This window comes from Athalia rosae, chromosome 3, assembly GCF_917208135.1.
Source record: "Athalia rosae chromosome 3, iyAthRosa1.1, whole genome shotgun sequence".
In the NCBI taxonomy this organism is placed as follows: Eukaryota; Metazoa; Arthropoda; class Insecta; order Hymenoptera; family Athaliidae; genus Athalia; species Athalia rosae.
The window spans coordinates 8124526-8196614 of record NC_064028.1 but is presented as its reverse complement, the minus strand read 5'-3'; the positions used below and the strand labels follow the sequence as shown (position 1 = coordinate 8196614).

The 72089-nt window shown below is 41.8% G+C and overlaps 4 protein-coding genes and 1 non-coding gene across 5 annotated transcripts; 4 read left to right on the top strand and 1 right to left on the bottom strand.

The window, feature by feature from the left end:
- Positions 1–44008: 44008 nt before the first annotated feature.
- On the bottom strand, positions 44009–44081 carry Trnar-ucg. The gene has a single exon. It is a non-coding gene; the product is annotated as a tRNA-Arg (tRNA).
- Positions 44082–44463: 382 nt separating this feature from the next.
- On the top strand, positions 44464–51652 carry LOC105689943. The gene is made up of 21 exons (XM_048651851.1): positions 44464–44893; positions 45125–45265; positions 45536–45689; positions 46344–46529; positions 46616–46806; positions 46879–47056; positions 47158–47250; positions 47435–47538; positions 47615–47880; positions 47958–48182; positions 48347–48449; positions 48898–49194; positions 49279–49425; positions 49518–49665; positions 49734–49919; positions 49986–50176; positions 50244–50421; positions 50492–50584; positions 50659–50762; positions 50843–51111; positions 51194–51652. Exons 1-21 carry the CDS (start codon positions 44699–44701, stop codon positions 51429–51431), a joined length of 3687 nt encoding a protein of 1228 aa, XP_048507808.1. The 5' UTR covers positions 44464–44698; the 3' UTR covers positions 51432–51652.
- Positions 51653–51795: 143 nt separating this feature from the next.
- LOC105689981 (pyrethroid hydrolase Ces2a-like) lies at positions 51796–54751 on the top strand. Its single transcript, XM_012407437.3, has 10 exons — positions 51796–52273; positions 52335–52463; positions 52536–52692; positions 52782–52967; positions 53047–53240; positions 53304–53481; positions 53575–53667; positions 53918–54024; positions 54126–54385; positions 54500–54751. Exons 1-10 carry the CDS (start codon positions 52082–52084, stop codon positions 54711–54713), a joined length of 1710 nt encoding a protein of 569 aa, XP_012262860.2. The 5' UTR covers positions 51796–52081; the 3' UTR covers positions 54714–54751.
- Positions 54752–54892: 141 nt separating this feature from the next.
- LOC105689980 (juvenile hormone esterase-like) lies at positions 54893–58049 on the top strand. Its single transcript, XM_012407436.3, has 10 exons — positions 54893–55818; positions 55893–56033; positions 56088–56232; positions 56291–56476; positions 56559–56749; positions 56847–57024; positions 57085–57174; positions 57229–57332; positions 57429–57697; positions 57758–58049. The coding sequence occupies exons 1-10, from the start codon at positions 55621–55623 to the stop codon at positions 58002–58004; spliced, it is 1749 nt and encodes a 582-aa protein (XP_012262859.2). The 5' UTR covers positions 54893–55620; the 3' UTR covers positions 58005–58049.
- Positions 58050–58293: 244 nt separating this feature from the next.
- LOC105689945 (transcription factor sox-3-like) lies at positions 58294–62554 on the top strand. Its single transcript, XM_012407340.3, has 2 exons — positions 58294–62147; positions 62224–62554. The coding sequence occupies exons 1-2, from the start codon at positions 61675–61677 to the stop codon at positions 62495–62497; spliced, it is 747 nt and encodes a 248-aa protein (XP_012262763.2). The 5' UTR covers positions 58294–61674; the 3' UTR covers positions 62498–62554.
- Positions 62555–72089: the final 9535 nt, after the last annotated feature.

The following is a 72089-nucleotide window of genomic DNA, read 5'->3' as shown; positions in this document are numbered from 1 at the left end:
ACGGTGCACCGTACGTTATACTTTGCCCACCTTGATCTAAGCGACTGCACCAGAAACCGATGAATGAAGGCAGAGGTGCCAACGCCGTCGCTCTATTAATCAAGGGGAATACGTGAGCGTCTCTTACATACCTACGTAGCTGAAGTGCCGACGTTGGTATATACATGTGTATATGAGTGTACGTATGCCGGTATACGTGTAACACCTCTACCTCTACCCGAGTAATAGGGGAACGTCCGCGTCGCGACGCTTTTGCGTTCCGCTCGTATCATAAGCATCGAGAAGAGGGGGAGGGGCTCGTATCCGATTAAAGTGTCTCGCTATTTCTGAATCTCGTCGGAGGTGGCGAACTTCGGAAGACACCGGCGTCCCGCCTCACCTCGACTCCGAAAAAGTTGAGTTCTATTCGCGAACGATTCGGACAATGTCCGACCATGGGATAGGCGGGCGATGCGTTCGACGGCGGGACAAGCGAACGTCACGTTGCTTCGCTAATTAACTTCACCATCGACGTCGGCGTCGCGTCGTCTGAACCACACCCCCTTGAATTTTTTTACCTTCTACTTACGCCAGTTTTTGTTTCACACTTCTATTGGACAGATTCTTCTTTTCTCGTTTTCGTTTTCATTATTATTGTTAAACAACGGGAGAACCTTCCACGAAGCTGTCAGAGCTTTGATCTTCTCTTTGTGATAGACAAAGTAGAAGTGTACAGGTGAGATAGTATTTTCCCTTTTCATCGAGTCGACCCGACACAGGTATCTTACGTACGTTTTCATTTTGAGTTTTTTCATCGAAAAATGATTTTCACTTTTTTTTTTTCTTCTTCTCACTCATATCGCATATTTTCGTTAGCATTCATAAAGTCGTCGTGCGAATGTCACGTTAAATTCTTTTTTTTTTGCAAATGGCTCTACAATATCCAAATGTGTAGTTTTTGATTCGGTGTACCCGATTCAACTGCGACAACAGGCTCTTGTTGACGGAGATAATTCCAAGAAAAACAGAAAGCTCGTCTCGGCTGTTTCGTCTGCTTTTTCATTTACTTCGTTTTCTGATTCTTGAAAAGAGACTTTCATCGTGCGGGAGTAGAGAAAAAAAAAAAAACAAAAAAAAACAAAACAAAAGAAAGGAAAAAAAAAACAAGTAAATGAAGAGAAGGAATGAAAATAAGAAGAAAAAAAGAAGGAAACTAGATCAGGTTGGATCTGCGCGGAATAAGACGAAGAATATAAGAAGAACAAGAGGACGGAGAAGGAGAAGGAGAAGGAGAGTAGCCTACCGAGAGCAGTGGAAAACTGTTAACTTTGTAACTTCTTCGTATCCTGAACTTGCACAAAAACAATGAGAATCGCTGAGGCGTGGAACTTACAAATTACAAGAACTCAACTTCCCTCCCGGTATTCGAGGCGGCTGTGGGGGGGTCCGTACAGGTAGCTATATTTCATACACGTAGTATACCGTTACCGTGTACGTGTACCGATCTGTACACAAGAAACGCGAGGTCGGGTCGCGAAGCTTACAGCGGAAGAGAAACAATCCAACGATGTAAACGCGAGCGTGAACGCCAGATAGGCGCAGACAATGGGACCCATCTGCACTCAAGAGGAATCGGTGTCTGCACTGCACTTCGTAGGATATCGCAACTTTTGAAATCGCGCAATAATGGTCGAGGAAGTCCGACCTGCGTGCGTACGTCATACGAATCTCGATGATTTCTTCGTACGACGCTTTTGAAAAAAAGTCGGCAATTATCGAATCCGCCGTCGCAAAGTAGACAATTTTTTTTTCGTGAAGGAAACGATTCTTGATCAGCCGTATTTCTTCACCCCCCGTAGTCGGACACGCGGTAGCTTCTTCACCGTGAAATGGCGCGATGATTAAAAACTTGATACGTGAACGTTCGCGTTATGTTAAACCACGGAGTCGAGAGAAAAGAAAAAAAAAAAGTAATCCGTATCATTATAATATAGAGCGAAGTTTGAGGAAATTGGGGGTCGGAATTCGACTCGGAAAAATGATAAGCACTGCATTATAAAATGCTTGGAATGCTCGAATATAATTAGCCGGAGAAAATGTCCCATAACCACCCGCTGTACACCCTACCCAACCAGCGATTTTTGAGCGGCAGTTATTTTTTTTAAATAAGTTTCTCAATCGATTGAAAGAATGAAAATTTTACCTCATCTCAAAAACGGGTCGGTGCATCCGATAGTAACGTGATGCGTGCGAGAAACAAAAATTATTCCGACAACGAGAGCGAATAACGTTTCTTTTGATCTGCGTCTATAAAAATTGTCTATAAAAGTTGACAGTTTGTAAAGGGCAGTGAGGCGTTGATAATTTTCACGATTATCATTTAAGCAGCGGCACCCTCGACATTGTTGTCAATTTACGGTTACGCGGCACAATAATACAGAGTCGGCACGGCTCTCAATAACCTTGAGGGGTCGGTAGCTACGCAGCCACCGTACGTACACGAGGTGATACGAGAGGTGGACGACGAAGGTATAGATCATACACAATGTACAGTAATACAAATCTACGGAGGGTATACCATAGAATCGAAGTGAGAAAGCTGTTTAGTTATTCCAAGTGCGAGCGAGAATAAGTAATTCCCAATTGAGCATTAAACTCAAGTTTATATAGCTTTCGAAAATTTAAGCGCGATTCCACTCGAGTCAATTTAAGCGAAGGCTTTACACGGAATTCACAATTCCGGTTCAAGCTTTGATTCACCTACCCCTTCCCCCCCCCCCCGCCGTTGCCGCAAAAAATGCCGAGAGAAAATAAAATGTACGCGATGGCAAAAATTTTTTTATCGTAAAAATGAGAATAGCCACAAAGAGACGTATAAGAGGCAGAGACGTTCCGACAAAAGCGTCTGACTGACTCGAAGCTTTCGAAATAACAAGAAGTTCGGATGTGATTAAAAGCTCAGGTATAATGTGGGGAAAACGTGGACGGTGTATAAATCTTAGGTAGGTAGAGACGTAGGGGCTCACAATCGGGTCTACCTTTACCCGCACGGGTGTTCCGTGAACCGGGTGACGTACGCAGAAAGCGTTGCTTGTTTGTAAGGTGGCACACGTGTCGGGGTTTGAAATGAACTAACGCAGGGGAGAGGGGAGGAGAAGTAGCGGAGTCTCGAGGGGATGGCGGAAGATTGTAATTAAGAGAAGCAACACGCAAATTTGCGATCCATCTACGCCTTCTCCTCGCCTTTTCGAGAACGGGGAATTAGAGAAGAAGACGAAGAGCGAACGAACTGCTGGCGCGCGGTACCGAGAAAACTTACGAGCTCCCAGAATGTAACTATTATCAGGATTCCCCGTAATTCGTTTATAACGTTATATCATTAATACCCAACGATTATTTCTTCGTATTATACGTCTCTGCGTTCGTTTCTCCGATTGTTACTCGTTTAATTTATTTATTTATTTTCTATTACGGCTTTCCACTCGCGTGCGGTTAAGCATCTGCATGGTACAGGTAATTACTGGGTGTACTCGCGTAAGAAAAGCTCTTTCTTGCACGTCTGACACGACGTTTCATGTTTTTTTTTTTTTTGGATTCATTTTTCATAGAGGTACGCAAAAATCGGTGCATCTCGATTCGAAATTTTGGGCGGATTTGGGTTGATGTGAAAAAATGGAACGTTACACGGTACGATACGGAAGTGGATGAAAAATGGAAAATAGTCGGGGATGGAAGCGGCTTCAAGGGGAGTCCTCCACTTCCACTTTGTCCGTTTATTTTACACCTCGGGAACGCCCTGTAGGTTTTGCGATTGTGTACGTATAGGTGTACCATACCCGTTTCGCATTTCCCGAGTTTCCGCGTATCTCAGATCAGCTGGTAAAACGATAATGTTGGTAATAACACCGCATCAGAGTGGCGTGATAGGCATTTGCATAGATAAGAGAAACGGCTGAATCCTCCCACCTTCTACGCCCACCGAAATAATGCTTACCGACGCAAAATCCACTCCGCGTTTCATAGATCGACGGTTGCTTAGTTTTTCTTCTATTTTTTTTTTTTTGACTTGAAAAAAATCTGATCAATCGAAAGACGAATACGCGATGCAACTGCGAGGATAAACTTCGTTTGGAGATGAGGTAAATTTTTTGGATAACGCGCCTCGTGATCTGATTATACTTTCAATTAACGAACGAAATAACTAATATGGAACTAGGGGGGGGCGGAAAAACAAAAAAGATTATTTATTATAAAATCGCGGCGGGTATATTACAGAAACTTTACATCCACGATGTCTTAAAGCTCGCAGTATTATTATACTTCGTTGCGATTATAACCACATAAATTTCAAAGGTAATTTGAATGTTTGTTCAGGCTTACGAATTTGCATTATGTAAATTAAATATATCTAGGTATACATGTATAAAACTCACGTTATACCCGACGATTAATTCAAGTCAAGTCTGAAATAAAAATTTCTGCGATACATATCCATGTGATACATACGATTCCGTGTACACGCGTATACGTATAACATGCGTTTCATTAGACTCGCGTGTATTTTACTTTTTTCGGTTACTTCGTTTCATTTTATTTCGGTAAATTAATTTCGTTTTCATATCGTATTCCGTTCTTTTCAATGTCAATTAAATTGAACACCGATTTCCACGGAGATATCTGTATCCGGACGATGTTATTTATTTATTTATATATTTTTTTCATTCTTCTCGTTTCATACGGTGAATCTTCCTGAAAGGTAAAAAGCTCGTTTGAAAACACTAAGCTAACCATAACGGTGGAGTTACTTTTATCTCCCGTTATTGTACCAACGTATGTACATACATATATATATACATCGCGTATAATCTGTATACGTATATACACGAAATGGACGATCCAGCCAAATCTAATTCACTCTCTGTACGTATAGTGCATAACGTGCCCATCCCAATACCCCGACGGTTTTAATGGACGCACGACAAACGAACCGTATGGTTCGCATCCAAATCCGATTATTTCTCTGATGCCGCTTTCATTTCGCTCGATTCGCCTTTTCGGTAAACAAAACTGATGAAAAAAACCAAAAAAAATATTACGGAAAAAAAAATAAAAGTCGACCCGCGGAGAGGGGGAGAAAAAAAAAAAAGAAGGAACGCCAATTTTTACCCGCCATTCCGCAACCACAAATCCCGTTTGAGAAATGCACAGATGAAAATTTTATTTTCTTACCAATATACATGTACCTACTTCGCCTTCGGTCGCGCCCCTCGTCTCTCTCTCTCTCTCTCTGGCACCGGTGTTCGTCGAGTTATGATAAAATATCGAAAAGCGATTTTTAACTCACACAAACGTCGAGTAATTGTGACGTAATTAGCGAATGGGAAATCAAGTCTCCTCAGCGAAATGACTTCCGAGTCAATTTCCTCCGAAGCTAACCCAGCCTTACTCGAACCAGCTCCAACGGTTCGCTCCAGTGCCCCTCTCAGCTGCTTCTGATTCTATATATTCCGAGTTACCAACCCATTCACATTTCCAAAATGACCCTTCCTACGTACAATCTACGAGGGTACGCAGGATTCGGGGAAGTTCAACGCGCCTCGATACCGCCGACGGTTTCGTTGCACGAGTTTGCACCGTTTGCACCCTTCCGACAAAATTATGTGGAACGCGTTCCATCGGTGGCGGAAAATTTACCGTAGGTGGTACGGAAGGGGGAAGAATTATTTCGTCAATAGGTGACAAATGCGGCCGATCGCTGGAGTTTTTAATTATTTCACATCTCGCGGACGGGAGTAAAGATTTCTTTTTTGTTTTCGTTGATTCGCACGGGAATGATTCAGAGTACGGATTAATACAGAACGTAATATATTCGATGTAGATTTAACAGCTAAAATCGTAATGTTATATAGTCAATAAATTGCATACATACAGGGAGAATAGGTTAGACAATAAATTTGAATTACTAATTCAGTCATTACATGGTGCTATAAATAATACCATCTGGCAACCTGCTGCAGGTATGTTTGTCGATTTCGCTATATTGGGAATGCATGCATCGTCCGTTGGCGTAGACTCTGTGTACGGGTGCTGTAGGTATATACTATATACATATATATATATATATGTATTATGTGTGTATGTTCATTTCCAACGGACTCTAAAGCATCGCCACCATTTTCTCTACATTTCTACGCATCTATATCCATCCGTTCCATCTCTTTCTATGTTTCATCGGTTATACGGGGTAGGATTCTATTTACTCGATATATATACACACGCGTACATATATATATATATATACACTACACAATCGAACGTACGAACAACAAACAAACAAACAAACACTATACACTCATTTTAACTCGGAGAATTGCACGGTAGCGGGCATATCGCACTCACTCTCTCTCTCTCTCTCTCTCTCTCTTTCTCTCTCTCTGTATGCGCGCATACGTAAAATTTATTTCAACCGATTACCTCCGAACATGCAGACGCGTACCGCGTACACAACCCATAGATGGCATATATAGGCGGATGTACTACATATACACGATATTAAATATTGTCTATATGTATAATATATCCAGAACTACGTTCGTAGTATATATATAAGACTATCCGCAGCCGCACCCCCCGTGTACCCGCCGATCCACATAGCGATGCTGCAAATGGCTAAAGTAAATTAGTACGCTGCCACGTACAGAATTCTAAGTTTTAAATACTACTCTCAGGTATATATATATATGTATGTACTGTGGCGGTTATATACGTGTGATAAAGTGAAAATGCTGAAACTGCAAGGATCGTTTTCGCCACAGTTTGTTATAAAGTCGGGTCTGCTTCGCATCACCGACAAGTGTCCCTTAGGAAATCGTTGTCGTTCGATGTAACTTCCGTTCCCGAAAAACAGCTTCAAGTTTTCATTTCTTCTTTTTTCTTTCGTCGGACTTTCGACCTTACACAACGACAACTGAACCGTTTACACAGCCAAAACGTCGCTGTGTAAAAATTTCAATGAACCATTCAAATTTCATTAAACACAATTAACAAGTAACATATTTTTTCGTACAATGAAAAAATGAAAAACAGATTGCATCGAAACTGAAAAAAAAAATTATAATTACCGCTGCGCCGCATTTTTGAAAAAACTTGATAAGATACATGGAAAGGATTTACACGATACAAGGTACGTACGTACAAATTGTAGGTAAAGCCTCCCTTGCTACCGTTCAGAAGCAGCGGCGGCAGCTCAACGATTATCTAAAATCGGATAATTAACTACTCGGAACATACGTGTACATACGTGTACGTGGTACATTATACATATATATATATTGTACGTAAACTGTACGTCTTAATCGTAGGCTTTCGAATGGCATAATTTATCAAAGTGAAATTTATTACACCGCAAATCTAAACCTATGTTTAACTAAATTGTTATAAGATTAGACACACAGTGGGTAAACCAGTTCAACGATTAATCAGCGGCTGCAGCGCGGTACAACCGTACCCACCAGATCCTAGAAAATAGAATATTCCGCCTATAGATCAAAGTTGATCAACGGTTAGGGAAAAATTTGTTCCTTTTTCGAGTCCTCGCCTCGCGCATCCGCGGCGAAGATTTATTCGAAAAATGTTGATAAAACATCCCCCCGTGATTACCGACGCACCGCATAAATTTAATACTGGTGTATAGTTCGGACGAAGAGCTGAAGGTATAAAACTTTATTCGATCGGCCATTAAAAGAACTCGCGTTATCCCGTGTAGAAGTGAAATAGAGTGAAATTAGTCGGGATCGCGGAGCAAGTATCGTCGAGAATTTCGTGAACCGTACAGAGCTCGAACCGAGGGCAATACTTGATCCATCCCCCCCTTTGGAAAGGCAACGCTCCTTCAGGACGCTTTTTACTACCGTACGCGACGATCGCCGCGGATCGGTTAAATTTACCGAACTTACCGACGAAATAATGAAAATATCAGAAACGATAACGATAAAAATGCAAATCTCCTGCCACCGAACGCGCGCACCTTTCAAATTCCGAGGTGAGGATGATTCGCGTGTAATAAATTCATCCCCGTAACTTTTATTCCCGGCGCGATGCAAATCCGGGGTAAAAAAAAAGAGAGAAGGAGGAAAAAAAAACTGTTAAATCAAATGCGTGAATTTTAAGGTCCGTTTTCCACGTTGTTACACGTATATAGTATACAGTATATATCGCACTGTACTCGTTTATATAGCTGTAAAGTGCAATTTAGTTCTGCAGTTAGAGGTTTGGAGAACGGAGTGTATCCTGGGTGGAAAAAGAGGGAGAGGGCGCGGAGGGGGGGGGGAGGGGGGGGGGGGAATAGCCGCTAGCAGCGAGTGACTGGAAGCCACTCCGGGATGCTTCCAGTTCTCCCTCTCCTCCTGCTCCTCCTCCTCCTGCCGCTCTTCCTCCGTCGAACAATCACCCACAAATCTTCCCTCCCGACGATTGCGGGAAACAATCGGCAACTGGGCCAATGGTTAAACCCTCCGTTCTAAACTCCTATGAATCTATACCGTATAGCAGCTCTATGCGGACTCGCTTCACCAGGGATACCACCGCCACCGCCAACACCAACCAGAACCCTACGCGTTCACGTGGCACACGTACACCGCACCATACGGCATGGTATATCCGTGGTATGAGTCGCCAGACCGTTCTCTGGCCACGAGGTTAATTAAATTTAGGAGGAATTCCGGCCAAATTCTCCGCTGCAGTATAGATTTTAGACCACCCTCAAAATATCTTACGTATATTGTTCGATCTCGAAACCTTCGAGGAGGGTGGAGAACAAAAAAATTATTCCATCTCCGAACGAAAACTTTCTCCGACGAATTTCGGGGGTAACATCGCGTCGCTTCTTTTTTTCCCCGCCCCCGTCGTCCATGGCCGTTCTCTTCGTCATTTTTCGATGATATTTTCGGGTGCACGACGTCCACCGGGTTCGCCACCAGATCCCGGCTCTAATGACGTACACGTCTAAGGGTCGGCATTTTAGCGTAGTCGTTCCTAAGAGGGTACACTCTAACAATTCTTGGTTGTGCGGAGGTTACTACCGGTCGAGGTATTCTCCGATGGTTGGGTTATACGGGAACGGGAACGGGGAACGGGAAAGGGGAACGGGAACGGGGATGGGATGTGATGTGATGGGGGACTGTGGTATCCCGCGGTACTGTGCACGAAACGTAGCGCAAAGGGAGCTCGGAATCCCCTATAAACTCCGGAATCCCGTTTAAAACATAAGAGTCCCCAGGGAGTGCCACGTCTCGGAGCTACTGCACCCCCAGCTACGTTATACTCTCGCGTCCTTATCCTTTGTCTCTGTTTACTCTTCTTTTTATCCTTCTCGCCCGAACCCCGTCGTCGGGCCGCGCGCCTCGCCTCGTGGCGATCTCGAAAAATTCTTGCTATATTATTTCGGAAGAAATTAAATAAGAATATCGCCGAATTGGATATCGCCGGTTTTTTTCTTGTTTTTTTTTTTTTTTTTCGTTTTTTTGTTTTTTTTTTTTTATCGGCGCCCGAACGGGGATAACGAGACGCGGGGGTTTTTTGCTCTATTAATTTTTCTACCTTCTAATGGCCCGTTATCCGTTTAGATACCGGCGACGTACTAAAACCCTTTTATACAATAAATATGAAAAAAATTATAACCTCGCCGCGATAAGTCTGGGTCGCTGATATTCCTTCAAGATTTGCATATTTATAAGGTTATATATATACGTATACTTCGTTATATACGTATAATAACTGAACAGTTTATACATTTCTCGTGACAGTTATAAACCCCTATCTCCGCGTTGATAAAATACTCAAAAATTGAAATCTCGTGAGGTATTTTATAACGTTATATATTTTAGAACGAAACAAAAATAATGAAAAAAAAAAAACCAAAAAAAAAGAAAGACACTGCACGGAATATAATACGAACGTTTAATTGTTATTTGAAAATTTTCCGAGACAGAGTAAGACGAATAATGAGAACTTGCATGGTTAAAACCATGGTATACGGGTATGTACGCGTAGTTATGTGTGCGCTGTACAAGGTGAGGGTATGTACTCTGAAGCATCAGACAGCATGGGCATTAAAAATCCGGTAGCTATTGTCTTAAGGGCCATTAGCAATGCTTTGTAATGGTAATGGAGCTTTGAAGTTTCTGTCTGGTTGGTTACCTTGCTACCCCCTTCCCGCCGCCCCTTATAACTTCAATTATGGTCGTTCCTCAGGGAATTGAAACATGCATCCCCTACTGTTATATATATATATATATATATATATATATACATATATATACTACAGGAGCTATCGTATACGTATATGTAATATACCGAATGCGCGGAATTCGCAAAGAAATTCAATCATCAATAACCATTAGACCTCCGACGAAGTCATGTTTATCAACTAGTTGGAGGGGTGAAAAAAAAAAATAGAATGAAAGAAAAAAAGCCTCCGAATATCAAAAGATCGTGACCGATCCTCTCCGTCGTCGGTTCGACAGGAGCGGAGAAAACAAAGTGTGGGAAAAACAAAAGGTTGCCGCAATTTATCAAAAATCCCGAATAAAATCTTTTATTTTCCGGTACACAAATATTAAACGTGGATTGTTCTTCATTCGAAATTGCGAGTTTTGCTCGGTTGTACGGCGAGGTTTTATTGTTCTTATTTTTATTTTTTTTTTTCTCCCAACTCCGGTCGGTATACGCCACCTGCGTTTTCCTTATCGCCTTCACCGGTATACGCGCGACTAAGGGTGTAACACGCTCGTCAGGGTGATGGATTACATCACGTGATCCCTTATTCCGCAACTTCCTCTTCTTTCTATTTCTTTCCTTCTATTTTTCCCTTACTTTTTTCCCCCCTTCTTTTTTTTTGTACTCTTACTTCCTCGCCGGTTAAACCTTGGTCACATTATAATACCTTTCTACACAATTCTTCACCGATAATTCTCAAATTTCTTTCGATATCCGATGAAAGAAAAAAAATTACCCCATCGACGCCTTACGCGCGATAAATTCATCGACCTGATCCCTCGTGGCAAAAAAAAACGAAAAATTTGATGAAAAAAATATCGACTATAATTAAAACGAATACGTAGATTCTACCGTTCGCCGGACCCGTGAAAACCTACCCTGAATTTTCACTATCTCTAATTGATCAACTCCCTGCACATTTGTGTGCTTTGTATGTACTCGCAACGTATACAGATACATATATACCTACAAACCATACGTATATATAAATTAATCTCTGTGGCCTAGTCATCGTTCATCAGGATTAGGGGCGTTGGCGGACGGATGTGACGTCAGCTTGCGGCGCCACGTTTTCCTGGCCCTTGCGGAGGACTCGCCTTGATAAATGGAAGAAAGCAATTAAATGCCCCCCCCCTCCCCCTCCCCCTCCCCCTCCCACCCTCCACGCCGCCCTCTGGCCACTCTTCACCTACTCCCTCAAACGATGTCCAGTTCTTTGGTGCACTACGAAAAATGCCCATTAATTGGCTTTGTATCGTCCGAGTCTCAATTGCCGTTAAGGGGGGGAGGGGGGTAGCGTCGCCCGTCTCTGAATCAAACTATAGTTACAGTTATGAACTCGGGTTACGTTAGGTCAGTTGAAGTGAAGTTAGGTACGAAAGCTATTTCCTATAACGATTATCATAAATCGTGTCGATTAATATCCGTAATTTGGAATTGGAAAAGTAACAATGTGTATTCTCTTTGTTTCAGTTATACGTGCGCTAATATTTTAATTCTCCGTTATTAATTTTCGGACTAGACTTAGATTGATATTTATTACGGATGGAAACGGGGGGGGGGGGATTAGATGTCGGATTTATCGAGGAAATGAAAACGAAAATGGGAAGAAAAAGAGCGGGGGCAAAAAAAAAACTAGAAAATGCTCCGTTTTAGTCACGGTGTTAATAATAATTGGAAAATTATATAATCACGCGCGTGCTGTTACTTATTGTAGCGCAGACGCGATAGGCGATGAGTATAAACATCATTCTTCATTATCGAAGATCCCGCCCTCACCCCCCGTTTCACTTTTTAATTTCCTGCCCTATCCCAACTTCCTCCTCATTCTGGCTACGAAACTATATATATATATATATACATATATATCCCCCCGAGAAAGCGGGAGCAGCAGCAGCAGCAGCTATAATACGGATAGGATTTAATATCACCTCATACTATATTATCATAGAACTCTCTCGATTATTCTATAGGTTATAAGATTTTATAAAAGCAATTCTTTCCACGGAATTACATCGCTTGATTACTTCCAGTTCGCGATCGCATGGTTTTCGTAAACTTGACGGCGTGGTTGATGAAAAAAAATTTAACCAAACGCGATATACTATTACCGTTAAATATAAGGTGTGCGATTCTCGACTGATCCCCGATGTATTTATTTTCAACGTTACTCCTTCGTCGATTTTTCTTTCATCTGAAGTTCGAGAAGATGTAGAGACGATGTTCGTGCAATTTCGTCGTGAATATGCCAAGTCTTTTGATTTTTTGTCCAAGGGCGATAGATAGGCTTCGTCGATGAAACGGGCTTTTCAACGTTTCGTTGAAAACCGAGTAGTTTGTAAAAATAGAAAAAAAAAAAAAAAAAAAACAAGAAGCTTCGACTTTACCGAGTCGAATACGTACGACCTTGACTCGTGCGTGGGTGACGACGCGCCGTTGAGAAACATCGAAGGAACTCGAAATTTTTATTTTTCTTCAACGCGCCATATTTATATATGCGCATTACACATCGATACGTGAAAAATATTCGATTCGAAGTGTGTTTGACAATGAATATTGGCAGTAGCGCGTACAGGGGAGTAAGGAGGGTGGTGGAAGTGGTGGAAACGTATAAAAGCACACACCATTTACCCTCACACCGTCGAAATTGTTGGGAAAATCTCTGAAGATACTTTCCCCCCGGTTCTCTCTACCTTCATCCTCTTCAGAATAGCTAGCTCTGTACTCGAGAGAAAATTCAAACACTTCTCTGATTCGAAACTGAATACCCCCCCAAGCTGAATTCCGTTGGAGATGAAGAGAAAAAAAAAAAAGAAAAAAACCCGATGAAAAAAATATATCCGAAGAATGCCTTTTTCGGTCGACTGTCGCTGTACGAGCTTTCAAAAAATGATCACCTGCATATTTTAATTACCTAAAAAATGATGTCGCAATTTATGATCGACCGACATATTTGTACATAAGTTTTTCTATTGTACATATATGTCTCTCTGAGTATCGCACGGATATATAAGGCTGTCAAGCGAGGAAAGGGAAGCACAATTAAGAATACTAATCCATTCTAAGGTGTGGTGGAAGATATCAAAGGAGATGAAAGGAGCGAGAGAAAAGGAAAAAGAGAGAGATAAAGGGAGAGTATCTGAAAGTTGGAGGGTGGATAGGGGTGGCGGCGGTGGTGTTGACGGTGGTGGTGCTGATGGTGAGCCGAGAAAGGGCAAAGAGAACTCCCGCAGCGAGGCTAATGAAATCAGAGGATGATTAAAAAGTTTGTGGGGATTCTCGTAAAAATAGGTAAGAATATTAACTTAGTTTGCATTGGGTGAGTGAAAGCGTACAGTAGGATGTGCTACGGGCGAGGGATATAAATATAACGGGGTGAGTCCGCCGCGGGAGAATATGAAAGAAATTCTTAGCGAGATACAGAGATAATTCCGATAGAAAGTTACGACGTGTTATATAAAATTTGTACAATGATATTTATTCTCCGATCACGACGGACGTTCGAAAGAAAAAAAAAACAATAATAATGGAACAACAGAGAAAAAAGAAGAATGAAGATGAAAGAAAAAATTACACATAAAAATTTCTCGAAAATGAAAGCGTTTCGAAAAAATGTCAACTGCGGATTGCTCGTAGTTTTTGTTTCCTTTTTTTTTCAATTTTATAGTTAGGATTGCTTTTTCTCTCATTTCTATCGATGTGTAGTTTATTTTTCGTAGACGATTCGTAAAGTTCGACACAATTACTAGAGCGAACTTCGTACGTCTATACGTTAACACTTCTTCGTCCATTTTACTCTTGAGCGAGAATTGAACGAAACCAAACCAACCCCTTCATACCAATAGGCGACAATTACGAGAGCACGTGACGCTCTGAAAACGAATTTCATCCCCTGAGCTATAAGAGGTTTATACCGTGCGGAGGAAAGTAACGGTTATGTGATAATGGGTGGCTGCGAATGAAGAATACCGAAAGAAATCTACCGCTGTACTTGATAGACAGGATAATCTTTTTTTCAGAATTTCAGCAATCGGACGATTACAAAATGTATCAACTTCACCACGTGCGGGGTAAAATCGTCCGATTTCACGAACCGCAAATTTTGGTATTTAATATTCGATCGTTGTTAAACTTCGGGAGACGGTCCCTAATGACCGTCGACTTTCACACCATAATTCAATTCTCCGAGAGATCGTTATTTCATTTTTCATCCTGTTGTTTTTCTAAAATTCTTACTTCACACCGTTACAAAACTAATGAATATGATAATGAAAATTCCCTTCGATTAAACGGGTGCGTCGTTGCTGAAAGTTCTCGATAGCGAAATAGCTGACAACGCAGCGGTATCGTTCGCGGTGGTTTCGGTTCGCGTGTAGCCCCCCCCCTCCCCTCCGTTTCCTTGCTTATATTTCTCCTCGCAAATCATTCCTAATGGTACGTCGCCCGAGTCCCGGTGTTCCGTCAAGCTGCCCGGCCTATTAATTGTCCCTACTCGCCTAATTACCGCAATATATATATTTTTCCGTCCCCTCCTCCTCCGCGGCGGAGGGTAGAAATCGATTCTCGATTCTTCATCTCGATTGTGGCGGGAATTTTCGATCCGAGGTAATCATCGTCTCCGTCCGCTCGTACGTCTCGCGTCGCGTGAATTTCATTCGTCGAGTAGTTTTCAAAAATCCTGCTTAGATTGCGTGGATCGCTTTGTGGCGGCGAAACAGATTCGCGCTGGGTAACGCATAGCTTAGCATTAGGGCGTAATGCTTTGATATGGTAATCCCGCACGCGTCGCTGCGCCGAGTCTGAAACCTGACTTGAACCTCGACTAAATGCATACCTATGCACCGCACCGCGTAATACCTGCACGCGGACGTGATGCACTCAAATTTTAGAGTTCTTTTCCCCCGTTGTATATATCGTCATTCCGAAGTCGATGAAAATCGATGAAATTCTTCCCGTCGATACGCCGCGGAGGAACGTATTTTCGGATCCGTCAAATCCGCGGCGGGCCGCTAGCTCTCGTCTACCTGTATTTTTAATATGAACGGCGATTCCATTGTCAAAGTGTTTCGAGTGTACGCGGAAGACGAGTAGGTTTTAATGAAACCCCGACTGCGCGCTACGTACTCACGGTTATATTCGAAAACCCTCTGACGCGTGGGACTGTATATAACTTGGAAATACTAGCGGCGAACAGATATGCGCCAATAGGATTTATACAGTACCCCATAGTGGTGGAGGAAAATGACGTAAATACATTTGCAGAGAGTCTCTAACGGTTACACAGTATGCAGAAATAGAAGGCGATCCCGCAGTCTCCGCGAACAGACGCTGCGAAGGGGGAGAGGGAGAAAGAGAGGGAGAAAGTGAAAGAGAGAAAGAGAGAGAGAGAGGAAAGAGGAGAGAGAGGGAGATGGAGTAACCGGATGGCTTGGAAATTGAAACACGGTTTAAACACAGCCAGCTCTAGACGTTTGATCATACGTTCTACCTACATGTCTACGAGCGAACATCCCTATCCCTATAATATTCTCTTTCTCTCGTACGCCGCTCACCCTCCACCTCCCTCTCTCTCTCTCTCTCTCCCTCTTCTTTCGTACTATACTGACAAAAGCCACATACAAAATCGCTTTAACTGTGTCTCTCGTCCATGGAGCAAATTATACATCAATATTCATGGGAATGGCGGCGAACACCGTCAGCTCCGTAGGGTTAAAATTTCAACTATCACCCCGTTATGTTTTTTGTTTGAATAGGAGAGAAAAAAAAAAAACGAAAACTCAAAATCAAAATTAGCCAACCGAAAGTTAATGAAGAACTTTAACCCGCACACCCGCTTCAAAAATCTTACAAAATTCCCTGTGCTGGTAGGAAATTGGACGATTTCAATTTTTTTTCAATACCGAAAAACGTTTCGATATTTTTCATCTTGACTATCGATACATTTGTACGACTACGGAAAATACGTAGGACGAGGGAGATGAGATGAGAATCATTTTTCCGTTCCACCGAAAATGATCGAATGATCTGAGATAGGATAATTTGAATAATGTATCGCTTTGTATCGGACATATTTTCATATACACGGACGTCGATATTGCTGAAACAAACAAGGTAGCGGTGTAACGCCACGTTCAATCCTTCTCCACGCAAACCCTCCATTAACTTTGACAAGGTTAATTAACGTACAATCAACGGGGGACCACAATCGTGTTATACCGCACCTAAAACACAACCCTGCAATGCGCAATCGCGACTCGCAATCAACGGCGACAAATTACCCCATAAAAATTCCTCGTGATCGCAAGTTAGACGTACCACCTCACACCCGCACATACGACATCGAAACAATAACAAGAAAAAAAACAAAACTTCAACCAAGATGGACACCCCGAAGATTGAATTATAAGAAAAAAAAAGAAACAACAACGTTTGTACAACCGTGAAACACCGTTTCGATCCACACCGACTTCTCGATGAATATTTTCCGACGACGGTGTTAATTTTTGTTTTTCTTTTCGTCGAGCGTTTCGTTTATTACGTTTTTTTTTTTTCCGTAGCTATATACGTGCGAGTATAAAATGGGGTGCGTTTCTTTTGTACAGATATAATACCCGCGATGTATAATTCTTGTCAGAAAACGACTGCACGTAATGGTTATCCCGATTAAGCTCGCCCCGGTCTAGACGTCTGAACACGCATTTCCTCTCGTCCTCAGTTTCTATTTCATGCAAAACCAACACGATCATATACCACCGTTGCGTGACCACAGCGCGATCATTGTCAGGCAATGTGTAACATCGCGATTATCGTGTTATTAAGAGCACGTGTCGCGACCGGCGTTTGTAATACACCCAACACGAGACATTCGAGCCGCCATCGTTCGCGATTGGATTCAAGATTTTTCCACTTCAATATTTCGGTGACTTTTATTAAATTCCGATCGAACGAACGGAGAAACGATCGACTACCTGATGTTTTTTTTTTCTTCCGAAATTCGATTCCAAATTCCAAAATCCGATCGGGTTCGATTGAACCGTTGAACGAATCCCACGTGTGTGTGACCACGAGAGTCGCAAAGTGTCATTGAATGTAATGAAACAAAAAATAAAAAAAAAAAGAAGAAACAAACAAAAAAAAGGAATCACCATCCGATAAAGATGTACAGGTGGGTAGAGATCGCGTAGAGATCAGAGAGCGGATACAACAAAGCTCATCTATTAATAATAGGGAGCGTTGGCCACAGTTCAGTTTGCGGACGGAGAGAGAGAGAGAGAGAGAGAGAGAGAGAGAACTTTGGGCGTTGGTAGTCGGAGTGTGACGCGTGCATTAAGCTCGATAGTAATATCGTTACCTGAAACGCTATGCATCGTCGAAACGGTTGAAACGAAGGGATTAGCGAAACACCTCAACCCTACGCTACCCCTGCTCCGCGATGCCTCGGCTCTCCGCACACCCTCGCCATTACGTTTACGTATACGACGTATATACATACACTATGGATAGGAATCTATATGCATAGGACGTGTACGTACCTTTATATATGTATGTACATATCGGTGCGCGATATATCTACTTTACATAAGGGCAAAGTGCATACGACGGGAATTGAATTTTCTTACAACCCCGTATACGTGTGGCGCGTACATACGTGGACGATCTATCCATTCGAAAAATGATTAATCCGGTTGCTTTTTACGTGGGATCGATCGTTGCGTGAAATATCATTGGACTGAAGGTCAAGATCGCCGGTTCGCCGGGGAACCGATTGAACTACGATTTACACGTATTCGTTCGCAAACTGCATTATGCGATACGGTGCTTCGGCACGAAGCGAGTCGTATATAACGATATAAATTGGCAAAACCGCGGTGTGACTGATATGTCACGGTTTTTTCATAATATTCCTTAAACGAGGTCGGAAAGCGTAATCGAAAATCCTCTTCGAACGGCAAAAAAGAGAAAAAAAAACAAGAGGAGGCAGATAAACAAGAATCCGCAATATAACTGAAAAAATGAAATATCTCTCACCGGGTATAATAGTACGTCGCGTAGTTTAACCGACGTTATAAAAGCGCGACAGTAGAATAAAGTTCATTAGCAAAACCAATTTTGAGAGTCGAAAGGAGAGGGCGGCTAGCTACAGAAGATGAAGCCCAAGAGCAGTTTTCAGCACACGTTATATAGGGGTGGGAAAATAGGTGTCGCCTTTTGCGAGCCACGAGAAACTGGGTGGTAGCTGACTATGAGCAGGTCGAAAGCTCGCGATGAACATAAAACCCGTGAACGTGAACGTAAATGTGAACGTGAACGTGAATACCTCGAGAGAGAGAGAGAGGGAGAGAGAAATAGAGAGAGAGAGAGAGAGCGCGGAGTGCGGAGCGCGTAGCGCGCGTATACCGGGAAAATTGACAGTCGTTTTTGCAATTCGTTGAAAATCTCCATGTTATTAGCGACGGCTTAAACTTGCAAAATTGCAAAAGTTTTACGCGAAAATCGTTGACTTGTGCGAAGCTGCTGCTGCTACTGCCGCTGCTGCTGCTGCCGCTGCTGCTGCTACGACGGCGAGAGGATGGTACGCGGTAGAGAAGGTTGGAAAGGTGGGCCGTACGAATATCTCGAAACCCGACTACGAGCGCGACGTCCTCCTTTCCAAGGCGTCGACGACGGCTCTGACTTTTCTACCGAAACTCTTCCTCTCCTTTACTTTTTTCTTTTGTCTCTCTTTTTTTGCCCTTCCTTTTTTCTCTCTTGCCTCGACCCTGAGATCCGCCTCACTTTTCTTAAGCACCGAAGAGTTTAGCTTGAATAATGAACCGTGCTTACCAAAAACTTTATAGCACGTTGGGTGTCTGAAAACCTTTAAACCGCGCCGACTCAAAAAAACCTACCCAATTTTAAACTACCTTCAGCCCCTTTTTTCATTTTATCTACCCTGTTGAAAATTCTACGACACGAGTCTTTTGTTTTTTTAAGCCTGGATCGTTTTCATTTTCGATGTAGACATTGCAACTTCGGAAAAAATGAAAATAAAATTTGAAAAAAAAAAACGAGTTTCGGACTTCCGGCTGCAGGCGCTGGGTACATTAGCAGTTTCGCGAGTTGATTTGTACGCGATCTAGTTTTTCGTTTTCTCTAATTTCACGGCTACGAGAAACTTCTTCGATTCTGTTTTACCGATCGTTCGGTGTCTCTTCGATATATCTTTCATTTTTTCATAATTTTTCTCGATCGTTTTTTTCCGGTTTTTTCGTCAATGTTACGAGCAGACCGGAAGTTGGATCAGATATGGATAACATACTAGGTATATCTGTGTCGTCCATACGACCGCCGGGTCGAGCTTATTCGCATTAATCAAAACAAGAAAGCATTTGATCAATCGTTGTTAGTATTACGACATCGCGTTTTACGGGGGGGGGGGGGGTCTCCCTGTAATCTGGAAATGTATTTATCATAAATAACCACGGAAAACGTTTCTCCTACGAAGTCAAAGTATGTCAAACATACATGAACATCTGTTCGGAACAGTTGCTTCATTTGTTTCGCGACCGATTATACAATACGCGGATAAAGTTTATACTACCTACTTCGGTCCGCAACCGACAATACACGACACACGATAATTCTGTTTAAATTAAAAGTTCATCAGATTATATTTGCATAAAATGAATCGACGAATCCCCCCGTAACTATATCGTCTGTCAGTCACGTGCGTCAGCTGATTGCGGTGCGACGTAAAAAAAATGAAAGAGATGAAAAAAAAAATTTGCAAAAACTATGCAATCGATAACAGCCGCGTGTAGCCGAATAAACAGGGAATAAAAGTCAATTGAATATCGAAATAGAAAAGATTCTTCAATAAAACATCAGCGAAACATTGCAGGGCGTTTACGTTCTACGGTTGGTTCTGGTATTACGTTGAATCTAGATCCTGACATTTATGGGGTAGTTTTATGAGATTGCATGTGGTGCCGGTGCACAGGCGCGTCGTATTTGCGGACAGCTTGCCGCGAATCTAGTTGGTTCCAGAGAAGCCATACCATATAAATGTATACATATATATACGCATCTACCGATACGGCGCAACGTTGCTTTTCACCTTCTTTCCTTATACACACGTGTCCCACCGTGTATCCGTGTGCGTGCTCGTGTACGACGGTTATATACGCTCCACCTTCTAGCTCTTCGTTTCGCGGGACTCTACGCGGGAGCTCTATTTACCTCTCACAAAGCTTGGATTAAAGTAAATCCTTGGCTAAATCCTCAACTTTGATCTAATGGCCAAGACTTTAGTGTGACGCTGATTAGGGGCAACCGGCTCCCTTCTAAACGACGCGGTACCCTACGACCCGTAGTTATATACACCTACTAGTTACCTACCTACCTATCCACTCGGTGTAAAACTTTCGCCAAAATTATTCGCAGGTCACCGCGCGCGAACCTTTACCCATACGACGTCTGACTCTTAACCTGCATCTACGTTAAACGACGAGCGCTATCCAAAAAAAAAAAAAAAAAAAATTAAATAAATCAAAATGGCTGTGAAACGTCAGCTTATGGTGTCCGTTCGAGTTTTTTTCGAAAATGTGAAAACGCTAAATGAATCAATGAACGTGTCATTGTAGTCGATTGACCGAATGTGCGAGTTTTGATTGAGTGTACGCAACTTGGAAAAAGTAAAAAAAAACGAAAAAAGAAAAAAGCAAAAACAGAACAAAAAAAAAAAAAAAATCGGCCCTCATTCGCAAGGGAGGAAATATTGCCAACAGAAGCGGCTGACATGCCAGCGGCAATTTTCTTTGTAACAAGGGTGGATTGATCCTTCCCGCTGCAACTTCACGATATAATTACGAAGGGAAGGGAATGATTTATTAAATTAATTATAACCAACGAAAAACTTCCCCTATATACAAACACGTTTCCCAAGAATATATAAAATGAAGTATGCAATGGCCGAATGTACACAAATAAGTACCATGTGGAGGAGGGTCTGCTGCGCCTCCACTTTGGGAGGAAAATAACAAAAATTTTCGATTCGCGTCCCCCGTGGGATGTTATTAATTTTCCCGAAGTAGGAGACAAGAGAAAAATCGAAAAAAAAAAAAAAATAAGTCTACCTAGACGAAAAATAGGAGAAGGATAAAAGAAAGAAAAAAAAAAATACCGGGACGTTTCGGGAGTATGAATAAACCCGCGTAACTGATGTAAGCTAACTAATCACTTCCCACAAGTAAGAAGGATCGCTCGAGTTGAAGGAACGGGATAGTTTGCGGAAAAGTATTAGCTGTTCCCAGAGTTCTGAGGGAGAAAACCGTCCGATTTCTGATAAGAACCGCGTTGCACCCACCACTTTCCTACGCCCATTTGTCCGCAGTTTCTGCTCGTATAACCAGAAATTCATCTAGATTTACGTATACGTGCGCTAATAATCCCGCTTCTAAATCCGCGAAATGTGTACGGGGTGAAGAAAAAAGAAAAAAAAACGAGAGAACTATAATAGAAAACACCGGGAAAAGACGAAAATTAGAACGAACGAGATAACCGAAAATGAGAGAAAGAAGAAAATTTGTTATTAAACTTTATTATTATTTCAAGTCACGCAATATATGATATGAAAATTTTTTCTTCCGGGTTATGCAGGTGCCGTATATATATATATATGTATGCGTAAACCCCTCGGGACGAGGAGAAGAAATATATGGGAAGGAAAAAGGGAAGTGATACTAAAAAACGAAGGAGAGGGAAAATAAGAAAGGGGAGGCGGAGGAAAGAAGAAAGGGATTTATCCGGGATAGACTATCTCGAATTAGAAGTGCGGTTTAAATAATTCAGCAAATTACTTGAGCCCCGTAACGTCTAAGGGCTTAAACGATGCCCGGGGCCAGTTTGGTTGGTCGTTTTGCAAACGGGAGCCGTGACAAACGTCCCGGCGAGATAGCTAGTGACACCTAACCACCGCCGACGGTCCCTGGAGAGGAGGACTCGAACCGATGTCCCTCCTCCGACCTCCCGGATCTTTTGAAGGGTATCTCTACGGTTCGTAGGACTTTGCGGTCACGGTTACCGGGGTTCGCAAATTTGTTCTTGGCTTTTAAACCACCCGATGTTAAATCGTCGAAATTAAAATCGACCCTTATATTTATCGTATGTATGTATATGTATACCGTATATCCTCCGTACGCGATGGCCATCCATAAATTGCACCCGTATGATTCGATTGAAACCAAAATTCGACAGATCGAAAATCATCTCGCTATACTTTTCATTTATCGGATCGGGACCTATACATGTACGCTGTTGGCTTAATTTCTCGAAAATAATTTATAACTCGACGCGATATCCTATACGAAATGAAAAATATACCGGAGGAGCCCCCCGTCCCCCGACCCCATTCCACCCTCCTTTCCGCCGCTCTTTCTGCGGTGACAATATCATTTCTGCTGAAACGCATATTATATGCATAACCACGAGATACATGTGCTCCGCGTAAATACATTCGCACGCACACGTACGTACGTCGTGTGTAGCGTGTGCAAAAAATAACGTATGACACGATACGATACGGTATTGTTGAATTTATTGTTGCTCGTACGTTACCGCTCGACGCTCGGTGGTTGCCCCGTTTCTCGTTGCTTCGGGCCATTAGAATTTATACCTATACACAACAGATATTATACATATATATCCATACGTGTACCACCACATCGCACGAGTACGCGTACACACGTGATTGTTACAATAAAAAAACAAATTACGCACACGATGAATTCGAATTATACATCACCGCGGAATATCTCATCAATCTTTTGATTACGATGCTGCTGCAGTGTATGTATATCGTTATACCTTTTTTATTTTGCTTTTGTATCGTGCGTCAATTGCTCAAACCGCACCGATGAGAAATTACATTCAAGGGACGTAAGAGATCCTTTATCTTATTCCCCCCCCCCCCCCCCCCCGGCCCCAAGGTACAAATTATTTATGTTAATGGAGATTGAAAAATTTGATGTATTTTAATCGTTTGAATTTTTTTCAGGGGTTTTACAATTTATGTTTCGACGAATTAGCATCGTGGGAATGCGGAAGGACTTAAAACTGAATAACTGTGGTGGAAAAAAGCGAAAACTGAATATCACATCGAATCCCGCAATTCTGTAGAAAATGAATTAATTCTCACGTTTGTCAATTACGATTAATTCTATCGGGACGGGGACTCCCCGCAGATCGGTTGTAGGGCACGAATAATTCAGTAAAAATTTAGCGAACCGTGTGGAAAAAATGTCGCGTCCCTGAAACGTTGAAACAAAACCGAACCGGTGGATTTAGTTCCCGTTTCAAACTGTCGTAATTTTTTAGTTTTCAATTAACCGCCTCTTCGTGGGTACCTCTTTCGGGTCTCGACCCCAGGACAGGTGATCGCGAGAGAGAGAGAGGAAAGTAAAAAAGAATTAGTCGAGTCGAGTTTCTATCGGGTAATTTGCACCCCATGTTGACCTTGATGTATGTGTGTAGAGCGAAGTTCCCCAACGAATAGAGAAAGCGGTCCATCAGCGTTTTACAACGTTGTAAAACGATTACTGGTAGTATATACCTGACCATATACTACATGCTCACCTTCTCCCGCGTATGGCACCCAAGAGTCCAATAATAATATAATCCAAGTCGCAACGATTTTCCCAACGTGTAATTACAACTTGAAAAATTTCTCGGAAAAATTCCGACCTCGCGATCCACGATCGATCGGAAACCGGAACAAAACGCGACGTGAAAAATCTAATCGACCATTTCTTTCCTGTTTTTTTTTTTTTTGTTTGATATATTTTTTTTACAGGAAAAATCGGAAAGCGGCGAGTCGGAATTACGGGTTTTAGGGTTGCTCAAAGGTTGAACGAGACTTTGTCGTGTGGGGCGTACGTCGTACGATGTGGAGTTGGGGAGGGGAGGGGGGGGGGGTCGGTGGCAGGTATCAGATTTTTGGCCGGTATAAGGGTTCCGAGGGTTGAGAATAAGGGCGGGTGTCCTCTGTGTGACCCGTTCTGCCTGACCCGGCTTTAGAGGATTACAAAGGGCCACCGAGCTTGCACCAACCCGTGCAAGGATGTCACCCAAGGAATTACCGACGTATCGCCAAGATATAACCATTTCGACAAGTAACAACGCTCCGACGCCCGGCGTACCGTATACACGTACCGTGTATAATATGTAAATATACATAGGTATACGCGTATGTACGTATCGTGGAAGAGACGATTGCGATTCCCCGCGAAACTTCCATACCGACCGAGTTGAATTTCGTCCGTTTTAAGCCCTGTTTTAAGAAGGGTGGAAAAAATCGAGGGACCGGAAACTATTTCGCGATGTTCGAGCGAAAGTGAGGGGTGACTGATCGAAATGAAATTGAATGTCCAATTAGAGAGCGACGAATATGATGCGCGTCGTTAATTTTTTTTTTTTCTATTTTTTTTCCTTTTTTGTTCCGTCTTTTGTTTTCTCCTATTCGCATTCGCGTATACGTCGATACAAACTCACGCTCGTATCATTTGTCACGGCGTACGTTATACAATGGTTTTTACACCCGATGAATTTTTTTTTTTTCATTTCCCCCAGTTCAGTTCTTTGTTTTTTTTTTTTCTTTCCGAACACCTTACGCATTAACACGAATGATGATACTAGGGGTTGGAAAAAAATTCGGGAACAATATCTCGCTTTTAGTATAATCGGAATCGTTTTTCACACATGTACTTATCCGGAATGAACGACACGCGACGACGATACGTTGAATGGTGTGGCTTCCTTCTTTCACTCGGCGAAACAGGGGTAGTTTTCAGTGTAATCAATTTTTAATGATTATTATTTTCGCATCCGAGTGTAGGGTACGGTGTAATTTCATAGAATTCCCGTTTTTTTTTCTTCTAATTTTTTCTCCTTCATCAGACATTGCGGTAATCTCGGGGATTTCCCGAGTATAATATTCGTGCGTATACCACGGAATAAGTAAAAGCAAAAGCAGAAGCAAAAAGAGGAAGGGAAACAGAAGCAGAAGCAGCAACAGCAGCAGCAGCAGCACACCTTTCAACGAAGGAAGTTTTACGATAAATAAAAGTTAGAAGTTACTCTTGCGTGATATCTCGGGGTGTATACAGAGGCCTCAGGGGGATCCCCGAACGGTTGGTTCCCTTTTCTCTTGGTTCGCGTCCTTCTCATCCGTCTCATCCTTTTCATCCTTCCGCCGCAGTTGTCCCCATGGCTGCGCTTACCTTCCCTTCCGACCCACCCCTTACACACCCACCTGTACACGCTATATATTTTTACCTTTATCACTCTCTCATTTTTTCGTTTTATTCATTTCTTTCTCCCTTTTTTTCGTTTTTTGTTTTGCGGTAATTTTTTTTTTTATTTGTTTTTTTTATTTTTGCTTCATATACTCTATGGCGGTTCAGACACACCGACTACAACACAACGGGACGACATTCGCGTGTTCGGTCTACGTCGTGACATCGGTGTTCATTTAAGAGAAGAAATAAAAACGAGAATGATATTCTTCTACAAGCACTACGCCTAAATTAAAAATTCCCATTATTTTTATACGCGATTGCAGCACATAAATATATATATACATATATGGTATATAAAGCTCGTATTTTTCCACCCCCTCTTTTTTTACGCATCCCTTCGGAGAACTACTTGCTACTCCCGCGTTTTTTTTTTGTTTTTTCCACCAGCTTTTCCTCATCCCTTTTTCTTTTGGTTTAGGCTTTTGTAAGTTATGTGTGTGGTCTGCCACGAAGAGAAGAGATATATATACTTTGATGATTTAAACGCGAAACAAAACTTGGGGGAGTAAAGGGAGGTGTAGCAGGGCTCTCTCAGCGCCCATTCTCAACGTGAAATTTAGCCCCTTCGCTCCTCGTCGAGTTGTCAGAGGTAGAAAAAAATAAAAAGAAATAATTGAAAAAAAAAAAGAGAGAGAGAATGTAAAAAATGTATACCGGGTATCGCACGTGATAATTCAACTCCAGGGTAACCATTTCTCAAACCATGAAACATGAGAAACGGATGAAAAGAAAATTCCTTCAATCACGACCCTATCGAAGCGCACTTCGTACCGAAGAAATTTGTATTTTTTCGTTACCAAAATCAGAAAATACGAACAGGGGGGTTACACCCTTCTGGTTTCCAGCTTCCACGATTTACCGATAAATGTGGAGGACGGCGTGGTCGCGAATTAATATCGAGAATATCCGATACGCCGATGTGTGGCGATAGATCGAGCGAGAGTGAGAAGGATCATTTGGCAATTTGCTATTTCGTATCGCAAGTCCTACGATCCAACACGTTACTCGACCTCAAAGGGCGGGTCAATTGTTAGCCGTGAGGCATTCATACAAGCGGCCCTGTATAATAGGCAACAAAAGTTACCGGGGGATGATGCGATACACCGTAGCGTACATGAATGTATGTGAACATACAGTGCATACATGCCGTACGTATACGCACAGGTTGCAGAGTCCGGGACAAGTTAGGTTGGGAAAATGTACACGTTGTATGTGTATCGGCCCCCCCGCCGTCGTACTCCGTAGTTAGTCGCGGAAAGGGAGTAGGGTGGTTGTCAGGGGGTGGTAAAATTTTCGGCGATTTAACATCGGGACCTTTACCCTCGGGAGCCGAGTGCTTGGTGGTAACAGGTGATGACAAAAACCTCCCCGGGCGCAACCGGAATGCAAATTGAGCCAGTTGACCCTTTTGGTGCAAAGGTGCCCCGCGCTCCCCCCGTTACGCCTTTGCCCCTACTCTGCTCTTTTCGCTTTGCAACTTTCCCCCGCTCCGTCGCCCCGCCGACACGAATTTCGTGGGTTTGTTTTACACAATTTTCGTAAACTTTTTTGTTCATTCATTTTTCCCCCCTCGCCCCCCCCCCCCCGTGTTTCGTATGTTTATTGTTCTTTATTAGGCAAAAAATAACGTGTGAAAAAAACAAGAAAAAAAGAACGAACGATGCAAAATGAGGGAAAACGTACAATATCATAATATGTAGCGGCTGAGTTACTTTTTTATTTTATTATCAACATCGTGCGCGGAGGATATATTTTTAACAAAGTTTCTCCACTCGTTCACATTCCGTTTATTTGATTATTTTTTTCGCGGGAAATCACTCGCAAATTTGACAACTCAATTTTCGTTTATATTGGAATCGCGCTTTGCGAACATTTTTTTTCAACGGATCCTTTTTTTTTTTTTTTTGTATTTGTTTTTTTTTCTCTTCTTCCAAATTTTGGGGTGGCCACGTAATTCAATTTTCATCGATGTGTGGTTAAAAATGGAAATAGTAGACAACGAAACGATGAAAAATATTGCGGATATAAATCTCAAACAAACGCCCTCCAGCTTGATTCTATTAAAATTCAAAACCAAATCATCCGAATGACCAATAAGGGAACCGAAAAAAATCAATCGAATATAACAATAATCGCATCCGATTATAATCGCATTGACTACCATCGAATGTTCATCCTTTTTTGCGTCGTTCTGTTGCAATCTATTTCAGTTTCTTCTTTCTCTTTCTCATTTTTTTCGCCGTCTCTCCAGGATGAGCGGTTGTCTTCGTCGTTAATCGCGGGATAAAAAAATTGAGCTTCTTTTTCGATCTTATATCTCGATCATTTTTCGCTCGTTGTGTAACGTAACAGACGTTACAGCGGGAAGATACAAGAAAATCTATACAAATGCAATAAGCCTGGGTTGGCGAGAAAAAGAAAAAAAAAAAAACCAATCGTACGAAACACATGTTCGTTATTATATCGTAAGCGTTAATGAAAATTGCCGGTCCGTCTATATCAGATGGCCGACTCTCGGCCGCTGTAAATTCATGAATTTTCCAAAATTTCGCATCGAATACCTAACTCCTAATCACGTCATACGGACGCAGGTACGCGTACGCGTACCCCGCGAATAATAATTATCAAATCGTACGATATGTTTCATCGGATACCCTCGGTGTACGCCGATTATTATGTATAAACGTTACGCGGTGGTGATAATTACGTCCACGGTGTAATACCGTAAATATGTACACACGTATTCACGGAGGATGGAGTTGGTATGTATTCACAATATCCAAAGTAACAAGCAGTTGGACTCAATTTTCTCTTCGTATTACGCAGTTCACAGGTGGCAATCGCGACCTGCAACACCAACGGCGGCGGCTCTTCCGCTGCATATACCACGCTGTGTACGTACATGCATATTTATATACCTCCAATATATATATATATATTGGTATATATATTCGTATATATACTATACGGTATAGATACAAACGCAGGGACGCTGGCGCACAGTGCTCTAGGCGTTAATTAATTAACTAATTAACCAATCCGATAACCCACGCGCATATACCCGGTAAGAGACAATAATTAATTTCTCGAGTAAACTGATGCGGATGTGGATAGTACACGGATACCTACGTACGTATACCTTTATGCGGTGCATCCTCGGCGCGTATATTATACCCGAGGTAGAAAGGAAACGAAAATAAGAAAAAAATCACAACGAGTATTTCTTCGACGATTTATTTTTTCGCTTCCCTCTTTGTCAGATCTTTAATTTTTTTTTTTTCGCATTTCGCCATGTTTATTGCATTCACCAAACCATTGCATATTTTTAAATTGCATGAAACGTACAGATTTAATTTAGTTAATTTAATCTAATTTAGAAAATCAGTCGATCTTGCTGGCAGAAGAATAATTCACCCGAGCCAAAAAGAGCCAGGCTCATCTCGCTAAATTCGTTAGATGTATAATTTAAATTATACACCCAATAGTCGTACATGAGAAGCTATGTGTACGAATCACATATATATATTATATATATACAATATATGTATAGGAAGATATATCTGGGATGAAGTTAGTTTAGCCTTGGAGCGTTATTTGACTGTCGTTTAAAAGTTAAAACTTAGTTGACGACGCGATAACAACTGGAGTTTCACCTGCTTCTGTTGTACCGTTCGTAGCGTGTATTATTATATGCTTCTGTTACCGATGCCACGAGGATCTGCAGCTCCGCGTGTACATTATGTACCTCGGGACGCCTATGTACATACGTACGTAGCCGGAGTGATATGCATGAACAAAAATTTGCGCCACCGTCGCGGTACGGTATAGCTAGCTGTAGGAAGGGGGTTGTAACAATCTTCTGCGACGTTCTTGTTTTATAAGTAATTATCTCCCCGTCAGATCGTGAACCCCGATAAACCGCAACGCGTAGTTATACGTCAAAACTTCTTAACCCTCAAACTCCACCCTTTACTCGCGCGACTCCAGAGTCCGACCCCCGAGCGAATAACTTTCGAATACTAATATTCTCGTAATAATACGGTATATACGATTCCACGCAATGGTTGAATTTCAAAAATTACATCATTCGATAATCGGAAACGTGGAAAACCCGCAACGGAAAATCGACGCGAAATTGAAACGACGAAAATTGAACGCGGTTGTAAATCAGAAACATTTCGTACACATTTTTTCGGACAACGCGGAATGTGCGATAAAAAAAAAAAAAAAAGTATCATCGCTACCAAAAATTGGTCTCGCGATATTTGTTCCATTTTCCTTTTTCTTTTTTTTTTTTTTTTTATTTCTGTACTCACGCAGTAAATACAGATGAAGTAAAAAACAAAAAAAAAAAAAAAAGAAAGAAAAAAGAAACCGGTAAAGTATATCCAGAAAGAGTGTAGGAGACGTACGAACGACAAAGGATATAAGATCGTTGATATAGCTACTCGTATATGGTTTCCCTTACGCGGGGGCGCGAACGGGTGTCCGCACTAAAATTTACGGCCCAGAAACGGTGAGTTTGTTGGTGAAGGTGGCAGCGGCGGCGGTGGCGGTGGAGGCGGAGGCGGCGGAGGAGGAGGGCGAAGGGGTGGTTAGAGGCTTTGTTTTATTGCTACAGAGCCCTCACAACACCGCGGTGTATACGGAAGACGGTGGTGGTGGCAAACGTCTATGCCTGTATACGGAAACCCCCGCGACTTTTATACGTATACACATATATACACAGCGAAACGAGGATACCGCACCTTCGCTTTTCCGAGAACCTCTAAACCCCTAGATGTCACGGAGAGCGTCGCGACGCTCCGTTGCCGGGACGGGTAGGATAACGACCCAGAAATGAGAGATAAAACAAAACAGAATAACAAAATAAATAAATAAGATCGGAACAAAAAGCTTACGGCAAACTTCCGCGTTCTCCAGTTTCAGGTTTCTACCGCGTACGCGCGCAGATATCTAATCAACTTCGGGTCGTTGCACCCCTCTGAAATGAACATCACTCGGTTTTTTCGTTGGAAATGTACTAATATTTTCTAAGGTACTTGGGACTAGATCAGGCCCAAGAAAGAGGCAAAGAAAATTTGAGTGGCACTCTCTCTCTCTCTTTTTTTTTCAACGGTATTCGCCACAGGTGAAACCGATTCCCTGATTCTCCGTTTTTTTTTTTTTTTTTTCACTCACAGTGTTCACGGTTGTAAGTCCTTTGAATAAGGACCCTCTTGGTGCACGCGCTTTACCGCGTTCGCGGATATCTTTATTTATCTTTATTTATATCGAGAGAACACTCGTAAGATGGGTTTGTACGGGGCAAAAAGATACTGGGTGTAGTGTACCCGTGGTACGTATACATGGGAGAAAAGATTCAAACGCCGACGTTCCTCTCCTTTTACTTGAGACACGTAACACCCCCCCCCCCCCCCCCCCCCCCCGTTATCCGGAATGATACGAAATTAAATTTACCGCGCGCAGACTCTCGAATATAATGTACACGACGTGTACGTATGTGTGCGTATAGTATGTATCTACTCATATGTACAACGAATACGTACGTGCGAACCCATTTGCGTTCAGAAATTCAACGCGACCATCGAACAGAAGTATGGGGTATTTAACGTCCGCGATTCGGAAGGGATGAAAATTCGTTGATTTCTTTCTAATCGAAGTAACGTCGATTCTTTGTCGACTTTCACGAAATAATAATGGACGTTACGCTTCAGCGACGTCTCGCGTCGTTGAACAAGATCATCCCGCCCTTTCGTTCAAATATGCACAAAAGAAATAGAATTCTGTTGAAGCAAAAAAAAAAAAGAAGAAACGTCAATCCAAATTCACGTCGATATAATATACATTATAAATACGTGCATACGAGAGAAAAAAAAAAGGAAGGGGGGCGGGGGGGGGGGGGGGGGTGGAAAAATCGTACACGTAGAATGTAGACATAATTCACAAAAGGGGGTTTGTCAAGGAACCCTAGGATCCCTCCCTCTCGTCGTACTCCCTCGGGATCTTTGCCGGTAGCGCGGTAGCGAGCAGCAGAAGGAAGAAGACTGTAGCAGCAGACTCCCCGAGGCTCTCGTTTTGAACTATAGACTCGGTGAGCGAGGGAAGCCGTTCCCTTCCTTTCCCTCTGTATACTACGATCTTCCCTCTTCCTCCTTCCGAAGTTCTCTCCTCCAGGATCCGCCTAAAGGCTCTGTGTGCATTCATATATATATAGATATATATATGTACACCCATAATCAAGTATGTATATGTATGGATCGCGTCTGCATTCTGCAGTCGAGGATGAAAAGGAGGAAAAGGTCGCGTGAATAGTCGCATCCTCGTTCTCGTGGGAGGACCTCGGCTTGGAGATCATACAGGAAGAAACGGGATGAACTGAATCTACATAGCTGATAGGATGCTCCGTATACGTGCATCCTGCACGCTCGGGAAGACGCGAGGAATGGTAAAATACTATATATATACATTTTGCAGGTAACTCTGATTCAGGTATACGTATACATATATATATATATACAAGCGCGTGTAACCCCCTTTCTCATTTCTTATAAATCCTCATTTTATCCCCTCCGTCGAACCGAGCTTTCCGCCAAATCTTCGTTCAACTTCGTTGAATTTTACTCGACGTTATACTATACTACGCATCTCGCAAAGAAACTTCGCAAATACTCACCTGTATATCCGTACAGGTTGGACGACGCGACCCCCGAAGAACACCCGCGTTAATTCGATCGGCTCCGTCCCCCCGCCGACCCTCGTTCCTTTTTTCAAAGAATTCTGAAAATTCACGAATACGCGCTCCGAGTGAAATTAAAGCGCGTGAAGAAAATGAAGCCCCGATCCAGCTGTATGTAAATTTGAAAATTACTGCCTCCCGGTTATCCCTCTAATTTAAACTGCGCCTATATACGTATACACGCGTTACGTTATACTCCGCCGGCGGTTGACCCGGCTGTCTAATATTTTACGGCCGGTAATAATAATTTTCCGACACCCGTGTGCAGAACTGGGTGGATCATAAATAATTAAACCAATATAAGAACGCCGTTGCTGTTTCGTTGTTTTTTTTTTTTTTTTATCGCTTACAAACCTACACCGAACGAATCGGAGAAAAATAATCCCCGATTCGTCCGCGTGTCGAGAAACAACTCTTCTTGTTTTCTTCAATTTTTTCTTTCATCCAAATAGTTTTTCACTCATCGTAATCCAACTACTCGCCGCTGTATAAATTTATCCGACTATTAATTCTCCGTACTTACGCGCGGTAAAAATTTCACGTTTTTACGTCGCATTTTTACATAGCTAGAAATAAAGGGTCCGACGCTCCAGAATTAAGACGAAAAGAATCCTGGCGCCGGTTACTCCCATTAATCACAGGACGACTCGACGATATTTTCATAGACTAGTCCGAAATTGGAGTCGAGTAATAATAGTGAAAAAAATAAAATAAAAGACCATCCGTGTCGATCGCATACGTCCGGATGAATGGACGAAAAGAGCACGTCGTCGACGTTTTGAATATCTTCGATCGACGCCAGGAGTCTTTTGAATAAGGATTCTTAACGAGTTCGAAGAGTCTCGATCGTTTGAGAATATATCGTACGAACTGTTTCGCATGATTAGTGGGATTAATTAAGGTATATGTGGGGTGGTGGTTAATTAAACTTGGGTTGGCTATTTAGAAACCCAAATCACGCTCAGGCCTTTTCTAGTTCGAGCTCGTTAGCTAAGGGACTATCACGACCGATCTGATATCGACTATACTCATTTAACGTTTGCAACGCGTCGCGTGGCGTCAACTGTATATATATATATATATATGTATATATATATATATGTATATGTATATGGTACAGAGCATCCATGTAGTATATAGACGGGGCCTAAAGCTATAATATGAGCCCGTCCTCCGAGCATCGATAAAAGCTTGCGTTCGCTGATACGCTGCAGAAGTGCCGAGGATATGAAACTTTGGTTATTAATCAGGTGTTATCTATAAACCCCGGAGAATCTTTATTGGCGCCTAAGAAAGATTAATTGCTGATTTTCGAATAGATTTCAAACATCATCTTTCACCCACCCTACCGTCTATATTACACCTTTGCGCCCGGCTGACCGGCTCGGAAACTCTCGCATAATTTTTTAAATCAACCCTTTCACAAAAAATTTCTTTTTCATTTTTCATTTATCATTTTCAGCAGAATTAGGTGTATGTACTTTGAAAATTACGGTGAAGGAATTTTCGCGAAAACTGATGTAATACGCATATATGTATATATCCGTGTACAGACTGCAGTCGAATAACTAACAATAAGGGGGCGCCGCTCAGCTACGGCATCTCATGACCCTCGAGGTCCTCTAAATAACTGTGTATCAGTTTCAGCCCGTTCTTCCGTCCCCCCCGCGAGTAAATCGACACCGCGCGACATATAATACTCGGGTTATTTCATCGTCGTGAGTCGTAGTCGGAATTAGCTTCGGGGAAACGCGTCGACAGTGGGACAAGAAGAGTAACGGAATCCATCGGAGTCGGGCTTCGCTACTTCGCGGCCCTTTTGTTCGGCTGCGCCATTTATAACTCCTTCGTACGTCGAAGAATCCTTATACATAAATTATACGTGCATGCACAATACCGTACCGTTCCTCCGATAATCGATGCGTCGTCATACGGGTTACAAAGGAATGGACAAATAAATTCCCCCCGTATGCGGACGGTGAATTCGTTACACCGGTAAAAAAATGAAAAAAAAAAAAAAAAAAAAAGTAAGTGAAAAAAGAACGGAACTAGATGAAAGTTAAAAAAAAAAACAAACGAAAAGCACGTACGAATCTTACCGACGCTCGCATTCCGAGCGATGAAAGAATCGGAAGACGTATGCGAATGTTTGCTTTGATTTCGCAAGATTTTCAACGATAGAAGAATATCGTACAACGCTGGGATATACGTTATATCTGTGTACGTCCTACCTACGTTCGATGCATCAATAATTCGCCGGAGGTCTCCCGTCGCGTGTACGGCCGCGGGTCAAACTGTTAAATTATAAAATCGTTCGATATACAAATGATGCCCACCCGCTATTCATATTGACAGATTTTCATACTTTATTTACCAAACAACGTACTATACGTCTCTATAGTATATACATATGTATACACTCCATCCACGAATCACGGTGAAATTACAATTATTCTGATCAAGAGATAAAAAACGACAAAAAAAAAACGAAAACGAAATAATCGAGAGAACCACGAAGCCAAATTGAGAATACCGATTCGTGTAATTCGATGACACGCGTACGATTGATTTTTGGAAAAGGCGGGTGTATGCAAACGCCCGTAAGAATGTAAGAAAATAGAAAATATGTGTAACAAAAAACAGAGTGTCTTGAATCAAAACTTTCTCATCTCATCATAAATTAAAACTGTTCATCGGTGCGAATAAATAAAACCACAAAGTTTTCTTTATGGAATACAAAACAATTCCAATGAATGATTTTCCTTGTTCTATTAGGGGGTAAATAATTTACCGTTCAAAATCCGTGAATGTTTTTCACTCCTAAATTGAAAGGAAAACTTACGAAGCAGTGAAATAAATTCGACGTTGCATAGATTTGGACAGGCACCGTATAATTTTGAGGGACCGAAGTGAGGGTAGCGCAGAGGCGGATAGAAAGTAAGGAATATTTCGTTGGGATTCCGATTCAACGGTAGAGTGCATTATCTCCTCTCAACAATTTCGTTTGATATTGTAACCGGATGCGATATAAATTGAAGATAAAATACGAAAATATGTCGCGGGCGAATCGTACGTCCAGCAAAATGGTCGAGCGGAGAAAATCCCACGGCACAGGTATAACGTACGTACGTACGTACAGTGTGCGCAACTATACCCATAGGTGGGTACGACGAACATTGCAGTGAAACACGGTGAGAAACTATTTCTAGTCACGTGCGTGTCGTGAAAAATGGCCACCTCTCTCCTCCGCCTCCCAGCTTTCCCACCTTCTTCTTCGGGACTCAGGGAAAATCTCGCGATATATCGTACGGCTGGCTGTCAGGTGGCAGCGTACAGGTTGTTTAATTGCGGAAAAGGAGAAGAAAAAACCTGAAAAAAGAAGAAAAGAAAAATGTAATAATAAAGCACACCTACCCTACGTGTACCTAGACGGTAGCAAACCTCGACTGAAAATGTTTCTTCTTTTTTTTTTTTTTTTCTCCCCCTCATCTTCACACCCGTACATTCGATGATCTTTGTTTCGATACGATTTTTTTGTTTCAGAGTTCCCGTTGTTGCAACAGAAAATGCATATTTCTTCGTTAAGATTACTACTTTTCAAGATGGAGTTTTTTTAGAAAAATTTTTCTCTCATCTCCGCATCGACCTTGTCAATTTTGGAAGCCCGGTGCGCAAATATGATATAATTAAATATCTATAATGCAGTCCGATTCGCGAGTTCCTCCGTATATACATAAATTTCACAATTGAATTCGAGATGAAATTAAATTGCGGTTAAGCGGTGTTGAAAATGTGTAGAGATAATCAACGATTACTTACGAGAGTAGGTCGAACGGAGAAGCAGAGAGAGAGAGAGAGAGAGAGAGAGAAGGATTTTAGAAAGCGATTAGCACGGAACAGGAAAAGGAGGAGTAGTACATATGTATAGTTTCAACGGAAACGAATTACCGCATAGTTTCTGTGTACCCTACATACATACACGGTATACTTAATATGCCTGTACACACATATATATATATCCGTAGATATACTATAGTTTAGGAAAGTAGTTACCGAATAAACCTTTGGTTAGCCGTAGCCTGCCCTAGCTCCTGCATATCTGTACTACGCCATACACTGCGGACGAAATTTTCCCCTCCCGCCCCATTCAACCTCGTGCCTCTGTAATTCCGGTACATAAGATATACAAACGGGGAAGCTCTTACACACACGCGAAAGTACGTACACAGTCGACACTCGAGGGTAGAAACTAACCACCCTTCCAACAGATCTATTTCTAACAAGCATCAATTTCCTAGTTTTAGCTACGTGTTACGTCGTGCGCGTTACACGCACTCCTTTTGCCCAACGATATATACGTATACGAGTCGCTCGAACGGTTTTGTACGGATCCTCGAGCTATAATATCTCGCCCGTATATATCCGGGTGGTATGTATAAGTACGCCTTACCGTGTTTGCGTTTTTTACCGATTATTCGAAACCGGTTACAGTTCTTGCTGCCCTCAGGGAGCAACGGGATCATTTGTAAAGCGGCTAATTTTAGGTAAACAATTTGTAGCGGACGGTTTCGTCGTCCCGCATCAGCAGTCGCGAGTATCGCGGAAGGTGAAAAAAAAACAACAAGGTCGTGACAAAAAGCTCGTCTGATTCGCTGATGCTTGAACAAGTTTCCGTAATATCTCCACGTGTCGTAAGATATATGTATACACGCAAGCTCGGATTTTAGATTCGCCTCGAGCTGCGAACGGTAGAGCGAAGTTCCGATGTAGATGTACACAAGATTGCATTCGAGACACGGGGGAGATTTTGCCTTCTGGAAACCCTCAGCTATTGTTTGAAGATGCCGGGGTTCGGCGGGTTCGGCGGGTTTGGCAACTTTACGGATGAACGACACTTGTAATTACCCGTAGGAAATGTAGACTGAGTCGTAACTAGACAAAGTGGCGTAGGTATTACTCGATGCAGTACAGCAACGCTATCGCATCCTTCTATTTCGCTTTCCGGTACCATTCGGCTTCGGAATACGCGTACGCGATTATTGCACCTGCCTTGGAACATGCGCAACAATCTCATCAAACTTTGATCGCGCGGCGTGTTCGGAATCCGAAAATCATCCGGCGGCTTCCGATAGACGCTCTCAGACGTCATCGACGCCCCAACAAATTTTTGTCGGAATTTTTCAGTTCGACGACAGACACCTTTTTTTCTTATACGCTCGATACGAAACGGCGGCGGATACCGCGAGGACCCCGTGGACGATGTTTAACTGTAATATCCCCACCATTGTCGTTGGGTATTACGAAACTTGATGTACGTAAGTTTACCTTACGGTACAATCGTCTTAACAGATGAGTTTCCTAATAACGTAATACCAGAACTTTGAATAACTTGTTCAACATTTAGCTGTTTCGCGAAAGCTTATTCCTTCCAAAGTTTTGTTCGGTTGCACAATAGGTTCAATATCTGTTATATTATACACCGAATGTTAATTGGCAGATATATACCTGTATATATATATACGTATGTATCGTGTTACCGTTTCAACCGAGGGGATGGGGTGGGGGGTGTGTGGAACGGGAAATAAACCAATAAGATCGTACTCGGTACAAGATCAGAGTTTGATTGGATTAGGTCATGGTATAGCGAATTCGGAAGATCGGGATCGGGGTATAGTTTCTAGGAACAACCCCCAACTGCCATATCGGACCGTTCCGCCATCTTATCGTTGGATTTGACACCGAACCATTTCTCGCCATGATTATTCCGGCTTCGGAAAACTATGCGTCGTCGTACATTTGTCTTCCAATTTTCTTTTTCCCTTTTCTTTTTTTTTACTTTCACCTTTTCTTCGCCACTTTTCGTCGGACGACGTTTTTTCCTCATAAATATCGTTGCGGATGGTATTGGTACGTAGGTGCACCGTAACTGATCGTTCTTCCTTCGAAAGTTGGAGATAAAAAAAAATTACCACGAAATTACAAAAAGCTCACCTTTAATCTTGGCCAGACAGTGGAGTTATCGGCCGATAGTGTTTTCATTTAACGCGATGGTTATAAAGGACTGGGTTATCCGGAGTCGGATGGAACTACCTACCCAGAGGCATTTGGCGTGATTGATTACGTCGATGTCATGCATATGTAACCAGTTTCCTGGTCAACGTTATCCCCCGGCAGACTAGGTTGAGGGTCGTGTAGATATACTAATTCAATATGTGCTGCACCGCAATGCATTATGGGTCAGCGTCGCCGTTGTACGTATGAAAGATATCGGCATTCGCTCACCCCTACGGCAGGTAGACATTCGGATTAAAGGAAAGTGCATAAATCAAATCGGAACGAAACGAGAGAAAATGAAATAAAAAAAAAAGAGAAAGAAAAAAAAAATTTTATTCCACTAGAATTTGATATCGCAGTTATATATGGGGAAAAAGTCGTTACATCCGCTGTTTTCTTCTAGCTTGTTAAAAGGGAATCGAATCACTTCATTTATCGCTTCGACGTAATTCGATATAAATTTTTTGTAATCTAGTTTTTTTTTTTCTCCTTTTTCTACTCTCCCTTCTTCAGTTTTGTTTTCTCGATTCAACGGCGGAATGTCGGCCGATAAGAACGTGGCGCGGTGGTATTGGTGTGCGACGGTGAGAACGCCCCGACTAACGGCTTAGTACAAATTTAGTTGTTTAAGGTAAATATTAACGGAAGAGTTACATCTGGGCCCTGGATAAACAACCCGAGGAGGTATTCCGGGCCACTGGAGATTTGTTTCTCTCTACAACTATACCTACGTAGACCTAGTTATGTATTTTTCAAGCCCGCCTACGATTACAAGCAACGGCAAAGATGTAGCTTCGGGTTACTACGTTTCGCGATGTAAGTGAGTCTCTGAAAACCTCATGTTTTGTCGACTAGAGACAATCGACTCCTACCCTCTCGCTTTTCACCCCACCCCATCCCCCTCCCGATTCCGAACCGTTTCACTACCAATCTGCCAACGGTAGGTACGTAAAACTTTACCATTTTAATACAGATTTCTTTTCTGAAAACTTTTACTAGTCACACGTATGTGTACATAGGTGTACACCTAAGGGGTGGGTGGGTGTTGCCCCTTGCCGATGAAATTTTTCTTTGCTAAAGCGAGTTTGATCGCCGTTTCTTTACTGCCTGCAGAAGTGATAAGAAGGCTTTTAGTTAGGGTGTAAAAATACGTGTTTCGAACTAGTACGTGATAATTTGAAAATCTGTAAGCGGTAAAACGTTTTATGAAATTCCAATCCAAAAATAGAATGAAGAGAGAATAGTCAAAACGTACACACATTTTCGCGTTGTTGGAATTAATTATTTTTATACAAAACGAACACAACCGATTTTTTCGAATTCTCCAAAAATCGCCCGGGATCTTCTTCAGCTCGTATTCTAACACCTGAATATCATCGCGCAGGTAGATACACGTGTGTACGAATTGCCTGCGTAATAATCAGAGAATCGGAAAGATAAATGGGATTTATCGAGGCAATCCGCAGCAGCAGCGGCAATATCGTTCGTTAACGCGTAGAGCAGATTTTTCCGCGGAGAAATTGGAAATAGGGGTAACGCAAACTTGGGCATGGCTGACTGAGCGAGTACGACGGGTAGAGCATAAAACAACGCTCCTCATTAATAACCGCCAGCAAACAGTTGGCAAGGGTTTCAACCTTACACCCCGGTTAGTAGTTGTTCTTGTTACTCCAAAGGTCTGCTCTCTGTCAGTCATTTAGCATACCTACGTCACTAACTCGGTCCAATATGAGCTACGTAAACCGTATTGAAATTAAGTTCAATTTTTGCCTCACCTCGATCGTACGATATTAACACATTTCTGTCTCCTCTCTGTTCGTTAGATTTTTTTTTTTTTTTTGCAAACGACCCGAACATGTGCGCGGTTTATTTTGACGCGCAGCTACGGTCGTACGAATTGCAAGGGATTGCGAGCGAGTGATTTTCCTTTGATTTTTTTATTTTTTTATTTTTTTCTAGAGATTATTTTATTTTTCATTACCGCTGAACGCCGACGCGATGAGGGAAGGTATGGTAATAAAGAATTTTGTATTTCCCCAGACGGTTAGACGGCGCATCATCAGTGATTCAATTAATATCCGACCGCGTACTGCAATGTTGTACCGGATGCCTGAGGCGTTTTCAAACACGTTAAAAAATTAATAACCATTGATAACGAGAGTAGCTAATTGCGTTGAATTGATTAAGCCTGCCAACCAGGAGCTGGCGGTTCGTCTGGTTATTACGATATGAGAAATCCAGTGTTTCCGCAAAACGACGGTATATTATCGCTAGTTACACCACGTTTCCATAAATTTACGTAAATTCGTTCGGATACTGTGAAAAGAAAATCATAGCAAATAAAAAAAAAAAAAAAAAAAAACAGTTCATTCCTAGGCGATTCGAACAAAATAATTGTTTTTTTCCTCGTTTTTAAATGTTACGAGATATGAAAAAAAAAAAAAAAAACAGAAAAACGGAAATCACGCAATCATTTCTAATCTTGAAGCTAAATATTCCGCGTCACCCCGTATAGGAATTAGTATAAGTGTATAGGGAGTACATAGTGGCAGGGTGAGATCTGGGTTAATATTAAGGGTCCCCTAATGAGGGCCCGTCAAGGGCCAATCATGTAAATTGCCTGGAGAATTTCCGGGGATGGTTTAGAGAAACTGGAGAGTTGTAGAGGTCGATCTGCCGCCGGGATTGCGGGGTAGTGTCCTTTCGGGTAAGTTCGCATTATACCTTTGCGATGCGAATATTCATTACTCATTAATTACACCGTCAAATTATTCATGATCCGACTAAAAATATCCCCGATATATTTTATCTCGTACGCCGAGACACCCGTTCGCGGCTCAGAATTCTCCTCGCCTTTTTCTCCCCACTTTCGTCATTCGCGTTAGTTTGTTTGTTTTTTTTTTTTTTTATTATTTTTTTATTTTTCACACACGTATAAATTTGAAAATAATATTAATCATAAGAGAGAAAATCTCACTCTCTCTCGTTTCTCGCTTATATTCTCGTTCTCTCCGAAGAAATGCTTCACGGTAAATGGTGTAATAAAAAACACGGAGAGTTACAATGTCACATACATCAGAGTCTCGTTTACGCCATGCTTACGTTATATGCGTAATAAAACACGAGTTACACGTACATTCGACCCGGTACATGAGGAAATATTTTCAAAAATATGAATAAAAAAAATAAAATATAAATAAAATAGAAGAAAATGCAGAAATAAGAACACGAAACAAATATAAATATGGTTCGGGATTTTTCATTTTTAATTTCAAGTTTTTCTTTTTTTTTTTTTTGCCATTTCTTGACACAACGCGGGATGAACCTATACGTCCGCTTGTCGTAGGTGTCTCGCGATACCCCAAGAACCACGTGGGTGTGTATTATAATATAATATGCTGTTTGTGCATATAACGGTGGTACGTACATATATGAGTAAATCAACAACAATACGATGGAGTAATACGTCACTGTCCAGTTTCGCGCGCTATCTGACCACCCGTTTATTATAATTAATCTACGGTGGAACCTTGCAGAGGCACTTTGTCCCCGTGCCAACCACATGAACACGCGTATTATATAGGGAGTCAAGAGAAGGGAAGGGAAGGGGTGGAGAGAATTACGTAGATTCTGGACGGGTCGTAGCCTACCCGTGGACTACCGTGCGACCCGACTACATGTAGATTCAATCCCCGTGCATCGATTCGGTTCTCGTCCAGTCATTCAAATCGCCGTCGTTCGATTCCGGAATCTGATTTACTGGTTACTCGTGTATTTTTAGCCCCAGCGCCCGGATTCGTCAATTGAATCTGGCTACCTCTCGGAATAATTAAGTGGCTACCGTTTGGAAAATAGATTATAAAATGATCGGAGAAAGTAGATCGATCGTAATTACCGGTATCTAATATTGAACAATCACAGAGAGGTGGTTTGGACAGGTGTTAAAGTTATGCTAGTTTGTCTAACATCAGGCGCTGAGGTTCGTCTAACTACACCAGTCGAAAATAACTGATTGTGAGTACGTCGTTCGAAGATACCTCCTTTCGATTTTGCAATACAAGAAAAAAAATAGGAGAGTTAAAAGTCATGACAGTCTAGCGATTTCCGTAGCTTATGATCAGGAAAATTTTCCGCAGCATATGAACGACCGGTTTCTATTATATCTATCATGACCTAGGAAACGTGAATCTGCTCAGGAAATTGAGAAATCTTCGTGAGATTCAATCGAAGCCTAATTTACTCGGCCTAATCGTGTTTCTGAGCTAAAAATACGTTAAAAAATTGTCGTACGATCGATTTTAAAAATCGTACCCCTCGGTACCCCTCGGATTTTTGTTCGATTTTGGGGTAGAAAAACAAGTTTCTTCAAAATTGGATTTTTTATAGTATTCCTAGATATTTTGATCTCAGGAATTCTAATGCGCAAGCGAAATTCAGCTATCTGTAAAATTGACCGAGTTATCGCTAATTTATCGCTTTTTGGAGCAGAAAAATTGAGATATCTCGATGAGATTACTGCGGAGCTGAATTTACTCGACGGATTCGTATTACCGAGATAAAAATATAATTTAAAACACTCGCCCAAAGAATTCCACCGCCTTCGGTCGAACGTTGATTTTTTAATTCAATTCGTGCAGCCCCAATCGCTAACGCCACCCTTCCGAGTTTCGATGAACTAATTCATCCGCGCAGGGGGTTGCGCTCCCGATCACACCACCCTCGTTGCATTAGCGGACATCTACGGTTGATAAATAATCGGCTTTTTTTCAACGCTGTTAGTTTATCGATACTCCAAAAGGGCGCACTGTCGTTTGTGGACCCGTTAATTTAAAATAAGGTTTTCCCTTTTCATTTCGTTAACGAAACGTCATGGATGATTTTAGGGGTAGCCTGATTCAATCGATGGATTCAAATTTATGTTATTTCGAAATACAGTAAGCAACATTCGTTCGAAAATGTTCTGGCTAATCGTAAGAAATACGAACCTGTACACCAAATTCGGTCATCTCTATAGAGATGTCCACGTTATCGATAATTTTTGAATCTCCTTTAGATTTGGGAAATTAAATTCTTATCGTTTCGATCTAATCGTTGACCGTTATCATTGATTATCGACACCTTATGTCCGTACATGAATGTATACTTATACATCTGTAGCTGCGATATACCTCTTATCATCAACTTGTTGCAAACTTATTGTGACATTCGCATCGTTACCTGCTAATAAATACCTCAACTATTAATACCGTTGTACGTTGGCATGCGCTGTAATTACTGGTGTACTTCAGCGCTCAAACAAAGCAAGAGTTCTTAGACTAAAGCTTCTTCCGAACGCCCGGAAGAACTTGCAGTACGTCTGCACGGAACACCCCGAAAGGAAAAAGGGGGGCAGCAGCTTAGAGTTCTCTGCAGGGTTTTATCGATCCGAATGTCGGATCTACAATGCCAAGCTTGAAATAGGTACAACAGAAACCAGTGGCGCGTACGATTTGGAAACGATTCGGGACCTGGCGACAAAAATTTGACGACGATTCGAACGACATTTTTGCTTCGAATGCAAAAAGCAAGTATTAATACTCGTCGCAATGAAAATTTTCGAGTTTTTCGAAATCAAAAAATTATAGGGTTTCGACCGTGACAGGACTCGAACCTGCAATCTTCGGATCCGAAGTCCGACGCCTTATCCATTAGGCCACACGGTCTGCTGATAGTAGAACACCGATTCACTAGACTGATTTTATCTTAGAGCCAATTTTCACGAAACCACTAAAACCTTGATCTCTTCTTCATCGTTGGCGATATAGATATTCTAGCGCAGTGGGAGTGTTATATCAACGTCTGCGTAAATTTTATTTCATTTTATGAAATTTTTTTCACTCGCATAGTAATATTGTTTGCTCCTCTATATATAATTCAATGAACAAGCGTTGCCGGTTACATCAGCGTGTAATCTTGCTGACGAAATCTTCGATTATAAATTTACAAAATCTCATTAACTGTGAGAATGACAATGCAGATATGATTCGCTATCAGGAGAGAGCTTTCGTAGAGTAACGATATTACACACCTAGTTGAAAAAATAGGAAAACGTGATGGTCGCAGGTCCTTCTAGCGTCAGTCCGCCGCAGGCTTTCACTTGAACAAGTTCATCTAGTACATATTTACAATGATCGCTTGGGTTGGTGCCAGAAAATAATTTAATAATAACAGCAACTCTAGTCATTTTTCTTTGGTTTTTCAATTAAATATTTTAAATCCTAACCGACATAAGTCGACTGCAATTCATTTTTTTTAATCGAGACATTACTCGCTAATTAAAATGCATAATCTAATCGGGTTTTTGGCATCGGCTTACCTAATCACCGGGGTTTTTGGATTCGGGACAAATTTGACCATCGATGGATTAGGACAAATTATTGGAACAGAAGATAAAACGGCGTGGTCAGGTAGGACGATTTACTCCTTCAAGGGAATCCCTTACGCTGAACCACCGGTCGGAGACTTAAGATTCAAGGTAACGAATTTTTTTTCGTAATATCTCGAAAATGTTGTCACCAAATTTTACTTAATTTTTTTCGTATGCATGCAATCTTACCACCCACGCAGACTTTCTATTATACGGAAAATTTTTCGGCGAAGACTTAAATTTGCATAACGCTGATACGGGGAGAAAAAGAAGAGAAAGCTGTGATTAACATCGAGAAATTTATTGCCGCAGACCGCGTGATTTATAATTTACTTTCAGCCACCCGTGAAACTCGAAACATGGAACGGGACGTTTTACGCAACGGATTTTGGAAGTATTTGCCCCCAAAATACCGGCCGAAACATACCAATGCCCAACGACGATGAGGACTGTTTGACGTTGAACGTTTACGTACCAGAGGTATGAAATTTTTAATTTAACGCATTGACGAGTCAACCATAAATTTTCGATGGACTCGGTAAACAGCACGCATAATCCTCCTTCTGGCAAACTTTCGATACGCCGTACTATGCGTACGAAGAATTATCTATCGCGGATTATCTGCATTTTACGCGGAGTCGGTTGATCGCCATTGAGGAGGTTGGAATATAGTAACAAAAAAAAAAAACAACAAATTTCATTCACTCCGAAATTTGTGCGTTACTTTTTCTCAGATCTGAAAATTCGCAGGTCGGTTCCGAGGCCAGCGACGATCTCTTACCGGTGATGATATTTTTCCACGGAGGGACTTTCATCAGCAATTACGCAGCGATGTACAAGCCAAATTTTCTGCTGGAGGAAAACGTTATCCTTGTGGTACCGCAATTCCGATTGGGACTTTTGGGTAATTTTTCTATACTTCCGTACAACACGTTACCGTACATCCATAATGCAAGTATCGCTGTGTTATCTCCGCGACTCTTTTTTTTCTTCTATTGATTTTTATTCACGCTAGATCAAGACCCGATCGCACATTATCGCGAATGTTATTATCGATGGACCGTCCACACGCTCACTCTACGTTGATTAATTTTTGTTCGGAATAGCCAAGTAACACTTTTTTTTTCGCTAACGAGCTGATAAGACCGACTGATTCCCGTGTGAATCAGACTGGAATTGCGCATATCAGTTGCATGAAAACTATCGATTTCGACTCCGCGATGCTTCAGTGAGTAACTTTTATCGGCACCGAAAAAACATAGTTTTTCATCTAACGACGATTATTTGCGATAGGAACAAACCGAATGTGAACGTGTCTCTATCTAATCAGTGATCGATCACTGAAAACCAACATAGAATTTCAAACAACCTTCGAATACTCCTGAATTTCGATACGATAAATGGCAGTTATATCATGCCTGACGAATCATCGACGTCAATAAATTGATAAGCTCGCGAAACTGATTTAAAACGACATCGATAATCGATCACGCGAATCTCCACACTCACAAATGAATCGTCCGATTTTTTTAATCAAAATTTTTTTTCAAAATCTCAGGTCTTTTATCTCTGCAAACGGACGATATTCCCGGCAATGTACAGTTTCTGGATCAAATAATGGCGATGCAATGGGTGCAGGATAATATTCGTCATTTTGGCGGTGATCCTGGCAAAGTGACTCTGTTTGGTCAGAGCTCTGGCGCGGCTGCGGTGAACCTTCATCAATTCAGTCCTCTGTCGGAAGGTTGGAAAAAGAGAAAAAAAGACCGGAAACGACGACCGTCGGGTTATCGTAAATTCTAGAGAATATAAATATCGATCCTTTTCCAGGACTCTTTCATCAAGTTATAATCCAGAGTGGATCGGCGTTCGCGCCGTGGGTTAAGGACTCTAACCCGGTTCACTCGGCCAAACTTATTGGAAAGTTTGTCGATTGTACGCAAACGAATCTTACGGAATTAGCAGCTTGTTACCAAAATTCATCGGTTACAAATCTGCTGGACGGTTTCCAGGCATACGCGGTAATGATCTTCGATCTTGATTACTCGATTCGACGGACTGACGAAACTAAATACATTCGACTATAATTTTAGGAGGTATACGGTCCCACTGGATCGGCATTGATGGGAGGTAACAAAGCGGTTATTCAAACTGCCGGTGAACAAAAATTTTTGGTAGAAGATCCGAAATCTTTGTTAACCAGGGGTAAATACCGTAAGATGCCTATGATCGGAGGTGCCACGAAACACGACGGCAGTTACGCGTTCGCACGTAAGTGGTACCCGGTTCTTCCCTTCTGAATCAATTTTTTCAGGATTTTAAAACGATCGATGATTAAATTGGAATTACCATTTTTTTGCCCCCCCCCAAAGTATTTTACGCCGCCTATTTCGCACCGAACGGACTCACCAACAATACCGAATTCTTGACCTACGACCTACCAGCCGTAATTTCCGAAGTTTTTGGTAAGTTTACAAATGAGAATTAATTCTACATTGCGTATTGCGGTAATTTAAAACCGTAATGAACAGATACTGATCGTATATATATATTCATCGTTCGAAATCTACTTCGTCAAATTCTCTCCTCCACTAATTGTACATTCGTCAGGAATCCGAACGACATTTGACAAAACATTGATCATTACAGGAATCCAAGATGATACAGACGGAGTTACGCAGACTTTGATTCAAACGCATTACAACGAAGGAGACGTCGGAGACTTTGACAAAATGGTTCCAGGGCTCATAGACGTAATGAGAAAAACGAATAAATCATCAACGATTATCATTGCAAAGAACCCATTCAATTTTCCATATATTTCAACAGATCGTCGGTGTCTTCGCTTTCAAGGCTGGAGTATTCAAAATGCTGCAAGAGAATCACCGTACGAATAATTCCTACCTGTACAGATTTGGACACTTCGGTACAGAGCGAGTAATGGATTGGGTAGCAGATCTATTCCCGTTTGATCTTGGGGTCGGTCACAGCGACGACCTTTCTTACCTTTTCCCAACGCTCGACGTCACCGCTGCCCAAGATCGTGCCGTAGTCGAAAGGATGGTTAAGCTGTGGACGAGCTTTGCCGCCACTGGGTAAAAAAAGTCTTTGCTTTATCGGCCGTCACATCTTAGCCGCATCGATATACAACCGTTCGATTTATCCTTTCCAGGGTTCCAGTCGCGGATGGTAAATCGTGGGAACCGATGACCAACGCTTTCGGGCCCTACCTAATTATTGACGAAGAATTCTACGCCGGCGACAATTATTTAACGGAACAGACAATCGCTCTGCGGGAGGGTTTGCTACCCGTGAAGAGATCATCGGCATTCGTCACCGCGCCGCTCAAGTCTCTGATAGCCATTCTGATGATTCTGTGTTCAATTTTTAGGCGATAGTAATTTAAATAATGTACGATACTTGTCGTTGTAAGTGAGATTTGTAATAGATCCGATTCAGTACAAACCAAAGCTATTGTCAGCCCTTGGAAGAAAGAGAGAGAAAAAAAAACAAACAAACAGAACAGATCGAATGTACGTAAATTTGTGTATCCCATGAAAGTTCGATACAGGAAATGTTCTCGCTGCAGAGCGAATTGAAAGACTCCAGACTCTGGGATCTGAAAATTTTGGAACTGTTCCAAGAATCGTTTTTGTTGTTTTGCGTTCTCCGATCCGATCATTAACATCCAAACGCCTATGACCGAGATTTGGATTTTGAGATTCGAAAATTCTCATTCAAAATAAAATAACAATTACCGTACACATCCAGTACGTGGTTTCGTTTGTAGTTTTTGAAACCGGTTTAATTGAAGCTGTAAAGTTCAATTGAAAGTGGGCGACCTCGTGGCCAGTAAAAGACGTGAGGTCTACAAGAGAGGAGAATAGAAGAGATCGACGGTTGAATTCAGCCCAGGTTTTCTCAGTCGTTAGAGCTATTCAATGGCTAGCGATCTTAATTTAGATCTGATTCTAAAACTACGAACACGTAGGTGTAGACGGAATAGAGAAACCATCCGATAAAACAAAAATACAAAATAGAGTAGACATAACAAAATCAACATTGGTGTTCTTAATTTAAAACCACGCGCGAACGCGGGGTTTTCGTTATAGGTGGATCATTCGGGACAAGCGAGCAGTTTTAGTCGTGCCGTCGAGTCAATGAGAGTAAAACTTATTGTGAGATACAAGTGTGATGTTTATTCAAACATAATGATTACCAATGTTACGATATTGTTGTTCAGTTGCTTACTGGTCAGTTCAGCAATTAAGATAAACACCAACGTCAGCGTCGACGGATTGGGAAACGTTATCGGATCGCAAGAAGAGACCAAATGGTCGAAAAGAACAATATACTCCTTCAGAGGAATCCCATACGCGAAACCACCCGTAGGAGATTTACGATTTAGAGTGAGTTCAATCGGAATTATCAGTCTCCCCGACTTTCCCTCGATCGAACGAACAACGGCATCAATTGAATCTGATTCGTTTTAGCCGCCGGTCAAAGTTACCACATGGAACGGCACTCTGAACGCTAAGAGTTTCGGCAACATTTGCCCACAAAATCGAGTTGCCGTTACACTGCTGCAATTGTCTGGTGTCGACGAGGACTGTTTGACGCTAAATGTGTACGTCCCCGAGGTGAAAATCCATCCACAGTTGTTGTACGTTGTAATATAATTACGAGCGGTCGTTTCTCGATTATAAGAAGAATTTTCACGATCAATTCCCAGGTCCGAAACGATAGCGCACCTCTACCGGTGATGATTTATCTCCACGGCGGAAGTTTCATGATCGGTTACGCCCAACTCCACGAACCGCATCATCTATTGGAAGAAAACATTATCCTTGTAGTCCCCCAGTTTCGTTTGGGTCCATTAGGTGAGCGGTAGGACGACTCTTTTCGGGGTACATCTACGCCCAGTTTCCTCAAACTTTTCAAATTTTAGGACTATTGTGCTTGCAAACTGAAGAGATTCCGGGCAACGTTCAATTCCTCGATCAGATAATGGCGATGAAATGGGTCCGGGACAATATCCGCTACTTTGGGGGTGACCCGAACAGGGTGACATTGGTGGGTCAGAGTTCAGGCGGAGCTACGGTGAACCTTCACCAAGTCAGTCCACTGTCCAAAGGTAAAACTAGTCGCGGACGACGATTTGCCGCGATACTACAGATCGACGTTACCCGATGATTTTCAGGACTCTTTCACCAGGCAATTATCCAGAGTGGCTCGGTATTCGGACAGTGGGTGACCGACCATAATCCGGTGGAAAACGCCAGGACATTGGGCGAAATAGTCGGATGCAATCAAACGAATTTGAACCAGTTGGCAGCGTGTTTCAAGAATTTGGACGTCTCGGATCTTTTGGACGGTTTCGAATGGTATTTGGTGAGTTGGAAATTACGCTGACTGTTACAGTGGTTGGTTTCCTTTCGTTATTCATTGTCGCATGCAGGGAATATATTCCTCCAAAGGAGTCCGAGCAACCGGAGGAAACAAGGTCGTTGTTCAGAAAGCAGGAAAGCAAAGATTTCTCGAAGAAGATCCAGCTATACTCATTGCCTCGGGAGAATATAACCACGTACCAATGATCGGTGGAACGACGAAGCACGACGGAAGTTTCGTTCTCGCAGGTAATCGATCACTCCCAACGATATTTCGATCGAAATAAATTTCCAAATTTTTCGCTCTCTCCGCCATCAGCTTTCTACGCGAATCGTTTGGTTCCCGAAGGCCTCGAAAATGACAGGGAATTCTTGACTCACAACTTGACTGCTTGGATCGCAACCGATTTGGGTTAGTGAACAACTGTTGTTAATACATGTCAATATTCTCCGGCTCATTTGATCGGCATTGTCTCTTCCCGGTAGGGGTCATCGACGACATCGGTGTCGTGACCCAGGCGCTAATGAAGCTGAATTTCGATGAGGAGGACATCGGCGATTATTCGAAAATGTTTCCTGGACTGACAGATGTGAGAGCTGTCCCATGTAAAATAACATTTCGAGATAACACGCGAATTTTTATAGTTACAATTTATTATTCTTTCACCAGATATGCGGAGTCCTCAGCATAAAATCCGGAGTGTTCAGAGTGATGCAAAAGAACTGCATCGAGAAACCCTCCTACCTCTACAGGTTCGGATATTCCGGTAAACATTCGTCATCCTGGTATATCCCTCCCGAAGCTTACCCCTACGATACCGGAATTACCCACGGGGATGAGCTCATCTACCTCTTTCCGATGTTCGACGATCTACCGGAAAAAGATATCACCGTTGCGAAAAGAATCGTCAAATTATGGGCAAGCTTCGTAGCCAACGGGTGAGTTCGAATGCTCGGTGTTGAAAATCTCACAGAAATACGGAGGGTTGAAAACAGGAATGTGTGCTTGCTTTCGTCGCAGAACACCGGAAGCCGACGGTGAGAGTTGGAAGCCGATGACCACTCCGTTCGGACCCTACCTAATCATCGGAGAAGACTTGTCCTACGCCAAAAATTATTTGTCAGAGCTCACCATAGCGAAACGAGACGGTTTCAAGGGTGATACATCCAAATCCGAGGCGAATTCAATCGAGCATAATCGATTCACCCTGTTCCTGACGACGATATGGTTGATCGCAATTATTATAATGGAAAGATAATAGTAGGTTATTATCGATTCGCAGAGAGACCAATAGAGATACCCATCTTTGATTGATATACCTATGTGTTGTAATTTCACCCACGCAAAAGAAAATTATTTACCGGATGTGTTTTATCCTAAAGACATCGAGTGCGCAGCCCAATCAGAAATTGCAACGAATCGTTAATATAATTCAAGGGTATTTGTACTCGTAATAAAATATTGGTACTTCAAAAGATAGATAGCACGTGGCACTATATAATTGTCATATTGTTATCGCTATGAATTAACTCGTACTTATGATGTGGGAGGGGAGGGGGGGGGTTTATAATACTCGAGTTATTCGTATATTGATTCGTTTTTTTTGCGCCACTCTTGCAGCGAATCAGTCGTACGTTGCGAAATATACTACTACGCGAATTCAAGCGTGAGTATATAATTGGACCGATACGAAGTATTACAGCGAATACTCACGTACGTATTATCGGACTCGGAATTACATATATGACAGAGAAGTGGAAAGAAACAAGCAATCTTCACAAAGCGGTTGATAAGCGACAAACTTGTGCGGAAAAAAGTCAACGTTAATACAATAACAGAATTAGAATAGAATATTCGCGTTGCATATAGAGTAGACCGTCCCGTCTTTCGATATTCGAACGTATCGCGATGTTGCTTCGCGGTTTTTCGTTTCTCGCTTTGTTAAATCTAGTGTTTGGATTATCGAGCAATTACCTATCGGTCGGTGATCTCGGAAACGTCGTCGGTGTCGTCAACAGAACCGAATGGACCGACAGAAGGGTTTTCGCATTCAGAGGAATCCCCTACGCCGAACCTCCAGTAGGAGATCTGAGATTCAGAGTAAGTTTTTCAGAAAAACAAACGATCCGAATTATTCTCAAATCATCTATACGAATTGTAGCCACCGGTGAGAGTTGAATCATGGGGTAACGAGGTTTTAGACGCGACAGCGTACGGACCGGCCTGTCCTCAGGAGGACTCGTCCTATACCTCCGAAAATTGTTTGACGTTGGGTGTTTTTGTTCCCGAGGTTCGTTCGCACGCTAGCAAATGTTCGTTAAAAAATTATTATCATCGATAACTCAGACGATATTTTGGACAGACCGAGCACTTGGACAACGGAACGCTTTTGCCGGTTTTGATTTATATCCACGGAGGTACATTTAGGGAAGGATCGGCCATCACGAAGGATCCTGTTCGCCTGCTTTTCGAAAGTGACTTGATCGTCGTTGTGCCGCAATTTCGATTAGGACTGCTAGGTTCAAATTTCCTTAACACCAAAATTCAGTAGCTTTATTTCAACTGTATTTCAAATCAGTTTCCTGACCGAATTTGTGCGAAAAACTAGGTCTTTATTCTCTGCAAACCGACGATGTTCCCGGCAACGTTCAATTTCTCGATCAAATTATGGCGATGCAATGGGTACAGGACAACATCGAGTACTTCGGCGGTGACAAGAATAGAGTGACGCTTTGGGGGCAAAGTTCGGGGGCAGCATCGGTGCATTTCCATCTTTTGAGTCCGTTGACGGAAGGTGAGAGACGTGTCGCGCTTAGATTCGCGTGACGAAAGCGTTGGAAAATTTTAGTGGGCAAATGAGTTTTTATGTTCAGGTCTGTTTCATCAAACGATTTTGCAAAGCGGTAGCGCTCTTCGAACCTACGGAATCGACCCCCGTCCGGAAGAATCTGGTGTTATACTAGCGAATTATTGCGGTTGTAGGAATGCAACGAATGTGGATGAAATTACTTACTGCATGAAAGCGTTACCCGTCGACGAAATCCTCAACTGCAGCATCGGCTATCTCGTAAGTTGTTCAATTTCTGCAAACGAAATGCAAACTGATAAATATTGGCAATGATTATCCAAGAAAGAGACGATAGACGACGGTTTAACGAGAGCTAAGAGTCACATGGCGGTGATTCAAAAAGCTGGGGAGCAAAAATTTTTGGTATCGGATCCGGCGGAGGCTTTGGTAGCGGGTAATTTCCTCAAATTACCGATGTTGGGTGGCGTGGCGAAAAACGACGGCAGTCATTACACGATGCGTAAATAAAATTTTCGTATTTGTGTGTCTCCGTGCAGTCTTCACGATTTTAATTACAATTCATTAATCAAAGATTTTTTTCTAATCAGCACAGAACTCTACGACGACATACTAGTTCCGCACGGTCTCGATAAGGATGAAAATTATTTACGAGATAATTTTACGTCATACGTTATCAAGTGGATGGGTGAGTACATATTTGCATTAAAATGTTCAGATCTGTTCAGATACCGTATTATGTCAACATAAATAAATGATTATATCACACAAAGTGTCATTTGTACGTGATCTGGGATGTCTGTTTTGTTTTAAAATTCGGATAACGATCAGCCACTCGAACGATATTTCATGGCCAATCGCGAGATCCATCTCTATCGCGAGGGGTTTGATTATTCCAATGTCCAGAGGCACGAATCAAACGATCGAAATGATTTTAGGTATTCCGGACATCACGGGCACCGTTAAACAACTGATGAAAAAAACCTATTTCCCGAATGAACTGCAGACCTATGATCTGGCCTCGGTTATTCCAGGTATAAGGGATGTACGTACAGATTCAAGGATCGAAACTTACCATCATCAAACGCTGCATTTATCAATTATTTCATTTTTTTTAATTTTGATTTTAAAATTCTTTTTATTCAGATGTGTTCTTTGATCGCTTACAAATCTGGCGGTTACGAAACGGTCCATGCGAACCGAAAGTTCAAAGACACGTACGTCTATACGTTCGATTATCTCGTCGACGATCCATTTTCGTTCAAACTCCCGTACCCTTTCGAAGTCGGGGTTACGCACGGTGACGATTTCAAATTGATGTTTCCCGCCCAAGATTACCACAGAGAACTAAACGTTGACATGGCAAAGTTGTTGATCAGACTCTGGACAAGTTTCGCGATAAATGGGTGGGTACAGGAGAGAAATGATTTCTTTAAAAAATTTTCCCCGACGAAACGAATGATCAGGGATTTCTGTCGTACCAAGTGTGAGTAACGTGAATTTCTTCTTACCGTTCGCAGAGTACCATCGGCGCACGGTGTGACTTGGCCGGTAATGTCGACTCCCGTCGGTCCGTATTTGGTCATCGATAGTCAACCGTCCGTCAGGGATAACTTTATCGACGAATTCGTTACGATAGATACCAGCGTCGGATCATCGTCTTTGTCAGATTTTAAAATACGATACGGCTGGCTCTTGATAGTCACGATATTCTTGCTTCGTATCAATTATTGACGCGTGATCATTGAATAAACATGAGAATACTCGGAAAATAGTTTGAGTTTTTTTTCCTCTCGCCGTTCGTACAACGATATAATTATAGACTGCGACCGTGCTCTCGTATTTTTCCTTAACCCATTTTTTTCCCGTATCTTATCACAGTTCCATTGGTTTTATACCTACTATGCACACTTGCGGCCTACAGTTTGCGGCTAAGTTTCCGCTAGAAGATTGCAACTACGGATTGGAATGCGAGTAATAGCTAAGTCATTGTAAAACGAGTCTCACCGCTTGTACGACGGGATCTCACTACATCAGCAGTCAATGCCAGTGTACGTTTCAAATGCTCGGACGAATTGTCAGCTAAACGCACGCGCGTTCACGTCGATCTCTAATTAATCCGTTTGGAATATTAGTTTTCAAGGTTTTAGGGTATTTTGGTCTTTCGAAGTGTCGTAAAGATCCAACTCTTATCGTCGCGACCGATAGCTCGGTGCCGATGTACCGTGAGTTTCCAATCAAGTGAGCGAGGAATCATTCCGAACATCCATTTGTCGATCCGTAGCCGTTTACTGATCAATTTCTTAACAGAAATCTGAATTCTATCGACGATAATGTTCAAGGCTCTCTGAATAAAACACACCGGTTTTTCCGCGAAGCGAACAAATTGAATCAACGAACAATAGAGCCTGATAAATCGAAGTACAACTTTTATCGATTCCAGTGCTCGTGCATCTTTGAAACGTCCGTTTGGAAGAGAAATTCGGCGATGCAAGGTTAAAAGAGATTGTTCAAGTACTTATAAAATAAATCCAAAAATAAGTGAAACAAAATACCACGCTGTTACCGATGCTAACGATTGTGTGAGAGTGCAGTCTTGGTAAAATCAATTATTGCCGAACGATCGGCATTGCCCAACAGCATGTTGCCGATAATAATTTTCGCATTTCTAACGATTTTAAACATCTCCGAATCGTTTATCACGAGTACCGAAGTGACGATCGGCAAGCTCGGAGTGGCTACAGGAAGATTGGACGAGTCCAAATGGAGTCGAAGGAAATTTTACTCCTTCCAAGGGATTCCTTTCGCCGAACCACCGGTTGGGGATCTACGGTACCGGGTGAGTCCTGTATCGGTTTGTAGAAAATTGACGATTTTTTATCGGAACAATTAAAAATGATCGATCGACTGCAGCCCCCGGTCAAGATGAGCTCCTGGAACGATAAGAAAATTGATGCAACAAAATTTCGAAATATTTGCCCGCAAACTAAACTACCAGGCTACGACGTCGAAGGTTACGACGAGGATTGTCTTCATCTCAACATTTACGTTCCGGTGAGTTTGGATTATCCAAGATTTCGAAACTCGTTTATTCAATTCATTTCTCAGGCAGGTTCGAGGAAGCTTTTGCCGGTGATGATTTGGCTTCACGGTGGTTCATTTATGAGTGGGCACGCGCAGAGATACAAACCCCATTATATTATGGAATCGGACGTAATTCTAGTCGTGCCACAATTCCGTCTCGGTCCTTTAGGTGGGTGATTTCAATCTTGTTGACAAGTTTCAGATCGTTTCAGATTCAATATTTTCAGGTCTCTTGTGTCTGGAAACTGAGGAGATTCCAGGCAATGTTCAATTCCTCGATCAAGTAATGGCGATGGAATGGGTTCGGGATAATATCGAATGCTTCGGTGGCGACTCAAATAGCGTAACATTGTTCGGTCAAAGTTCGGGAGGGTATTCGGTCAACTTACATTTGTTAAGTCCGCTGTCGCGTGGTAATTAAAACTGAACGATTGAAGATAATTTTGTGCTTCGTGAGACCGAAAGTTCGAAAAAAAAATAAAATTTCATTTTCAGGACTCTTTCATCGTACGATTATTCAAAGTAACGCAATTTACACGGTGGGAATAATAGACAAAACCCCTGTTAAAAGTACCGAAGATTTTGCCAACGATTTGGGATGCAACATTGAATCCACTCGGACAATCACCGAATGTTTGAAAAACCTAACAGTCAAAACAATTCTCCAAGGATTTAACACGTACAAAGTAATAATAAAAATTCGAAAAACCGCTTCTCTCTAAATGTACCTGCTTCTTCGACCATCCGTTATTGATACGAATTCTAAAATCCCGATATTTATAGGTGAAAAATTTAGGGAAAGATAAGGATGACTCTGGATGTGATCGTGTAGTGATCCAAAGATCTGGATCGGTGAGATTTCTTCCGGATGAACCGAGCGATTTGATATACGAAGGAAAATATGAAAAACTACCTATGATCGGGGGCACCACGAGCCAAGACGGTAGTCTGCTCGTAACCGGTAAGAGAACGGGGATTTTTAGTTGCAAAAGAAGCCATTGCTGATCATTGAATTTTTCAGGTCTCTACGACGCACTCTCCACGACAAAATATTTGACGGATTCCGATTTTCTCAGTAACGAATTGGTCCCCTGGGCATTGAAACAAATCGGTAAATAATATTGAATAGTTTTTATTTCCGAATTATTATTCCCTTGTTTTACAGGTATCACGGACGAAACTCGCGTGTTTTCGAAACTTTTAATGGATCGGTATTTTCCGAACGGGGAGTCCGGCAATTTTTTAAAAATGGTCCCCGGTCTGACGGACGTGAGTGTACAAAAATTGACCAGCCAAACGCTTCGGAACTTCAGCGTCATCGATGTTTTCTACAATTTTCATCAATTTCGTTTCTTTTTCCGCCAGATCGGCAGCACGCTGATTTTCAAGGCCGGTGTTCATCGGATGTTGCAGGAGAACAGTCGTTTTCAACCGACCTATCTATACACTTTTGATTACGAGGGTAGCCAGACAAGATTCGGCTACGAATCATCTGCTCAATATCCATTTCGTGGCGGAGTCGCCCATTCGGATGACAACATTTACCTATTCCCCTTCCCGGACAAAATGACCGAAGAGGACACGATCGTGGCCAAAATGTTCCTCCAATATTGGACCAATTTCGCTATAAACGGGTGAGTACATAACAATCATTTCAGCTTTTCTGAATCTGAAATCGTTTGAAAATATTGCAGTACCCCGTTCGCGGATCGGGCGATATCTTGGCCGAAAATGACGACGAGGAACGGTCCCTATCTGAAAATCGACTCGAAATCCAGTGTGGGTGATAATTATCTGGACGAATACACAGTGACGATCCGTGAAGGTTTGACAATGAGATCGTCGTCTTCGAGTTCATTCGTTTGCGATATTTTTCTCAACAGGGTAATAAAAACAATCGCGATTTCGTTCCTCGCATTTACGTTCATAAATCGTACTTGAAGAAATGATTGAATCGATCGCGAAAATTACAGATAATTCAACATACGTTACAAGCATATTTTATTTTTCAAATTTTCCTTAATTCTCGTACTTTTTTTTTTTTTTTTGTAATGTTTAAATAATAAATAAAAAAAATCTAGAAAGATATTTCCTGTGAGTACATATGTATATTCAAATACACGTACTATGTACAAGGCTGCTTTTTAAACCGATAACTTTTCAACCCGGTGTACATATAACTACAGCGTCGCAGCTCAGGATATAGATGTCCAATTAAAATTGTGGAGTGCTTCCAGCAGAGTTGTAGCAAAACGTTGACAACCGGATGAAACTCTGATATACATATTTGCGTGCTACACACCTCTTCTGTCAGGTGAAAAGCAAAAAGAAGCAAGTAGAGAAATTCCGACGGTACAACATACGACAGAAATATCACGTGTTACAAATCGACTGCCGCATCAAAGGACAAGTATTTTAACGATGTTCGGCTTTTTTGCAATCGTTCGATCCGAAAATCGAGAGGGATCTTTTTATCTCGTTCTTCTTTTGGCACGAAATGAGAAGGTGAAACAATACGATCCGATGATCCACGTTTTTCTCGAAGATCCGGAGCAATTATTTCTTGGATCGACATCGGATGAAAATAAATAAAAATAAAGACAATTGGAAAAGAGGAAATAATGATAATTCGCTTTCGGGGAATTCACCTAATATTTCGAAAAGGTTCAATTAGTTAATTACGGGTTGATAAGCGTGCTTCGAAGCGTTTCAATCCGTTGGAAAACGCGCTCCACGCTATATCGTACGTATACATACATATGTACGTAAATACCTGTCCTATAATAACCGGTTTGAATCGCAAGTGCGTATGGGGTATACCTGAATCATACACGTGCGCATATACGTACGTATGCGAGTCGTATGTACAATGATAAAACCGTATATACCTAGGTGTAAATACAACGTGTACCGACGTATACGTATAGGTGTACGCGTATAGCGAGGGATAGAAGGTTTACCGGTTACCACCCCCCTGTTGCTGCAGCGAGCGAGTAACCAACTCGGGCGTGGCTTGTTATGTGTTTATGGCAATTATCCACGGATTACCTTATTATTCCACTTTAAGCGCGTTTCAGGATGTGGAAAACGAGTAATTCGAATCAAAGGCGAGACCTACGGAGCTGTGTACGAGCCGCGTCACCTTGTACTTCAACGGTTAGAAACGGGAGAGAGAGAGAGAGAGAGAGAGAGAGAGTAAAGGTGAAAAACGAAAAAAAAAAAAAAAGAGAAAAAGTATATGAAAAAGAAAGAGAACGAATAGCTGAACGCGGGGGACATTTATTAAAAATAATTATGTCATTGTCCGACACAGCGACGGGTAATTCCGACTCCCTCGCCTTGATAAAAACGAGAAGAAAAATATAAATGAAGAAATATCGGATCGATGTCGATTTTGACCTCTTATCTTCGTTGAAATAATAGAAGTAAAACGCTTTTTTCAATATTAACAACGTATATTTGCAGGTGTATTACTTGTCAATATTGAAATTCGATGAATATTTTTCAAAACACCCCATGAGTTGAATGAAGTATAAATACGCATGTTGATAATAGTTATAGTCGCAATTTTCTCTTTGCTTTATTCGTCCCCAGGTGGAATTTAGCGCGTTACACCGGGGCGTTGGTGCAGGTGCGGCGTTAGGGGTGAAAATCAAAGTGTCGAATGTGAGAGTTGAAGGTGCAACGCGCGGTGCAGCGAAATATACTATAAATAAATACACCGCGTGTATTACGCGCGCGTAGTCTAGTTAATGCGCGAGTTTGCTGTACACTATACATATTATTATAACAAATACGCACGTGTGTAAGCGGTGCGTACACGTATATCGTTGCGGGTTAATCTGGGTTCACTTTGCAGGGGGTTATATTTCACCGCACGTGCACAACGACGATGGTACGACAGGTATAATTATTGAACCTAATTACTAATTAGATTCTTAAAAAAACCGCGTTGCGAAAATTCAAGTTTTTTTTTTACGCCTCTTCGTGATACTGATATAAAAAGAGAAAAAGCAAAAGAAAATAAGCGGAAGACAAAGTGAAAAAGAAATGATTTTTTTTTCATTCAATTTCTCGCCTCCAAAAATTGTAATTATAATAATGAGGAAATCTTTCGCTTGGCGGACATGGTTTTTTTTTCACCTCCTATTCAATCGACTTTTAGGCGCGCCACGATTTCGGATCTCACGACATCCCCTAAAAAGTCGAAAATATCGTAGGTAGTTATAAATATAGCACGAGAAATTTAATACAGCGATCGGAGATAGATACTCTCGAATGCAAGAATAATATAAGGGAAGGTATATTGTCAAGGGTGTAAGGCGGGATGCTGTGACAACATGATAAGGCTGTAGAAATGCGGTAGCTATAATGCACGGGGTGTTGTATACGTACAACACCGACGGAAATCACATGCACATACATTGTTACGCCCTACTACCGATATACTAGGTGTATAACGGGTGTGATCTTTCCTCTCTTCGCGATTCCATCGCATCAGAGTCGAAAACTTTCTGGAACCACGACTAAAAATTTCCACCGAATGATAATAACAAATTCGGAGACTCTCTCCTCAATTTTCCATTCGAATAAAGAAAAATGAAAACCTCAAGAATCTCGAGATCTATGCGGCGACGATTTGTGTGTTTTTTTTTTTTGTTTTTTTTTAAACCAATTTATTTCTTTATTTTTTCGTGTTCTATGAATCACTCCGGTGCAGCTATACAAGCGCTTACGATTCGCAGTCTGATGGAAGACTATTTTCTAGTATATAGGTATATATAAACGGGACGTCAAACGCATCGCGAGTATATATATATAACACAATATAAGGGGGAGGATTATATCGAGGTGGTGGTTTTGTCGAAGGGGTGCCCCCTCGGCAAATCCTATTCTACACACTTCTGCAGTGTATAACAGCTCAACAGATTTCATTTAATTTCAATTAAGCTCCACGGATTGCATACGATTTAACACCCGACGATTCTGCATTCTCATCCCCCGTTATACGACTACGTGGAATTACGCGGGTATAATCTGAAAATTATGTATATATATGTCGGTGCGCGTCGAACGTTGAATCGAATTTTCAAAATGTGTACAGCGTTTGTTACGGTGTTTTTTGTTTTGTTTTTTTTTTGTTCGAATTTTGAATTTTGAAAATAGATTACCTAAATGAGTTAATTTCGATTCATTATTACGTATTCAGTGTTATTTTCTTGCCCCGCAATTAGAGCGGTCGAATGTAATACAGATTGGATAACAAAGCTTGAATAATCTAACGATAGAAAATGATCACATAACGAAACGATTGTTGAAAAATTGTTTCTCTTTTGTGTGTGTGCGTGTGTGTGTGTGCTACGCCTATACCACACGTATGATGATATTCCGGAATTATATAGGATCGTCGACATAGACGTAGGTGATGATAATAGGTGCGACCGAAGTTTTGCTTTAGTACAAAACGAACCGTCGTGTACGGTAGAAATGTAGTTGGAAAAATAACGTACAATATAACCGTAACTGAAATTTTTCTTTGCGAAGAAAAAAAGCGGAGCTCAGAAAGTTTTATTCAACGTTTAAAAATCGCGTGCGAATGTTGGTTTGAGCCATGCTTCATCATCATCATCCTCAATTTACCCGAGAGTCGAATACCGCTAAATGCAATCCTCCGGTTTCGAAGAGCGCGTCCTTTAAATCGATCGAGTCGAATGTGAGCGGCGTTAACAACGTCAACGAAGGTTTGCCCCGAAATTGCGATTCCACGAAAGAACTCCACGTGAAAAGACCGATGAACGCGTTCATGGTGTGGTCGAGATTGCAGCGTAAAAAAATCGCCGAGAAATATCCGAAGATGCACAACTCGGAGATATCCAAGAGACTGGGTGCCGAATGGAAAATTTTGAGTGAACAAGAAAAACGACCTTTCATCGACGAGGCCAAAAGACTCAGAATACAACACATGAGGGATCATCCGAACTACAAGTACAGACCCAGAAGGAAGCAAAAAATTCAATTGAAAAATATTCACAAACCGAATCTGCACGCGAATTTTCCGTTCGTCGATCCGATCGAGTTGAGGAGGTGAGGAAGCAACGACAACGTCACCTTAATTCGATTCTTGTTCTCAAGTTTTTCGTTTTTCTTTTTGTTCCCCTAGGTACTATCAGCCGGCTAATTTCGAGTATCCCAAATACTCTGGTAATATTTATCAAGAATCTCCTCCCCTCCCGAGTTACTCGACGTTGTCTTCGGGTTCGGCAGGAATTACAAGTGCAACTTTAGGTTATCAGCAACAACAACAGCAACAACATCATCAACAGCAATTGATTCGTGCGGCAGGAGTTTACGCCTCGGCCTGTACCGATCTGAATACCGGTACATCCATAATCGATTACAATCGTTATCAAAATAATCCCACATATTTTCTATGATCGAAACCTGAAAGGAAGGGGGATGAGGAGGGGGCGAGAAATGAAAAAAAAAAAGAAGAAGAGGTACACCGGGTATATCGTGAGTTGTGATTTCATACCTGATATATTATCCTTACAGAGGTGTGTACGGTGCGTGTACGTCGAAACGATGACAATACATCGTTCGTAGTCGTGAATTTATTCAGGCGAATATTATTGGATTGGAGAGTTTGAAAATCGATGCGATCGTCGTATATGCGAGACGCTCGCTCGGTTATATTCGAACCGGATTAATGAGCTGGGTATTACGAAACAGTGTTCTAAAATCCACATTCATACGAAATCTGATTACCCAAGCGGCCGAATACGCCGTTTGCCTCGTTGCGGGCAAATGAAATTTTCGGACAGGAGAAATTAAATAAACAAACGAATGGGTGAACGAATGAAATAGTGGTTATTCATCGCATAGAACGCGAAAGAATTTTCGCGATTGAAAATATGAGAAAAATGTATAATATACTATAATAACCACCAGTAGCGTGTTGTTATTATCAACATCCGGTGTTCACACTCGCATTTCAGTCGGATTCATAGCCGATCCAATCTCCATTAAAATTCATCTGCAAAACTACATGATCTGGTATGCAATCCAAATATTATCGCATACGTATAACGTAATAGTTAATACGCTTTTGATTACTCCCTACCCGATTTACATTGTTTTCAAAACGTTCCCACGTTCCGGCAAGTTTAACGGCATAAAGGAGAAAAAGAATAAATAAAATGATGATAGTAAACAAAAAAAAACAAAAAAACAAAAAAAAAAACAAATACATCGTACTTGATTGTACAATCAAATGCTGCACCCATGTGCACACAATAATTCACGTTACATAAATGAAAGACAATCGTGTGTATCGCGTTTAATTGTTGCACGTGGTGAAAAAAAAGAAAAAAAAACCATAAAAACTGAATATGAACTTTCGAATATAAAAAAATGTAATACGGATAATAATCGTTCAGATATATATATATATATGTAAATGACAATAACGAGTTATGTAAATAAAATAAGATGAAATGAAGTAAAATAAAGTTGAGTTTGTTTTAGTATCGGGGAAAAGACAAAACGGTAGATAACAGACGAAGAAGAAGAAGAAAAAAAAAAAAAGGTGTGTAACGGTTTTGACAATGGTTTACAAAAGACGAATTGTTCGTTGTTTTTTTGTTTTTTTTTCAATGAAATGTAATAACGCCGCGAATTGCGTCGACGTTTGTACCTGTAATACAATGACCATCCCACGTATTTAACAATGCGCCGGATACGTGTCGAGAAGTTTAAGCTGAAATAATGTTTCAATTATATTCTCAATCGACTGGTGATAATGGGCCAACTGTCACTCCTATCCATAACACGTAATAACCATTTCGCATGGAGGGGTTGGTAATCGGAAAGACGTGGCCCCGTAAAATTTTGGGCGTATTTTTTTGGAAAAACGAAAACATTTCGAGAAAATTAAAAAACACGCTCGACGAATTTATCATTGTTTCAAATTACACGAATCTGTGAAAAAGGATAAAAAAAAAACGAATAGGAAGAAGTGAGAAAAACAGCCGTGTCTTCAGAAAATACCAAGGGTATCGAGATCCTGGATCGGGATTTCGAACAGCTCTCTCGAGGAATAATATTTCGCCGATATGCAACGCGACGACGACGGGCCGGTCGATTATAGAAACTTTCAACAAGATGGAAGTACGGACGGGAATACATTCGTGTAACGTAAACTACCGACAGCTTATCCGCCAAGACCTCCGGGGTCTTTGATTATATCGCTAAGCAAGCAATTGCGTTTTCAAACGAAATTAATTCCGATCACACGACCAACAACCCCGCGGCACCCGTGGCAGTGATTCTCAAAATCGAGTTTTCGCGTCGAAGTAAAAAACCATCGAAATACCTCAATAATTCCTTACCTCGGTTAAAACTTATTCAGAGTCATTTGAATCAACGATCGTTCACAAAAAAATGACCGGTAACTCATTGAAAATTTATTTGAAAAAAAAAAAAAAAAAACGAACCAATAAAAAGACACCTTTGCAAAACGTTCTTTGATTCTTGTTCGGTTGAGTACCTCAAATATTTCAGATCTCCCTTCGATCCGTTGGTGAAGAGGTTGTGAGACGGTTCGCGTCACACCACAGTTGGAAGAGGTTGGATAATTATGCGAGGAGGACATAGGAATTGAGAAATTGGAATATGTGAGATCGTCTTCGTTGACTCTACCTGCCTGCCTGCCTGCCTGCCTGCCTGCCTGGTGCAGCGATGAATGCCGGGAAATACGTCCGCGAAATACGCCGATTAATATATATTCGCTGGATTATTATCAACGCGTTATATAGGGGACTCGTATAGCAAAATTACGTCGAGAGTCGAATTTCCGCGGCGAGGGTAAAATTCGAGTACACAAATACACGGAGGTGGTATATATAACTCGTCCTCCGGATTCAGCCAGACGTCGAGAGAGACCGATGAAAATAAGTTTATTCGAATAATATCCCAATAAGACATCTGAAATTTACATCTTCGATTTACCAACGCTCAAAATAACTCGTCGCGATTGGGAAAATTTCTCGGTAATTTAATCCGAATTAGAAGCAATTTCTATTATTTACCCAACACCCCGTTTAAATCGATTTTGACGATTTGAAATAACAAATTGCATCTCATTTACGATTTCATCCAGTTACCCCTGCGATTCGTGTCAATTTGTATTTACACACAATCCGATCAACCTCGACTTGATCAAAAAAGAAAAACAATCCATTTTCAGTTTTGACGAAGCCTCGTCGAAATGAACCAAATTTCGATCGATACAATAATTTTTTGAATCATCCGTCGACCTCAAAGAAACCAACTCTCGGAAGTCTCACAATTCAAAAATGCAAAATAGTTTATAAAATAATTATTTTCTTCCCTTTTTTCTTTTTTTTATCGCGTTAGTCAGCGCCACACGCATATAACACGTAACATACCCTTTATTGGTTTGTTGGCGTAGGACCCTCTCGTTAACGCATCACCGAATCGATTGCTCGTTGGTATATAGCCATTATATCTGTACGCGGGCTAAGAGCTAAGCCGCATCTATAGCCTCGTTAATTCTGCAGCCTAGTAAAGTCGGTATGTCGCCTGGGGTGGTTGACGGTAAGAGGAGGAGTAAGAGAGAAAGAGGTGGGCGACGACACCCGACATACACGTCAGCGAGGGGGAGTGAAGTGTGGGGAATCAGGTTGCGGATTTGTTTGAGTAGGAAGTTCGGCATATTTCGGGACTGGAGCTGATTCGAAAATGAGAAAGATAGACGAACGAGAGAGGGAGAGGAGGCGAAGGGGGGGGGAGGAGGGAAGGAGGGAAGGAGAACGTGCAGATCCGAGCATATAAATCATTTTCCAAGGGGTTGCGTGGCGTTTCTCCTTACACATCGGTAACAAACGGATTGCATTTAACCGAGATTTCACGGCTAAGATTTCGCGACGTGAAATGTTGGCGACGTTTCTTGAGATATGGGTTATACATATATACCCCCTGCCCCGCGTTGAACCCGTAAACGTCACCAGATGTAGATGTAGATGTGGATGTAAATATAAACGTAGATGGGTTCGAGATATCACTCAACTTGCTTCAAGTGTCATGGATATTGCTGCTTTCAGAAAACGTCTCCTCTCCTCGTACTCGTCGGAGAAACGCCTAATATAACCCCCTCTTCCTCCATATCCATATCTTCATCCACCTCTTTCGCCGACATGCCACCTTTGGATATTCTCTCCTTCCCTCCCTCTCTCTCTCTCTCTCTTTCGCGTTGTGCATAACCGTGAGAATGAGTCTTCATATATCCCTATCGCCATTGCATTTCCTCAACAACTAAAATCCAAGAATGATGAATTCGCGTCGAGGTATTATCCTCACCTTGGAGGCACGATATATCTTCGTAAATTACGCCCGCTTCGGAATTCTTTCGTCCCAGGACTCGGAATATCATATTTTTTCCGCATACACAATCTCATTACGAAATGTCAATCAGACGTTTTATTTATTCGAGTTTCTTCGCCCCCGTAATGATTCGAGTTAGTTTCGCCGCCGTCTGCCTACGGTAGTTCGACTGTCGCGGTTTGACGGCTTGTTAAAATTGAGATGCATTTTCGAAATGAAAAAGAGAGCGAAAGCAAAAAAAAAATCACGCAAATGAAAAGAAAGAAAAATTCGCGTCGAGAAATCTGGTGCAGTGGAGTTCGGTAGTACGTGACAGGTACGTATTCGGTTACCGCGTATGAGTGACATACCCAGATCTAGAAAAAAAAAAACCTCGGATGTCTCTAGTATTTGTGCACAAGATACGATGTGCCTTCAAAAGCGATCCCCTTCACGTCCACGATTTCGTATGTTAAAGGAGGAGAATATTTTTCGGATAAAATTTCCAAAATTTTCAACGATTTCAATAACATTAAGAAACAGAAAAAAGAAAAGTTGGGACTTGTAGTTTCGAAAGAATGGAAATCATGCGATGATAATTGTGCGCCGACACACCCCACTCCTTACCGTTTCGCATAATTGGAACGGGATTTTTCAGCCCATCGCGAGGGATGTTTCGAGGATAATCAATGGGCGTCCCGATTGATGTACTTTCTTTCTTAATTTATCTTTGATTTTTCTTATTTGTTCTCGTCTTTGTTATCGTTGGGGCGAACCTCAATGTATAACGGTCTTCGCGAATGAGGCTTTTTTTTTTACCAATAATAATGTGGGTATATAACGTACAGAGGACAAAAGTCCCATCTATCGCGAGCGTTGAGATCCCATGGGATTTATCCGGTACGGGGGAAGGTTGGAAGGCTTTATCAGCCGACCAACGGAGTGACTGCTAGTGGTGGCGGTGTTTCGGTGGCAGTAAGAATCAGGATACTATCATGAGCCCTGAGTGATTTCCCCCTTTCCACGTTTATCTTTTTTTCGGTTTTTGTTGTTGTTTTTTTTTTTGTTGTTTCTTCCACGACGGTATATAGATATAGAGAGCTGTGCGATGTACAACGGAAGAAGAGAAATGGGGGGTACAAAAAGGACAGAGAAACAGCTCCGCAGCCGATGTTGTTTTTGAGGAGTATGAGAGTAGAGTTTTGTTATAGAAAGGTTTTCGTGTGTATATCTGTATACGTGTAATCCTGGAACAGGTCTGTATCTCGTTTTATTTCCAGGAGCCCCTGGAGAGGCAGAAAACGAGAGAACTACCGAACGAACGAACGAACGAACGAACGAACGAACGTAGTAACGAAACCATCCCAAATGAACAACCTTTGTTTTATACGCGACGAGCGCTTGGAGTATAGGTTAATATATCTGAGCGACAGAAAGCCTTCTGGCTTCGAGCTTCGAGCTTCCAGTTTCCAGCTTCCAGCCTCTAGTCTCCTGCCGCCTGCAGCCAGTTTTCATTATTCCGAAAGAATAAGGTAGAGGATTACGTAACCACTCTGATGCACCTAGACCCAAGAGAGTCCTTCCACCACCTCACTCCTTTGTCATGATTTACACTCACGCAAGAGGAGGAGAAATAAAAAATAGAGGAAAGAAAAAAAAAAACAAATTAAACAAACAAACAAACGAACAAATAAATGATAACCAAGGAATGAACAATAAAGTGCCACGGAATTGAGAGTAGCTGGTATTGCCGAACATTCCCTCATCAAATTACGGGACTGCGAGCCGAAAATTCATTTCTCTAAGTACGAGGACTGTACATCGTAACGAAAGCTCGCTGGTTTTCGACTTCGTTTCATTTTTTTTCTCAATATTTCGAGTAAAAAGTTTTCGTTGAATTTCTCGATACAAGTACAGCAGCCGTTGCCGTAGGTGTCGAAATTCGACTGGGTTCTCTCTTTTTTTTTTTTTTTTCTTTCTTTTTTTATTCCCGCGTATAGGTGTTCAGCTCTGTAACACACCTTATCACTTTCCAATTGGCATCCTGAGTAGCCAACAAATTGTGTGTCAAAACTTGAGTCGTAGGGGAGTTTTCAGAATTCTCGCGGTTTATTCAACCTTACAAAATGGAACTGTTAACGTGTATATACGTAACTATACACCCGCGCACAACGTATACACACTCCGAGAAGAAATTGTTAGTAGAAAATAGAAGGAGAGAGGGAAGTAAAACGGAAAAAAAAAAGAATTCAATGTAAAGAACGAAAGGAAAATAGTGTACGGTATAGCTATACGATGATGATGAAAAAGATGGTACAACTGCAGAGAACGTAGGTACGTATTTTGCTGTTATTTTAATAACAAAAATAACAATAAATGAAAATATCAGAAGTTTTGAAAACATGCAAAGCACACAACATAAAGAGATGTACAGGTCGTAACGTTTCGAGCTGCAAAAATAGGAGGAGCAAAACTCGCGAACCCTCTCAAACGTCCAGCCAATCGGGCGAGGTGTTTTTTTTTCTTTTCAAAATCAATAAGACCAACGTCAATCGCAATTAATTTAACCAATTGTAAGACACGAAGCTCAGGTGAATCGGGACGAAAAAGCGTCTTTCTCGACAGGCTAGGGGTGGTCGAGCGACCGCCCGCAAGCTCGATCAACAATTGAAAATTTCTAACAAATCACTCGGTACGAAATAAAATATTAGACATGAGGAAAAATAGCATGTCGAAAGTATGTATACCTGTAGATATCGCATCTCGAGGAAATATAACCGCGTGTATTGAAGCAAACAGTCAAACGCAGGACAGAGAGCTTTTTCTCTCTTACTCTAGTTGTGCGGGTGGTATGTTTGGCTGCATTTATTCAGTTTTCTGCGCGGTACTCCCGTGACAATAGAAAACCTCCCCTTTTTCCACCACCCCGCCCCCCCCCCCCCTTTTTCCCCCCGGCTCCCTACTTTCCAACCTTCTTTCGTCCATCCGTACAACGCGCGTGGAAAAAAAGCTCGTTTCTCTCCATTTTCCTCCAGTTTTCTCTTCTCTCCCATTTCTACAGCGGCGTACCTACTCCGCTGTATAGATATTCCCGTATACATGCGTCGTATAGGTACATATACAAATATCTGTAAAGCGAAGAAACCGTCGTGTGCCATGTGCCGCACTGTTAGATAGAAGGGAAAGAGAAGGAGTGGGGGAGTCGGTACCGCAGACTTCCTTTTCCATATAACATTTGAAAAATACTATCCAAGAGAGCGAGATGGAGCGAAAAAGGGCGGCAAGGGGGGTTGGGAGGTTCGGGGGGGTGGCTCTTTCACCGGCATCTTATCACAAAAGATTTTACACAGTGGCGAGGTATGGTAAAATTCAACTACCTACAAGCTTTCAGATTTATAACTCGCGAGGCTTTTTTTTTACCCTCCCACCTACGCCGCTATACCGGCAACTACCGCCGAGTTATAGATGTTTAGATGACGTATGCCAAACCCGTGCTACTTTTTCCCTTCTGAAAATTCATCATTTCTTGTTTGTCGGTAAAAAAATACGAAAAATACGAATCCATAAATCAATACAGACACTCGAAACTGTTTCAAAAAATCGCATCGCCGCAACGAATGATTTCGGAGCAAGAAAGCATATGAATCGCATGAATTTGGAAAAAAAAAAAGAAAGAAATCGCTCATCACCGACAACCGTTACAATCGATACAGATAGTTATGTATGTACAAAGGTATGAGAGAAGTACACAGGTTCGCGAGGATAGTGCGCTCTTCTCGAATAAAACAAATAAACAAAAAAAAAAGAAAAAGGGAAAAGAAGAGAGAGAATGAAAAAAAGACGTCTCATTTGCGCGCCACCTTACAATGATATTATAATGGATATCTGGCTCGGCTGCAGGACGTTGTAATAACGAGTAGGTATACCAAGTGTACACAGGTACATTGAAATTATACGTACGTTACACACTGCACATTATACTCGGTGTCGACGCCAGTGCTTTCGTATAGAATTTTTATTCTGGCATATATATATAAAATGTGATTCTTAAAAATACCTATATCCCAGGAGAAAAGGCGAGCAAGAGACGGTTGGCTGGGTCGTTACTGTGTATGTACGGGGGTTTCTTTCGTAGAGTCGGGTGGGTTCGGCATCGACGTGCGCGACGTACGTACGTACGTACGTACAATATTATACACCGATGTGTGTTGCGCGATCCTGCGAGTAAATATAAATATGCACGAGGTAACGTACGTACCAAACCTCCGCACGTATCGTTGCGCTCTCCAACATTCCCGTACTCATATCACATCGCACCCACAATGTTGAAATCTATACACACCCGTTGATAATCACGTGTATATTGGGATAATACCCGAGCGTTGCGGGACCGGGTTTGATGACGAATAATAGAAAACAAAAAAAAAAAAAAGAAAAAAAAAAAGAAAAGAAAAGCTCCTCACAATTTTTCATTTTTCTCTTTTATCCACTTTTCAACGTACACGGCGCGTACATTTCTCGCGCCTCTTCGCGTACCCCATCTACGGCGTAGTATATTTTCATAATACGTATATCTCACGAGACGAAAAAAAAAAAAAAGCGAGGCTCTCGTACATTCGCGTTTAAATAATACGTTATTATAATCCGCATACCCGCATTGTGACATAGCCAAGGTCCGTAGTTACAGTTACCACCGGTTTTTACACCGCATAGTTTCGTACGTATGCATGCATAGATATTGTATATGATAAGTATGTACGGTGAACGAGGTATCGCTGCGCGGCGCGTGTGTATAGTCATCCCCCACACTTTCGGTGAAAAGGAAAGAGGCGAAAAAAAACAAGAAAAAAAAAAGGGAGAAAAATTTTCATTTATAAACTATAGTTGAAATGGTTGCTTCAGTGGAGGCTTCTTCTTCTTCTTCTTTTTACCGAGCTTTCACAAGCGACGCGAATGCAATACGTACATATATATACATATACCGTGTAAATATATATATAGTATACGTACATGTATTGTCCCGATGGTGATTCACAATGAACATTGTTCCTCTCACTTCCACATAATGCAATTATATAGGTACGTTTTTTCATTCCTGATAACGCGTGTGTATGAGCGGTGTGTAAAATCGCGAGAATATAAAGAGAAAAGCTTCGATGCGGTGGTCCGCGAAGTTCTCCGATGACGCCAGAGAGAGAGAAAAAAAGAGAGATAGTGTAAAATAGATCGCCATCGGACGAAATCGTCGATTTTAATTGGAACGTCGCGAAGAAAAGTAATGAAAATTGTCCATAACCCTTATATCGCGTAGGTGGTTGTAGTTTGCATCGGTTGTCGTCGAGGATCTAGGGCTAATACCCTTAATGAATTCGCACTCGACTGCCCATGGGAACCATCGCGATCATTCTGGAGCTATGGAAATATACGAGGAGCGACAAACAAGTCCCCTTGGTCGAACGGGTGCACAAACCGAGAAAGCTTTCACATAATTGTACCTCATAAACTCCGAGCCCTCGGAGTGTCTCTCCCTCTTTCATTCCGTCCTATATAGTACAAACCCCTTCTATCATTTCATTCCACTTTCAATGTAACAGAGCGAGTTTCCACCACCGCCATCTTGTTTTCCGTTCCTCCACGGGTGTATAC

Excerpts from the sequence above, each read along its gene's own strand:
- LOC105689943 (XM_048651851.1), top strand. The coding sequence starts at position 44,699 with ATGCATAATCTAATCGGGTTTTTGGCATCGGCTTACCTAATCACCGGG. Across the intron at positions 46,530-46,615 it reads ATTCAGTCCTCTGTCGGAAG|GACTCTTTCATCAAGTTATA; the intron begins GTTGGAAAAAGA and ends ATCCTTTTCCAG. Across the intron at positions 50,763-50,842 it reads TGTTTCCTGGACTGACAGAT|ATATGCGGAGTCCTCAGCAT; the intron begins GTGAGAGCTGTC and ends TTCTTTCACCAG.
- LOC105689980 (XM_012407436.3), top strand. The coding sequence starts at position 55,621 with ATGTTGCCGATAATAATTTTCGCATTTCTAACGATTTTAAACATCTCC. Across the intron at positions 56,750-56,846 it reads AAGGATTTAACACGTACAAA|GTGAAAAATTTAGGGAAAGA; the intron begins GTAATAATAAAA and ends CGATATTTATAG. Across the intron at positions 57,025-57,084 it reads CGGTAGTCTGCTCGTAACCG|GTCTCTACGACGCACTCTCC; the intron begins GTAAGAGAACGG and ends TGAATTTTTCAG.
- LOC105689945 (XM_012407340.3), top strand. The coding sequence starts at position 61,675 with ATGCTTCATCATCATCATCCTCAATTTACCCGAGAGTCGAATACCGCT. Across the intron at positions 62,148-62,223 it reads GATCCGATCGAGTTGAGGAG|GTACTATCAGCCGGCTAATT; the intron begins GTGAGGAAGCAA and ends TTGTTCCCCTAG.
- LOC105689981 (XM_012407437.3), top strand. The coding sequence starts at position 52,082 with ATGTTGCTTCGCGGTTTTTCGTTTCTCGCTTTGTTAAATCTAGTGTTT. Across the intron at positions 52,968-53,046 it reads TTTGAGTCCGTTGACGGAAG|GTCTGTTTCATCAAACGATT; the intron begins GTGAGAGACGTG and ends TTTTATGTTCAG. Across the intron at positions 53,482-53,574 it reads CGGCAGTCATTACACGATGC|AACTCTACGACGACATACTA; the intron begins GTAAATAAAATT and ends TAATCAGCACAG.